The sequence below is a fragment of the Cricetulus griseus genome, assembly GCF_003668045.3.
Source record: "Cricetulus griseus strain 17A/GY chromosome 1 unlocalized genomic scaffold, alternate assembly CriGri-PICRH-1.0 chr1_1, whole genome shotgun sequence".
Taxonomy (NCBI): domain Eukaryota; kingdom Metazoa; phylum Chordata; class Mammalia; order Rodentia; family Cricetidae; genus Cricetulus; species Cricetulus griseus.
The window spans coordinates 162,022,172-162,090,063 of record NW_023276807.1 but is presented as its reverse complement, the minus strand read 5'-3'; the positions used below and the strand labels follow the sequence as shown (position 1 = coordinate 162,090,063).

The window sequence follows — 67,892 nt, the reverse complement described above, 5'->3', positions numbered from 1 at the left end:
GTTGTTGGTCATGAGCCCTGGATAACTTTTTCCTATTTTCCAGTTTCTACAATTTAAATAACAGTTCATCTTAGAATTTCTCTGACCATCTTCTCCGAGCTATTATAATTAATCTTCAGTGTGCCCTTCATCTTCTTTCCTCCTCTAAGGCTTTTACTGATAGGACAATCCTGTAATCTCAATTCTGGGAAGGCTGAAGTGGATCACTTGTGCTCATTTCAAGGATGACCTGAGCATTGGCAAGGACCCAGCTTAGAACACCAAAGGCACTTTACATCCTGTTGCTTGGACTTCTTACTGTTCAGAATTTTCATCGGATGCTAAGTGATCCTTGACTCATACTTTAAAAATAAACTTCTAGGTAGATGTTTTTTATTCTCTGGTCAGGGTTGTTGGAGTTTCCTAACCTTCCTGAAGGGTAAAAATCTGGGTTGCAGTGTTTTCATGTCAAAGAAGGAAGAAGGCAGATGGATGTGGCCACAAAACCATCGCAGTTGCTTCAGAGACACACTATAGATTCTTGCCAGGATCGAAGAGTTGGTTGGCTGCTGGAAGATTGGGCAGTCTTACATTGCCATCAGACTTTAAACCAGTCCTTTGTTCATTACTCATATGTCTACAAGTCACTTAGGCTACCACATCTTATGCCAAGGGGTATTTTGAAATCCCCTCTATGCTCACAGAATATTCAGTTTTCTTAATATTTGCTCATAAACTCTTAAACTTAAAAAGCTTATTTCCTGTTATTTTATGCCCTCCTACCACCCCACATTTTCTTTTAAATCACTGGTATTTAGTAGAATTTCAGAAAAGTAATGGGTCTCTGTGTGTTACAGGTGTAGGGTGGTTAGTGGTGAAAGCTTAAAGCAGGTAAATTAAAATGTTGGCAGTGCATTATCCTTTTAGAATTGTAGTTTATTATAGGAACACTTTCGTGTTAGACTGTTAGGAAACTTTGATTTTAGTTCTGGGTAGACCTGTTAGTACTGCCAATCCCACTTATCCTCAAGCAATGAGCTTTCTAGGTGTGCCGTCCTGAGTCAATTTTGTATCTTGGTTTACTGGGTATCTACTACCAGGTGAGTTTATTTCTCTTCCTGGGGTTCTGTTTCTCCTTTTTAAAAATTCTTTCCCTAAACTTAGGTTGTATTACAGAGTCAGACCTTGTCACCATATTTACCCTTTGTGTACTGGGATGACAATTGCTGCGTTGTATGCTGTTAAGGTAGAATTCAGTGTGTTGTGGAGATGGCAGTTCATCCCAAGTAAGTTTGTTATTAGGTTTTATGTTCTGTGTATTAGAAACTAGTTTGTGTGCTCTCACACCTATAATATTTCTTTAGTTAAGACTACCCTCTGCTTTGTATTCTGTGTTTCAGATGTTGAGGTATTAGGATTGAACTAGAAGGATTGAACCCAGTATCTAGCACAGTATTTGTGTTGATCTTAAACATAATGCCTTTTTTTGGTTTGGGAGTAGTTTTTAGTCTGCATTATTAAACTCTAGGTTCAGGCGTAACACAGAAATAATGAAGTTGAATTATTTAGGAGCAATTTCCTAATAGTGCTATGGATTTTAGTTTTTTTTTTTTCTTATTTTTTTTTCAAAACAGTTTTTGGCAAGGCTGAAAAATAAGGGTACATCTTTTATTCACTGCTGGCCACGTTAAAAGCTGTTAACAGTTTAGCATAGTTTAGAACTCTTGTCTGAACATTTCTTTGGGTAAAATGATTCTAACCAGCTAAATAAACAGTTGTGCAAATTCAATTTGCTGTCACTGAAATTTGCTCTCAATTGCCTGTAATATAGTAATTGGGGGAAGGTTGATTATAATATACTTCATAGAGGCTGTCTACATCTGTGTGAATTGTAAGGCAGTGTTTGCTGGGATTCTTTATTTCACATGAACTCCCATTAGCTCTGCTAATGTATTAAAGACTTTTGCTCAAAGATAGAGTATGTTCTGGAGGGTGTTCTAGTTTCTGTTTTTATACAAAGGTACATACTGCATGTACCATGTTGCATGGAAGGGAAATTTTCAGAAGACAGCAGTATTAAGTGGCCGTAGGTGGGAGCACACTGACTTTGCAGTTTTTAAATTCTCTTCAGGCAGTATACAATCCTATTGTTTGTACCTTGACCCTCTTACCAGTGATGTGAGTTATCCATTGCATTATGAATTGATTAACCACTGGCTGACTGAAATTGTCTTGCTGTTGAAATCTTGGGTTGTGCTGGTTATGTATTTACTCTGTTGTCCTGAACACCTTGGAGTCTTAAGGATATCTGGTTATGGCAGCCTTATTGTAAATGGCCTTAGGTAGAAAGTCATGGGATCCAGGGAGCTGTATGATTTAGGAACATGCAGGATGTACTCGTAAGGGTAGGGGAAAGACCTTAGGAAATTGCTGGGTGTGTGCCTACAGAGGGAAGCCCTGGGTACATTCCCCAGTGTAAGAAAGTACTTAACAGTGTTTCAGAATTAGATTCTGTGTAAAGCAAAGGTGTTAGAGCAGTCCAAATTTGTTATTTTGAACTTCAAAGGGGGGGGGGTTCATTAACTACACTGATAAAGGTTTTAGAATTCTATTTTGGAAAACTCGATGTTAGCAACAACACTTCAAAGTTAATTTGTAACTATTTGTAATTGGATTCGTTGTATTCTGTTTGCATTCTAGAATTCAAAGGCAAGGCTACTTCCTTGGCTTTAATTTCTTTTAGAAAAAAAATACTGGAAGAAACTTAAGAGATCTGTTAATGCCAGTACTTGAATGTGACATTTAACATGTCATGGAAACTGCTTTAAATAAATACTTGAGAAAAGGAATTACATAATTGCCTTTTTTGTTATTGTTGTATGAATGGGCGTGATTATATTGAGCTTAATCACATTTTTTATAAAACTGGTTTGAGACAGAAATGGAATCCGTATTAAAACTTTTGGAAGATGGCCTTTTGAGTTTTACAGTAAAGATATGGCTAAATCAGTAAATAAAACTTTGAAACAGAAACTTGTAAATTACTTCTGCAATCACTGATCTATAAGCATGCTACTGCCAATCAGTTTTATGTATTAAGACCTATCAGCATGTCTTTTAGTCTCGGTTGACTTATTTGAAATTATAACACATTCTCTGTACCGTTTAACAATTTCAGACCTTATTCTTCCCAGGCAAATTCCATTGGGACTGTTTGTGTTGCAGAGGCTTCCGTAAGACACTTCTGATGAAGCTTGCAGTGGGCTTTGCTTTCATGGGGTTTTAATTTGCACTAAATTTTATTTTCTGAAAGATTACATAATGTTTATAATGTAGTGCTTTTGTCTTACAATTAAACTTTGATAGCACTCATGTATGTTTTGCACTGTCTTTTTTCCCCCCAGTTTAAGCTTTCTCTTGGATGAAGGTCTTTAAATAAAGACCTTGTTTTTAGTTGAGAAGGTAAGAGAACTGTAATGGTTAAATGTCACATAAAACTTGAAATGATGGATCATTTGAAAATTAGTGTTTACACACTAGTAGTCAAAAATTATATTGCACATTGAAGAATCAGTGGTAGAAAAAAGGGCTGTTCCAGTTTTCCCCAGAACACTCAATGAGGGTGGTAAGATTTTGTATGGAGTTTTTTGCTCTTTGGCTTGTGAATTGTCAGATGTATTGAGACCACTATCATTTTTAAAAATCAGCAAATTTAATTAGATGTTTAATGGCAGCAACATTGAATAAAGTCTTCCTGGTAGTGTAAATATAGAAGGGCACTTCCATTTCCTTTCATGTTTTGTTTTCCTTTGTGTCTTTTTGAGATTGCTTCTTGCTGTGTGTCCTGAACTTGAGCCTATCCTATCCCAGCCACTCCCAAGCCCTGGGATTGCAGGCTTATACCAACTTCCTTTAGAGCAGTGGTTCCCAACCGGTGGGCTATGGGGATGGGGTGGATGACGGCGTTGAACAACCCTGTAATGGGTCATCTAAGACCATTGGAAAACACAGTCTCCTTATCTTAGGATTCATAACTAGCAAAATTAGCTATGAAGTAGCAGAGAAAATTTTATGGTTGGAGGTCACCACAACAGTATTAATGGTCAAAGCATTAAAGCTGAGAATCACTTTTTGTTGTTTTGTGTCCCCCCCCCCACCAAGAAAGTGTGTAACAGTCCTAGCTGTCCTGAAACTTTCTCTGTAGACCAGGCTGGCCTTGAATTCACAGAGATCTGCCTGCCTCTGCCTCCCAAGTGCTGGGATTAAAGGTGAGCTCCACCATCCCCGTCAAGAACCACTGGTTAGGGGAATGTGCATCAGGATTAGTGTGACCTTACCAGCTCACATTACAGGTTTTAACAAATAAATTGTTTGAAACTAGCCTTTAAAAAAGAAAAGCAGAATTAATGGGTTTTACCATAATTCACACAAAGTGAGTTTCTCAAAGAGTCTTGAGAGTTTTGAATGTGTTGCATTGAAAGTGCTGTCTGTTTAGTAGATTGTCAAGTTTGCTGTTTAATACATTGAATGGGACAGATGATTGCAAACAAATCCTGTGCTTGTCCTACTGTTTTCCTACTCATCCTGGGCAAATTAACTTCTTCAAACTTCCTCGCATGTGGGCATAATTGAGGCATGCTTAGATGCTTTAAAGTTAGCACTTTCTGCCTGATGTTGCTATAAAACAGAGGGTCGGGTCCCGTCCCAAAGTGTGACAGTATTTTCAGGGGTGGCATGTTCCTTTAATCCCACCTCACGAGGCAGTGGCAGATAGATAACCCAAGTTTAACCCAAGTTCAAGGCCAGCCTTGAACCTGTCTCAAGATTTCGGATTCTAATGCTGAACTTGGAAGCAAGTTTGGTATCTGCTGTGTGTATCTATGAAGTTTATAAATGAGGAAGTAGCTGTTAAACATCTAGGCACAGAAGAGATGAATATGATTCGGTAAGGCTCTCTGGAAGGAATTCTTTGTCTGTAGGTCTGGGGTTCCCCGAGTTATGAGACTTAGAACTTTGACAAAGGAGTCTTGCAATGTTGCTGATTGAATTGGAAAGAACTTGAAGAGTGCAAAATTATTATGGTTTCAGATTACCGGAGAGTTGAAATTCCATGTACTGAAACTAGAAATAAAGTCAAAGTAAGGAGGTTTGTAAAGAAAGGAAAATATAGGTGAATTAGATAATCTGAAGCTTGAGGTGTTTGCATAATATCCAGGTGGCTGTAGCAATTGAGAGGTGGAAAACTGGTTTTTAGAGGGTAGAGGTGGAGAGAGCAATAGGGAGTGAAGAAAAGCACTTTGGGGAGTAAGAAATAATGAGAGTCAAAAGTTGGGCTGTGCTGTAGGCTGAACGTCTGCATAATGGTGTTCAAGGCTTGCTGTACCTCAAGCAGCATTCAGTGTTGGTATCCTTTTACTTGTTCAAGGGACTCGATGTGACACCTTGGGTGTACAATGGAAATTATCTCAGTTGGGAAGATTAAGAATTTAATTACCAGCATATCATGTGCTGAGTAATGCCACTGCTGACTTGGCTGCTTCTAACTTCATACAAATGGAACTGGGAGAATCCAGGTCCCAACTCCTTGTAACTCATGACATCTTCCAGCGATTTATGCCTATCTTGGTCATTCCTTGAATTTATTCTCTGCTGTGCAGTATACTATGTGTGTAGATGCTGTTTGAGTTGTTGGTATCATTTTTCTGACTTCCCTTAACTTTCCGTAGGATTACAGCCACTCATGTATACAGACATCATTCTGTTTCTGACGTGAGTTCTCCATGTGACCCGTGTGAGCTGCTTGGTGCAGAGCAGGGCTGCAGTCACTTTGAAAGCCTAACTGAAGCCAGGCAGTGGTGGCGCATGCCTTTAATCCCAGCACTCAGGAGGAAGAGGCAGGCGGATCTTTGAGAGTTCCAGGCCAGCCTGGTCTACAAAGCTATTCAGAGAAACTCTGTCTTGACCCCCCCCCCAAAAAAAAAAAAAAAAAAAAAGAAGAAAGCTTAAATGAATGAGAATGCCTGTAATGCCTTGATACTTACCTCTTCAGCCTAAGCAGAGACAGGGAGTTATTTCTGAACAACTGCTTTCCTTCCTCCAGGAGCTTTCTCCAACTTGTACATTCACATTCGCTTGAAAAACCCTTAAATTCTGCTTAAGATTGTGCAGGAAAGGAAGCATTGAGACTCCTTCAGCTTGGAATCAGAGCAAAACCTGTGCTTTTACTGTGCTATTTAATGGAGATGAGCTAAAAAATCTACAGTTTCAAAACTGGGGCTGCGTAGATTGGGATAGCATTTGCCTAATTTGTGCAGGGTACTGGGTTTGATTCCTAACTCGAACCTCTTGAAGGACTCACCATTCTTTGAGGGTTTTGGTTCTTGGCTATTATGTAAAATGAGGTAACTAGGTAATGTTCCAGTGCTTAACTTTCTAGTAATTATGCTAATATGTACTCTTAGAATACATGTGCTTTATATGTAGAATTATAAACCACTAAGCTGTTAGGACAGTTTTGTATGGGTTTAAAAATAATGTCAGTGAGATATGTGACAATTTTTCTTACTGTTCAGATTACTCTTTCTTTCACCTAAAAACCTCAGGCAACAAACTGATTGTCCTGTGTGAGCCACAGTTAAGGAAGGAGTCAATTGGGTTTGGTGGCTGTATTAGTGAATGCTTGATTCAGTAAGTAACTGAAGTGCTGTGATATACTGTCTAGGTTGGCTTTTTTTCTTATCTAAAATAAGACTAATACACACACTGGCTTTTTTGTGCCTGCCAGTGGCCTATAAACTTCACTTTACACTAATACACCCAGAGGTTCTTAGTCTCACAGTACAATTCAGTGTCATATCGCCCTCAGGCCATTAGTATGTTGTATGAGAGATAGTATTGAGCCACCAACATCTTTCCTGGGTGTGTAAACTACCAAGGATAACATTGTGAATGGAATGTGCTCTTCTAGTTAAAGGGGTAAACAAGGTGGCTGTTAGCAGTGCTGGCTACTAGTCATTACCACAGCTCAGCTGGTGTGGTCAGTCACTAAGTCATTTTAATTTGTATTTTATGTTGTGTTTCTATGTAGCCCTGGCTGGTCTCTAGCTCAGAGATCACCTGCCTCTGTCTCCTAAGTGCTGGGACTATTATGCCACCATGCCTGGCTTACTATTCTGTTTTGTTTTTCTTTGAGACACTATGTAGCCTAGCCTGCCTTGAAATAACAAGTCTGCCTCAGGCTTCTAAGAGATGTACTTAAAGGAATGAAACTAAATGATTTTCAAAACTTAAGAACATGAGTTAGATGGCACAGTGGGGAAAGGTCCTTGCTGCCAAGTTTGACCTGAGTTCAATCCTGGAATGTGGGAGGAGAGATCTGGCTCTCATAGAGCTGTTCCTTGGCCTCCAAGGCACATTAACATGGAAATATACAGAGATAAATGTGAATAAAGTTAAAGGGAAACCCCCACTTAAGCTCCCTTGTTCATAACTGCAGAGCAGAGCTGGGTGCTGTGTCAGAAGTCTTGGTGCTTTGAGGTTGCCTGAGGAGTTACACTCACTGTAAAGCAACAACAAAGGGCTGGCTGTCAGGTGCTAAGACAGAATATGGCTTTACTAGGTTTTTTTGATCCGTACACAAGGAATTGCTTCCTATAAAACAATGGTTTGACTTTTCAGATGAAATACGAAAGACAAGACTGTATGCTCATGTTAAAATTCTTATTTCTAAGGGTATTGTAATGTTGTGTTTGGGTTTCAGTATGATTATCAGTAATTAATAGCATTAGTTTAGTAACCCACTATTAGTAGATAACATTAATAGATAACCCACTATTAACAGATGACATTTACTCTGTGGGAAATGTGTATTCAGCCAGTATCAGCTCCCAAGTGAGGAAGAGGATGTGATGTAGCTTGTCCCTGAGACACAGGTGACCATGTAACAGTTGAGGTAAGAGCTTCAGTAGTATAACCAGGGTTTGTGCTTCTGTAAGTTTTACTTTTTGAAACAAGTTCTCACACTAATTAAGTCCAGGGTTGACCTGGAACACACTTTGTAACCCAGTCCTGCTTCAGCCTTCTGAGTGTTGGGATTACAAGCATGAGTAACCATGCTATTAGTCTCTTGTTTGAGCTAGACTCTTGGTTGAGATTGGTTGGTCTGGACTTAGTGTGTAGATCAGCTGGTCTCGATCTCAGATCTGCCCACCTCAGCCTCCTAAGTGCTGGGGCTAAAGGTGCGCAACATCACTTAGTCTTCACGGTGAGGGAGACCAAGGAAGAAGTGCAGCAGTAGCAAAGCTGTGTTAAGGAAACAGGTACAGACAGAGAAGTCAGAAGATTTCAAAGGGTCAGGACACGGTTCATCCTTCCTTCAGTTCTCTACCACTGAGTGCGTGTGTTCAGAATTACTGGGTGCAGAACTCTAATTCCACAGAGCAGTTTATTGGCTTTGAGGAGAGGAAGGGTCAGGTAGGTATTGTGTGTGTACTTAAGAGAATGACAATGATTGAGAGGAGGATTGTAAGGGCGGTAATTATGATCTTGAAGGGTTTCCACCATACCCTCTTGGGGACCTTCCTTGCTTTCTCAGATTCTTCAGCCTGAAATAAAAATCAACACAAACTTAGAATCTTCTGTGTATTTCTTAACTTAATGGGACACTCAAATACTTAGGAAGGCTATTTCATTATTAACTAATTCCAAAAGCAGTCATTAGACCCGGTGGATTTGTAAAGTGCAGCACCACAGTTCTAGGAGCCTGTGCTGAGCTATGACTATTAACACTGGGACCTTGAGCAAGTTTTCTCATTTACATCTTCCTTGTGGTTTTACTGAAAGGGTTTCCTTATAATCTGATTTAAAGTTCTACCACGTTTTTGTTCTACACCCCTTGCTCTCAATTGTTTTAAAGACTCATTTGTCTGTCTGTGGCATTGAATTCCTGGAGCTGAAGTTACAGGTGCTGGAACCCACTGGAAGAACCAACCGCAAGCTGTTTTAACTGCTGAGCCATCTCTCCAGCTCCCTTGTTATTCTTTATTTTCTGGTTAATCAGTAAGTAAATGTCATATGGTGCTAGATAAGAGAAAATTATGGCATGCATCCTTGCCTATTTTGTTGCATTCTCAGTGTGGGACAATGTCTGGCATACAGTAGACTAAATATTTACTGGAATAATGACAATTTAAATGGAGAAAATAGCACCTGCTATGTAGTGCCATAGACTGAGGATTAACTGAGGAAGTGAATATGACACATCTAAATTGACTGTCTTATGATAATTTTGTTATTTACTAGGAATTTTCTTAGATAATTAGATATTATTAGGATTTGAGTCTGCAATGGCCTCCACATACTCCGTGGTTCGAGTACTTGTTCCTCAGCTAGTGGAGCTACTTTGGAAGCCTAGGCAGCGGGAAAACTGTCTTTGTGAGGCAGCTCTAGCTATTGAAAGGTGGTTAGAGGTGAGCCTAGCCTCTGCTGCTGACTCTTTCTCAGTCTACTGGCAGACATCACCTGAACTCAACTGCTCCACCGTACATTCCTAGATGGAAACCCTTGAAAGCTGTGAGCCCAAACGAAACTTTGTTTGTTTCAGGTAATGTGGTCACAGAGATGCAGAAATACAGATGTGAATATGGTCAGTGCTTTATCAAAGAAGTGTGGCTTTTAAAATACATTTATTTATCTATTTTACATTCTGACCACACCACAGCCTCCTTCCTCTCCTTCCACTCCCTCCCTCTTCCCTTTTGCCCCCTCCCAATCTACCCCTGTATCCATTGAGAAAGGGTCAGGCCTCCCATGGGCATTAGCAAAGCATGGCATATCAAGCTGCCATAACACCAAGCACCTCCCGCTGTATTCCGGCTGGGCAAGGCAATCCAGCATGGGGAATAGATTCTCAAGAGCCAGCCAAAGCACCAGGGACAGCCACTGCTCCTTTTGTCAGGAGTCCCACAAATAGACAAGCTACACAACTGTCATAAATGCAGAGAGCCTAGGTCTGCCCCATACAGGTTCCCCAGTTTTTGGTTCAGACTCTGAGTTCCCATGAACCAAGCTGTTTCTGTGGTTTTCCTGTGATGTCCTTGACCCCTCTGGCTCCTACAAGCCCTCATTCTCAGCAGAACTCCCAGTGCTCAGCCCAATGTTTGGCCATGGGTCTCTGAATCTGCCTCCATCAGTCACTGGAGGAAAGGCTCTCTGATGACAATCGGGGTAGTCACCAATCCAGTCACAGGGGATGGGCAGTTCAGGCTACTGTCATAAGTCTTAGCTGAGGCCATACTTGTAGACTCATGTATTATGGAATATTAGTTAAATGATGCAAAGGTGTGTCACATTCTTTTATGTTGCATTTGTTTTAACTCTGTAAAGCTGTATTAGTTGGTCTAATAAAGAGCTGAACGGCCAATAGCTAGGCAGGAGAAAGAAATAGGTGGGTGCTGCCAGGCAGAGAGGATAAATAGGAAATCTAGAGGAGAGAGCTAGGAGTGAGAGGAGAGGTGGATACCAGGGACCAGCCACAGAGTAAGAAGGAAAGACAGACAGAAAAAAAAAAAAGGTAGAGGCAAAATGCAGAAGAAAAGAAATGAGTTAATGTAAGTTAGAAAAGCTGGCTTGAAACAAGCTAAGGCTGGACATTAATAAGTAAGAATAATTCTCAATAAGAATAATTTGCCACTGTGTATTTATTTGGGAGCTAAGTGACAGTTTCCAAAAAGTTTTAAAAAAAGCACTCATGGGAGTTTTCCCTGTATCAAGCTTCTACCAGTCTCTGAAAAGCCCCTCCATCCACTCCCAATCTACCCAGGAGTTCTCTATTTCCCCTTCCCAGGGAGCTCATTCATCCCCGCTTGGGCCCTTCTTGTTACCTAGCCTCTTTGGGTCTGTAGATTGTAGCATAGTTATCCTTTATTTTATAGTTAATATCTACTTATGAGTGAATGCATACCATGTTTGTTTTTCTGGATCTGGGTTACCTTACTCAGGATGTTTCCCCCCCCCCCTAGGTCCACCCATTTGCCTTCAGATTTCATAATGTCATTGTTTTTTAACAGCTGAGTAATATTCCATTGTGTAAATGTACCACATTTTCTTTATCCATTCTTCAGTTGAGAGACATCTAGGTTGCTTCCAGGTTCTGGCTATTACAAATAAGTTGCTTTATACATAGTTGAGCATCCTTTGGATATATTTCCAGGAGTAGTATTGCTGGGTCTTGAGGTAAATTGACTCCTAATTTTTTGAGAAACCATCAGACTGATTTCCACAGCGGCTGTACATATTTGCACTCACACCAGCAATGGGGGAGTGTTCCTTTGCTCCATATCCTCTCCAACATAAGCTATCATTTGTGTTTTTGGTCTTAGCCATTCTGACAGGTATAAGATGGAATCTCAGAGTCCTTTTTGCAATTCTCTGATGGCTAAGGATGATGGACATGTTTCTCTGCCATTTGAGATTCTTCTGTTGAGAATTCTCAGTGGCCTTGGGCTTTTCTTGGTTGGGAGACTTTTACAGACTGCTTCTATTTCCTTAGAGGTTATAGGTCTATTTATTTAATGTGGGCGAGTGTTTCGCCATGTAAGTACCATGTATGTGGAAGCCAGAAGAGGAAAGGGTGTGCTGTGTCTTGCTCCTTCTCTCAGCATTTCCCTCTATCTCTGACTACAGCTTTTTATTATCTAGACCAGTTCAGAACTCCCTTTACGCCGGGCGTTGGTGGCGCACACCTTTAATCCCAGCACTCGGGAGGCAGAGGCAGGTGGATCTGTGAGTTTGAGACCAGCCTGGTTTACAAGAGCTAGTTCCAGGACAGCCTCCAAAGCTACAGAGAAACCCTGTTTCGAAAAACAAACAAACAAACAAACAAAAAGTCTCATGCTCTACTGACTTCAGAGATCTACAGAATATGGCATTTAACATGTCTTAATAACATAGGTTCTTTTGTTATGATAAGGAGACATGTCTGCTCCTGGCAGCACCAATCTACATCAGAGAAGATGATGGGCATTGAAGAAACTCCACATGGAATTTGAGTTCTTTGTGGTAAAGGTAAGCTACTGGGCAAGAAAGTGCCCTTGCCTCAACTGCTGACAGTATGCTGTTCAAATTGGACAAACAGGACACCAAAAAGAGTGACTGCAAACCTTGCCAAGACAAGGCAGTCCAGTCATTCAGATTATCCTGGTTCACAGAAATGTGTCAGATATGCTAGGCCTATAGGCTGAAGATGGATGCCCCAGCATTGCAGAGCAACCTTGGGTGACTGTCCAGGCAGCCAACTGTTTCTATCATCTCTCACATTTTTTGGAAGTCACTTGCTCACACTTCTTGCTTACTCAGTTAATATTATTTCCTTCTTGGGTCTCTGAGGGGGTTGAAGACTAAATAGTATAGTTATAGTTTTCCCTATTTACCATTATCGGTAAAGAAACACACTATAGATGTATTAAGTGTAATAGGTTTAAAAAAGACATTAGAAGATAATTTGATATGCCAATTAGAATAGAAAGTAAATTAGGTACAAGACTTTGGACTCATCAAGAAAGAATAGATAATAGAATATTTTCTCAGAATTTGTCATAGACTTATGGACTAGACATTGTTAATTTATTTACTGCCATGTATATTTGTATATAATTATTGTACTTATTGTACATAGTTTTTCTTATATTAGTTATAACATTTTTTAAATTTTAGATAAAAAAGGGTGATATGTGGTGATATGTTTCTTGCACAAATAAAGCCTGTCTGGGGGTCAGAGAATGGAGCTTGCCACTAGCTAACCATAGAGGTCTGGAGGTCTGTACAGACAGATAGAAAGTGAGGTAGCTGGGCAAAACAGGATATAAGCAGGGAGAAACAGGAAATCTCTCTTCTCTGTGGAGACGCTTTGGAGGTAAGGTGTGCTGTGGCTTGCTCCTTCTCTCTGATTTCTCAGCACTATATCTGACTCAAGCTTTTTATTATCTAGGCCAATTAAGAACTCCCTTTACAGTGTTGTCCCTTAAACTGGAGTTACAGATGGTTGAAAGCTGCCATGTTGGTGCTGAGAACTAAACTCCAGGTCCTTCTGAAGAGCAGCTATGTTCTTAACTACTGAGCCATCACTCTAGCCTTTGTCTCACATTGCTTTTTATTCTTGTTTAAATTTTTTCTTTTAGATTTATTTTATGTATGTGCATGTGCATGCTTTGTCTGTATGTACATATGTGCAACACGGGTCCCTGAAGTCCTCAGAGGTCAGAAGATGGCAGATGCCCTAGAACTGGCCTTACAGATGGTTCTGAGCTGCCACATGGGTACTGGGAATCAAACCCAGTTTTTCTGCAAGAGCAACAAATACTCTTAATCACTGAGCCATTACTCATAAATCTAATGTAAGAACAATTATGAGAGACTAGGTTTATGTGCCCATGATACTATTGGTTATTTCCAAGGATCTGCATGAGGAAAGCAGGTGACTAGTACAGTTTTCAGTATATGAGAATTTATGGGTCTGAAGAGGTAAGTCACATCATGTGCTTCACGTGTGTTTTTGTACTATTAAGCATTATTCAATAATCTCCCAAGTATTTGTATGTTATAGTGGTGAAGAAAATGAGGCAGAAGTTTTGTTACTTAAGATTTTATAGTAAGTGATGGGGCCAGAATTCAAATCTAGAACTGCAGGACTCTACAAGTTAGAAAAATGTACTAGGATATAACTATAGACATTGCATTCTCTTAGGTAATTTTGTTTTCTAATTCATGGAATTCGTATGTATGGTTTGAAACTTGGATTCTACAACACAAGTGAAGGCAGCCTGGCAGGCCCTTTCTCGCCCTCAGGCCTCTCAGAAGTCAGTAACTCTGTGTGTGTGTGTGTGTGTGTGTGTGTGTGTGTGTGTGTGTGTGTGTGTGTGTGTGTGTGTGTGTGTGGTTTAGGTTTAAAATATCCCATTCCCCAAGACAGGGTTTCTCCGTGTAGCCCTGGCTGTCCTAGAACTCCCTATGTAGACCAGGCTAGCCTTGAACTCAGAGATCTGCCTGTCTCTACCTCCCAAATGCTGGGATTAAAGGCATGTGTCACCACTGCCCAGCTTAGTTTTGTTGAAGTCTTGTGCTTCTCAGTCTTGAATTTATTTCTTAGAGGTAATTATTTTCATTTGTTTTGTATGATGCCATATCCCTCATATATAAAATATGGTTCTCAACTAGGAGGCAATTTTTTGCCCTCTGGAAAACATTTTTGAATTGTTACAATTAGAGGGAATGAGAGCATACCTACCTACCTACCATAGGGAAGCCAGGGATGCTGGTAAAAGTCTTATGGTGCAAACCCCCTGAACAGAGATCCAGCCCAATGTCCTGGGGTTGTGGGAGCACATTATTTGTTTACCTTTTTTATTTATTTGTAGTCATGATCTCACATGTGTATGTATATTCTCCTTCCACGTATGGGTTGTCATAATTGCTGGCATGTCTTTACTAGTGACTGGGTCATCTCACTGACCTATTAACATCTTTTGGCCTGCCCCAATCTGGTTGGTTTGGCTAATTTGATTCTTTCCCCACCTGCCTCCTGTAACTCTGACAGGCCTAGACCTCACTATGTAGTGCTAGAACTGCCTCTTTCTCCAAGTGCTGGGATTAAAAGGTTTGAGCCTCCATGCCTGATATGTGGCTTCAGTCTTGGACTCTAACTTCACCAGTGTCCCAGGATTGCTCCTCTCTTGGACCAGGCCTTTTGTTTGTTTCATCTTTGTCTTTCTCTTCATTTATTCCTTCTTATCAGCAGAAACTATCCCCGAAACTCTGGTACAAAGAGTGATCGGGTAGGTTTCTGACAACTTCTAGAAATACCTTTATATTGAGTTGGTCAGTATAGAACTGAGTTTGGAAATCACTTTCTATCAGAATTTTGAAAGCATACTCCATTTCTCTTTTAGTATTACTACTGAAAATATGATGCCATTCTAGCTACTGTCTTTGGCTTTTGCTTCTTTTTGACACTTAAAATCCTTTAAAATCTTTTTTTCCCCCCTTTTCCTCCCCTCCCAAGGGCTAGGATTAGAAGCACACACCACTTCTTCTTCCTCCTCCTCCTTCTCCTCCTCCTCCTTCTCCTTCTTCTTCTTTGTTTTTTTGAGACAGGGGTTCTCTGTGGCTTTGGAGGCTGTCCTGGAACTAGCTCTTGTAGACCAGGCTGGTCTTGAACCCACAGAGATCTGCCTGCCTTTGCCTCCCGAGTGCTGGGATTAAAGCCACCACCGCCTGGCTCACACACCACTTCTAATAGCTCATGATTTGGGTTACCGGCTTGGTGAATTAAAGACTGGAAAGTCAGTATGAGAGGATGAGGTCTGTCATTTAGTGGAGTCTGCTCAAGGGTGACCTGGGGTAGGTCTGGTCATCTTGTTGGTGATGCTTGCCTGGTTTTCCTTTGGTCTAGTCAGTTCTCAGAGAGTGATTCTTTTGTCCCCTGCCTGGATGGAACTGCACTCACTGTGCTGCAACCACACTTGGTACCTGAACTTGGGACTTCTCTGGTCTGCCATCTTTAGAGCCAGTACTCTAGATGTTCCTTTTGAATGCTGTGCTCAGTCTCTTGTTTTTAGACCCTGTAGTACTCATCTACTTTTAGAAGTACCATATTTACGGTCTTTCCTATGGTTCTATTGCCTGGATCAGTTCAGTTTCTGTGTTAATCTCTTCTTTTTGCTATAGGCTTGCATTTCAACTTACTTCAACTTGTTTTCCTTTATTGAGGTCAGAAACTACTCAGTCACTTCTTGGTTCTAAAAGTGTTGTTGATTCTTTTTTTTTTTTTTTCTTTAAGATTTATTTATTATGTACACAGTGTTCTGCCTGCATGTGCCCCTTGCAGGCCAGAAGAGGGCACCAGATTACATTACTGGTGGTGGGGAGCCACCATCTGGTTGCTGGGAATTGAACTCAGGACCTCTGGAAGAACAGGCAAGTGCTCTTAACCCCTGAGCCATCTCTCCAGCCCCCAAGTGCTGTTGATTCTTACCTACTATTGTTTTTTATCCTAGTGGTTTATATGTGTTCAAGTTATTATTTTACCCATTTTATATTGGAGTTTGAGGTAATACATGGAAGTATACATGCAATCTACCCAAAAATGTATGTTCTATATTTATTTGTAGGAAAACTGACCATTTATTAGCCTACTTTTTGTTAAAAAGTCAAATGTGGGACTAGGGAGATAGCTCAGCAATGAGATGACTGTTGAACAAACAGGAGGAGGTGAGTTCAGATTCCTAGCACCTGTGCCAGAGCTTTAACACTGGCACTGGGGGCACGGAGACATGCTGGCAGTTGTCCCCTGACCACCACACTCATCTGTGTACTTCCTATATCCGCTCTCACCCCCAACCAATAAATAAGTTTAAAAATTCTAATGTGAGCAAAATGAGATGAAGGGAAAAAACTGGAGTTAATGAATAAAACTCAGTGTTTGTGAACTGCATTTTTCATGGCAGACACGTTCCAGAAAAGATGAGCAAAAATTAGTTGAAGATGCTGGAAGGGAACTGTCCAGTTTAGTTTCCAAACTACTGAAAAATTTGGGAGATATGCAAAAGCTGACAGTACCAGTATTAGTTATCAGTGTGTGGTAAGTTCTGCTTTCTCCAGTTATCCTGGAGCAAGTACTCAGATATTATCTAATTTTAGCCACAACATTTTAGTATGAACCTTTCTAAATGATTTAAAAAACTATAAGTACAGCATCTTTAGCATGTCTAAAAATTAATAAGAATCCCTGAATGTCATTTACTGTCCAACTATGTTTTTAAAAGGTTATTTATTTTGTGTATATGCATGTACATGTATGTGTGCATCCCGAATGCCTCAGGCAAGTGTAGGGGATAGGACAGCTTGCTGGACTCAATATCTTTACTCCGCTCTTTTTGTTGTGGAGACAGAACTCAAGTGGTCGGGCTTGGTGGCAAGCACCTTTACCTCTGAGCCAGCTTGCAGCCCTGAAATTATTCTTTAATGTTCCTATTGCACTCCATTTCTTTTCCTTTTCGTTACGAAGTATTGTCTCACATTAGCCCTGTGTGTCTTTGCCTTGAGCAGGCTGGCCCCCAGGGCAGTAACACTGTGGTTTCATGCCCTGGAGGCCAACATCCATGTAAATTACTTACTGTTTCCTGGGGGTCATCTGCTCCTTTAGGGGTGATGCTCACTGTCTCGGTTTCTCTTTCTAAAACTGTGTCCATGTTTCTCAGCATGATGTTTTTTACTTCAGTCACTTGGCTTTTCATTGTAGACAGTGTGTTGTCCCTTTGATTTTTATTGTACTCCATCTACATAGATGTGAAATAGAACACAGACTTAATTTGTATTAGTGAAACACATTATTGTCAAGCACACATCTTACTTTTACAAGGAATCAACTAAACCACAAATTGTCCTGTTCTAATCTTGTGAAACAGAAAACGGATGCAGGACCAGGCAGGACAGAAATTCCATCATCACAAACACGAAAGAGGGGGGTAGGTGGAGGAGTCACACCAATGCATTCAGTGAGGACTGGGTGATTTTCTTTAAATGGTTTATTTAATCATTAAAAAAATAGACTTTATTTTTAGAGACATTACATGTTCACTGTAAAAATCCAGCTTTCTGGCTACTCCCTGGCTGCTACAGGGCACAGCATCTTCTACTCCCAACATCCTACATGGAGCGGAACATTGGTTACAGCTGACAACCAGAGTCCAGTGTACACTAATGGCATGAGCAGGGGGTAGGAAGTGGTGGGCAGTTTCAGGCACAGGGACCTCACTTCTTATCCAGGGACAAAAACTGGGAACATCCTATGATCTGGCTGGAGGACAGGCTTGCCATAAGTGTTGTGGACTCTAATTCCTCCTCTGGCTTCTTGTTCTCTTTCTCCTTTTGCCCAGATGCCTGGAAGGTGTATGTGAAGGTATGATCGAAACTCCACCTCAGATACCTGGGATGGAGAGGCACACGGACACCTTGTGGGTGGCTCAGCTACACTGACCAGCTCACCCCACATACCTCAAAATAATAAATAAATATGAAGGCTTTAATAAGCCCTAGACAGCCACTGTCAGTGGCAATTCATTTTTTGGGCTCAACCTCTGCTGTCCAGGAACACAGCTTACTTCCTTTCTCTAGATGTCACCTTTTCCTTCTCTCACTATCAATTTCTAACAAACTCATTCTAACACTTCCCTCCCATTGCAAATTAAATTCACTCTTCAGGGTTGGGAGACAGAGGACCAAAATGACACTGGCCTGGGGCTGGCTTTGGATGTCACCTCAGACACTGACATCCCCAGTTATGCTCCCCTGAGGCAAGAAAGTCTCTGTTGCTTTCAGTGACACACAACCCCTTCATCCATACTGATTAGTTCATCCTCAGTGGTTACATCTCATGGGTTTGAACAAACTTGTAACCATTATTTAAAACAATCATTGTTTGATTTTATATGAATGAGTGTTTTGCCTGCGCGCACGCGTGTGTGTGTGTGTGTGTGTGTGTGTGTGTGTGTGCGTGTGCGTGTGCGCGTGCTTAGTATTCTTGGAGACCAGAAGAGGGCACTGGATCCCAGGAAGTCGAATTATGGACAGTTGTGAGCTACCATGTGGGTGCAGGAACTGAACCTGAGTCTTCTGCAAGGGTATCAAGTGCTCTTTCACTGTTGAGCTCTCTCTCCAGCCCCAGTACAACTATTATTAAAGTGACATACAGGATAGTTTTATGGCCAGTGAAATCCTGCCATCTTCTACCTGCTTTTACTACTTAGTTCCCACAGTCCTGGGCACTCACTCTTTTGTACCCAGTGTGGCATTTCTGGAGCACCACATCATTTGAACAGTAGAGAATGCAACCTTTTCACTTGCTAATATGCATTTTAAGTTCTTCCATGCCATTTCTTTTCTCCCATTTACATCAAAAACAACTTACACGGTCTTTAACCTGACATTTTCAAATAACTCTGGCCACATGGACTATTCTGAGACAAGACTTCAGAGACTCATTGCGGCCTCTATGTTGGAGAGAGGTCTGAGCAGACAAGTCTGGAACTGATGTGTCATCTCATAGCTTCCATATTGTCCTTGATCTTCATGTAACCCAAATGCCCCAGCTTCTTTCACGTATACAGGGGACATCCTAATACCTACATCAACAACTGAACCCCACATCCTCCTTTGTCTGACTGCCAGGTTCTCATCTTCACTGCCATTTCATAGCTAAGTGCCACTTGCTCCCCCCATCTTCCCCCCCACCAGTGAGTTGGCTGTTACTCCCTTTGCCCTCAGCACAGACAGGTCCCCAGGCAGAATGACTCCTGTCCCCACATGGATGTCACTGTTGCCAGCATTACCTGACCTGGTGATGAGGCTGACTCATATCTACAAACTGCCTTTGTTTTGAATTGTATTTTTTTAATTACTGTTGGAATAGCATAGAGAGTTGGGCTTCGTTATAACAGCTTCATACATATGTGTCATTGCACTCTGTTATTATTCACCCTGCCCCCAGTCAGCCGCTCATCTCCCCTTTCCCACCTCATCTGCTTTCTTATTATATGGATTTAATGACCCTTTCTACACCCTCTTCCATTAAGACATTTCCTCCCTTTACAGTACCCTTTCTAGTGTCATGACCTACAAACACATGTATGTAAATAGGTCATTTATTTGAGATAATTTTTCAAGTTTTAAACTACATTTTTTAAAATGTGAGAGCATGCACCATAGCACACATGTGGAGGTCAAAGGAAAACGTGTAGGAGTTGGTTTTCTCCTGCCACTGTGTAAGTCCTGGAGATTGAATGTGGGTTTACAGACTTGTGGGCAGGTAACTTTATCTGTTGAGCCATGTCACCAGATCTGATTTTTCAGTGTAAGCACAAAGAGCTATAAACGTTCCTCTTAGTCTCCAGGGGACTGACCTAGGCCTTCTGCATGTGGGTGACAGTTGTGTAGCTTGGTCTCTTTGTAGGGCTCCTAGCAGTGAGATCAGGACTTGTCCCTGGAGCTTAGCTGACTTTTGGGAATCTGTTCCTGTGCTGGATTACCTGGCCTAGCCTTGATGCAAGGGGAGGAACCTGGTCCTGCCTCAGCTTGATGTGCCATACTTTGCTCAAGCCCATGGGAGGCCTGTCCATTTCTGAGTGGAGACAGAAAAGGAGTGGAAGGGGAGGGGGAAGATGGGAAGCAGGGCTGGGGACACTGTGGTCAGTGTGTAAAATAAATGAAGAAAAATGTTATTTAAATAAAATTTTAAAAAATTAAAAAAGAAAAAAAAAACAAGTTCCTCTTAGAATTAATTACCTTAGAGTTTGGTTCACTGGTCAAGTGCTTGCTTAGCATGCACAAGACCCAACACTGATAAACATAAAATTTAAAAACTGTCTTAGCTATATCCCAAAAGTTCTGGTAATTATGCTTTCATTTCGATTTTTTTCTAAGAACTTTAAGACTTCCTTTATGATTTCTTCAATGATTATTCAAGAGCAAATTGTTCAATATCCATGTCTTTGTGGTGTTTCTGGAGTTTTTTTTTTTTTTTTCTTGTTACTGATTTCCAGATTTCACTGTGATCTGTAAAGATGTGAGAGATTCCTTCCTTTGTATTTGTTAAGCCTTGGCTATAGTCTAGAAGGTGGTGTGTTTTAGAGAAGGTTCCTTGTGGTGAATGTGTGCTGTGTTTGTTGGATGGTAATGTTCTGTACATTCCTATTAAGTCTATTTGACCTGTGGTGCATCTGAGGTGTCTTTGTCAATATTTAGTTGGATGACATATCTAGAGATAAAAGTAGGCAACAAAGTCACTAGTATTATGTCTATTAGTATTTACTTCATAAAATTGGGACTCCTAACATTTGGTGTATATATAATTCTTTTTTTTTAGATTTTATTATATATATATATTCTGCTTCCATGTATATCTGCACACCAGAAAAGGGCACCAGATCTCATAACGGATGGTTGTGAGTCACCATGTGGTTGCTGGGAATTGAACTCAGGACCTCTGGAAGAGCAGTCAGTGCTCTTAACCTCTGAGCCATCTCTCCAGCCCCGCATATATAATTCTTATATCTTCAGATGATGAATTGATCTCTTCATTAATATGCTGTGTCTTATCTCTTCTGGTCTGAAGTCTGCTTTAACAAAATAGCCATGCCAGCTTGTTTTCAATTTCCATTTGCTTGACCAATTGTTTTCTGCCCATTGCCTGTGGGCCTATGAGTGTTGTTACCAGTGCACGTTGTTTCCTGGAGACCACAGAAAGTTGGACCTAGTTTTTATATCTAGACTGGCAGTCTAAGCAGAGGCAATTCACATTGAAGGTGATTACTGAGAGATGTTTACTAATTCCTGTGGTGATTTTATTGGTTGCTGCTATTCCTCTTCCTTCTTTCCCCCTCTTCTTTCTTCTTCTTCTCCTTTTTTTCTTCTATTGTGTAACTATTTCAAGTGTGCAGTTTGGTGGCATTGGTACATTTTACTGTTAGGTAATGGGTGTCACCGTCCATCTGTAGATTTTTCATTTTTCCTGAACTGAACATACAAATATGTATATCAACATCAACTGCCCACTCTCCCTTTTCTCTATCTTTTGCAGTTATACTTCACTTTCCATCTCAAGCAATTTAATTGTTCATGGTATTTCATGTAAATGGAATTATAGAGTATTTGCCCTTTAGTGACATCTTATTTCACCCAATAAGTAAAAGTTTTAAAATTTTAATTTAGTAGTATTTTATAATTAATCAAAACATTCACATGGTTAAAAAGTAAAGTTTTCACACAGATTTTATTTTATTAAAGATGTATTTTATGTGTCTGAGTACTCTATCTGCATGTATAACTTTATGCCAGAAGAGGGCATCAGGTCCCACTGTAGATGGTTGTGAGCTACCATGTGGTTTCTGGGAATTGAGCTCAGAAACTGGAAGAACAGCCAGTGCTCTTGAGCCATCTCTCCAGCTCTCAACTCAGGTTTTATACAAAGAGCCCTAGTTTCTCTCTCTGACAGCTCAACCCTTCTTTCTTTCCCCAATTTCATCCAGGCATCCATTTAAGCATTTTTAGTTTATCCTTTTTCTTTTAAACTAAAATAAGCAAATACATGTATTTGTATTTAATCCCCTCTTTCTGAAATGGCTGCATATGACGGGCAGCATGACACTTGTGTTTTCTGCTGCTCTGCAGACACCCCAACTGTGAATCTTTGTACCCTACAGACAATTCTCACCCTTCCCTCCCATTCTTATGACCAACTCAGCAGCATCAATGAAGTTAGGATACAAGTTGAGGTACATACCATGTGCTGTGCTAGTATTTGTTGAAAATCTGTAGCAAGTGCATTTGAAGGAAAAAAATGTTCTTGTGACATCAAAGGATTTCTTGTAAAAATATCACTAACCTGGGGAAATTAATGGAAATATGTAACCTATAATGCTAATTCCAAGTGGAGAAAAACAGAGTAAATGTTCATTTGAAGCAAAACATGGTAGAATCTTGAAACACTGGAGGCTTTCTGGTGGCAGGGCATCCTTTCTATTTAAGACATGCTAATTGTGAACACAGTGTGTGGCACAGGTTTATCTAAGGTTCTAGTACAGACTATAGACTCGTATAGTTTGGCTGTAGCTATTCCCTTCTTTCGTTGGTGTATACAAGGACACAGGAAGGGAAGACCTGTGATATTTCCCAAATCTCTTCTGCCCTTGTCTTCAAAATTGACTCAGAAATCATAAAACAATGCCATGTGTCATGACTTTGTATCAAATGTTAGTTGTAAGAAGTTTCAACACCTCAAAAAAGAATCCTGACAATTGTCTGTCCTTGATATCACATCTCTCAGAAGTACTGGTAAAAATGACCTGGTTAGCAGTTTTGTGTCACCTCGTTTTCAGAAGGGTGGCAAAATTGGGATGTTCCTCATTGTAAAGGACAGAGAGAATATATGTTAGGGTATATTCAGTAAAATTACTCTCTGAATTCTAACAATTGTCAATGCAGAGAGAAGTACCCTCTGACTTTATATACAGTAACAATGGAAGCTATGTTAATGTTACATGTGCTCTGAACAGATGGAATATGTTCATGATTCACAAATGTATGGACTCTTAGTAACTATAGTAGAACTGATGGAGTCAGTGTTTTTATTAAAATATTTATCTTGTTTATATATATTTGCAATATATAAAGTTGAAGATAAGGAACATTTACTTTTAAAAATAGAGCCAGGGATTAGAGAGATGGCTCAGAACTTAAGAGCACTTGCAGAGGACCCAGGTTTAGTTCCTAGCACCCACTTGGTGGCTCACAACCATCTGTAATGACAGTTCCAGGGATCTGGTACCCTCTTCTGAACTCCATGGGAATGGAACACATGTAGTGTACTTATGTACAAGCAGGCAAAAGACAGACACACATAAAAAAATAGATAAAAATGAGAAGCTCCCATAGAAATCCAAAGGACAGTGGCTTAGCTATGTCTTTAGACTGCCTTTTCTGGAGTTTCCTATTGGCTGAGCTCAGACTTGGAGTAACAGGCGATATCTATGGCAACTAGCCTCTTAGAAATGTGTAAAGTCTCACTCTACACAGTTTATATTTGCTGGCAATTCTGTTAAAATTTTTACTAGAGATAACGTATCTTTATGTAAAAACAATATTTCTTGTGGATAATGTGCTGGGGGATCTAGGAGTGGCTGGGGAGGGTGGGAAGTGAGTATGATTGAAAAACACTGCATGCAAGTATGAAATAAAAAGACCCAAGTTAATATTTGCTTTCATTTAGCTCTTATAATTGATTTATATACTATAACAAGTATCTGTAGAATATTGTTCTAAATTTTTTTTGTCATCTACATCCCTCTCTATATAGTTGTTTGTGAATTATATTGCTATTGTAGTTTAATTTCTTATGTTTAAAAAGAAAATGAGTATAAGGGGAGGTTCTAGTAGATCTCAGTGGAGGATCTTTGTCAACCTTATTTTTGATTTGAGGGCTTTAAGGAACTAGGAGACAAAGAATGGGGTAAGACCCTGACGTCAACAAGGGCTCTGCAAATGGGTAGGAGATGAATGACTTGTTTCTGGTTTGAGACACTATTACTAATAACGCTTAGGCCAGAGACTTCATAACTTCAGCAGCTTAATGTCAGCACAGCAGTGTCAACAGTCACTTACTTTTTTAAGAAATGCAGATGGTGCCAAGGTATCCAAGCCATTGTCTGTAGCACATAAATATGTGATTCCGCCAATAAAAAGAGTATGGTAGACATAGCTTTAAAAAGAATGCATCTATTTATAATGCTGAAGAAATTCAGTACAACACACTGAATTACTTGTTTTTCATTTACAAGCAGTCACCCTGGTATAAAAACCATATACATATTTTATATGTAGCTTTTGTTTTTGCAATAGGGCTTCACTATGTAGCCCAGGCTGACTTTCTATTTCACTATGTAGCCCAGGTTGACTTTCCTCTTCACTATGTAGCCCAGGCTGACTTTCTACTTCACTATGTAGCCCAGGTTGACTTTCTACTTATTGTGCAGCCTATGTTGGCCTCAAACTTTAGACAGTGCTGTTTCCGGAGTACTTGGGTTACAGGCATGTACTATTGCACCTGGAAAGACAAGTTACTTTTTGGTTTCTCAAGCTTCTAGCACTCCGAGAGGCTGAGGCATGAGAACTGCCATGAGTTCAAGGCTAGCCTGGGCTACCCTGTCTCAAAAAACAGCAACAACAATAGCAATCTTAAAAAAAAAATGCCCTTGATTCACCCAGCTATTTCTTAACTAGTGTTTCAAGACTGATTTAGAAAATATGTAATATCCCAAGTAAAATTTAATGGCAGTGTTATTCTTATTGATATTACTAAATATACTTTTTGTTTTGTTTTGTTTTTTTGAGACAGGGTCTCTCTGTGGCTTGAAGGCTGTCCTGGAACTAGCTCTTGTAGACCAGGCTGGTCTCGAACTCACAGAGATCCACCTGCCTCTGCCTCCCTAGTGCTGCGAATTAAAGGTGTGCACCACCAATGCCTGGCTTACTAAATATACTTTAAAGTAGAAGTTTCTTTTTTTCTGATGAATGAAATGTTTTAGGTACACCAGAAACACATGGAGAACAAGAGGACCCTCTTTTAGCCCCACTGCCCAGTTAGGACACTGCAGATACAGTGATGTCACCTACACACCCTTCTTCAGTTACATGCTCCCCCCTCCCTGTGAGGCCAGGCAATAGTGTGTACGATGACTGTTACTCTCCTCAAGCCATCAGAGAAGCATTGGCTGGAATCATAATTATTAAGAGAAGACCCATGACAGAGTACACCTTACCTTCCTATTTGGATTATGGTCACCGGTTCTGCTTTCAGAAGCACCTGCCTAAGCACCTTTGCCGCTGCTTCCTAGGAAAAAAGAAAGGCAGCATTTATTTTGTAGAGAACTGTAGTGTCTCTTCAGTATTTGCCTCCTAAGATTACCAATGCTCTGATTGGTTTATTAAGACAAAACTCTTTCCTAAGAGAATTAATTGGTATGACTCATGAGTGATAAGCAGTAAGATGCCATAAAATATGTGTATGAATTAAAAAAAGTTTGCATGAATTAAAGGAAAATACGTTATATGTATATGTGTAAGTACATGAACATAGGCTGCATTAGATAATCTTATCTTTATAGACAGATCTAATGTTTGGCTTTAAGGCTGGGAAGCAGTAGCTAATCAAGTATTGGCTTTTTCCCTCCAGAGCTGAGGACCGAATCCAGGGCCTAGGCAAGTACTCTATCACTGAACTAAATGTCCAATCCCTCAAGTATCTTTCCAATGTCAGCTGATAAAAGCTATATGTAAAATGTTTTGGGCTGGAGAGATGGCTCAATTGTTAAAGCTTGAGGACCCGAGTTCAGATCCCAGCGTTCATGTAAGATTGAGCTCAGGTATGTCCATGTGTGTAGTGATATATCGTTTATGATTTATTAAAGCCACTGGAGATCAAAATAGCAAAGCAGCCATACCAGTTAGCTATAGAAGCTAGGAGGTGGTAGTACACACCTTTAATCTCAGGACTCATGATTAAAAGGTACACAGATCTCTGTTAGTTCAAGGCCACGCTAACTACACAAAATTGATCCTGTTCTAAAGAGAAACAGCTCACACAAAGATGATCTCAGTACTCGGTATCACATGCCTTTTATCCCAGCACTAGGGAGGTATATAAGACAGGAGCAGGGTCTCAGAGCTGGCATTCAGTCTGAGAGTTAGTCTCTAGCCATATTGCGGAGAGCATAGTGGCCTGGGTGAATCTGAGGAGCAGTGAAGCTGGGAGCAGTTTGAGGATCACCCCTTTGAACTGCTTTGCTTCTCTGATCTTCAGCTTGAGCTTGAACCCCAATATCTGTCTCTGGGTCCTTTGTTAATCATTCTATACATATGGGTGTTGGGGGAGAAAGGGAGACCCCTATGGCTTGCTGGCTGCCAACCTGGCTGAAAAATGCAAACTCCAAGTTCAGGTAGAGACCCTGCCTCAAAAGGAATATGGTGCAGTGATAGGACACCTGATGTCTTCCTCTGGCCTTCACACACACACAGGTGAGCATACAACTCCCATACATACATTTGCACACACTCTCTCTCTCTCTCTCTCTCTCTCTCTCTCTCTCTCTCTTAGGCTGTATGTGTATGAATGCATTTGTGTGTATGTGAATACCACAGCATGTGTGTCAGAGACTACACAAAATTGTAGGATTCTCCTGCCTCTGTCTCCCACCTCTGCAGAGGTGCACCATGATTATAGATGTTCTCAAGCTGTGTGAATGGCTTTTACTTGAGTCCTGGGGATTTGAACCTGTTTTTTTTTTTCATTTACATAGCAAGTGCTTTTATCCACCGAGACATCTCCTCTGTCCCAAACTATAAATAAACTGATAATGGATTAGAATCATTCATGTCTTATTCTCTGAATACATTTAGCAAACGTCTATTCACAATTGTCCCCTCAATACTTAACAGTTATTTACAATCGGTGTGCATCGTGGGGTGCATACAGTTAGTCTGAGTGGATCTCATGCTGAGTTCAGAAGGCAACTTTTGTGAGTTGGTTCTCTCTTTCTACCTTTACATGGATTCTAGGCCATTGGGCTTGACTGCAAGTGCCATTACCCACAGAGCCATCTCCCCAGTCCTACTCATCACTCTTAAAAAACTAGTATTTGCCAAGAACTCTTGTAGCTGCCTATTTCTTACAAGGGTGATTCCTTGGGGGAGATCTAAGGTACTATAATTATGCACAACACTTGTAAGTGGAATCCCATTATTTTACTTTAGAAGCATGAAAGGAATCTGAAAGTTACCTAAGAAGCCCTAGATAGCCACACTCCTAATTAACTTTTTCATTTTTCACAAACTAACACTTAAAATAGAAACTGTTATGGATGAGTAAACCCTATTAATGGTGGAAATTAATTGCCACTGCCTGAAATGTCAAGGTGACATTTTTCTAGGACAGAATTTCCTAAGACACTTGAAAAATTAAAGGACTATAACATTTTCTGTTGCTTTACTATCATTAACAAATCACACTTTTATAGCTTCCCCCTTTTAAGTGTTTCCTTTGTGTAATATAAACTATGATATGAAAACAAATGACAATATGACACCGAGTATATGACCAAGTGGACTCTTGTGTTTGGAAGTTGGTATGCTGCAGAGCCACTGGCTTGCCTGGGTCTGTTTCCTTTCGGGAAGAATGAAGACAGTGAGCACGTGACTTCCAGAGTTTGGTCTAACCTTGGAACCCTGTAACAGCAGTTGCTTGGCTCCTGGGATTAAGTTTGGTACTATTTTTTTTCCATGTGAATAGTGTGTGTGTAAGAGAGAAGGGGGAGAAGGGAGAGAGACAGAGAGACAGACAGAGAGAGAGAGAGAGAGAGAGAGAGAGAGAGAGAGAGAGAGAGAGATTTTTGGCACAGAGGGAAGCCAAAAGATATCATTTCTTTCCTTGTAAATCCTAACCGTCTCTTAAAGCCCCAAGATGTAGTTTGCCTTCTCTGGCTAGCTTTTTGCACAGCAGGCATTCTGTACCTGTAATTTACTCCTGGATTGCAGGTTGCCCCCTCTTCTGTGTTTTTACCTCCTGTGTGCTTCAAAAGAGAGGCCACTTCACTTATGACACCTCTGACTGCTCTCTTCTCCTTATAAGGTATGCTAAGAACTTACTGTGTGTTAGGCTTTGGATTCGACTGGGGAGAGACAAGAGATGAAGCATTCCTTGCCCTGACATTTGATGCCAGAGACAGCAAGGGAAAGAAGATTCCAGTTCAGCTGGGTTAAGTTGTTTAGTAGAGAGATGCCAGTTAGCCTAGGCATAGAGTTGAGGAAAAAGTGAGAAAACTCAAAGTACAGACAAAGTACAGATGAGAGTGGAGTAAAGTGGTCTCCCGGCAGAGGGGCAAGAAGTACAGAGGCGGCCTGGGGGGGGGTTGTGGTGAGAGAGCAGCATGAAGTTCATGGTAGCAGAGGACAGGGCAATTGTATTAAGGAAGGAGTGAGCCACAGAAAAGCCCATCCATTCAGGGAGTGGCTGATTGCCAAGGGGAGGAGTGCCTGCTTTATTCTGAATGTAACCAGAGGCCACCAAACGTAGTAAGCAGGGGAGTGGCACAATTGTAGGTATTTTGGGCAATGATCATGTGAGCAGCAGTATGGAAGCAGCCTTGGAGGAAGACAAGTCAACAGACATTTCTGAAAGTGTGGTGAGAAGTAATTAGGGCTGGAATGAAAACACGGTTGAGAGAGAGAGAGAGACCACAGAGGTGACAGATGTGATGGTGAAAGTGAGAGGAGGAGGATGGCTCCCAATCCCCACCCTAATGACTGTCTCATTAGGGAAACTCAACAAGAAGCATATGCAGAAAAACCCATAGGAAGGTAACTTAGTTTTGTTTGAACTTCTGTTAATGAGGCCATCTAACTCTGCAAGTGGCTAGGTGCCACAGGTATGAATGTGCATGTGATACTAAGAAGGAATTGCAGGATGTGAGGGATTAGCAAAGAGAAGAAATTCAGAGGGGGGTTAAGTGTATGCCCTGCACCCAAACTCCCTCCTTCCCCTCAAAGCAAGAGGGTGTTCTCTGAGCAAGGCTCATGCCTCTCTTGCTGGCCCTTTGTGCCCCTTCAGGCCTTGCTCTGCTAATAGCCCTCACTTGTCTTATACATATTCTTTCCATAAGGGTAACATATGTGGGGTTGTCTCCATATATTAACAATCGAGAAACCTTCCTGGGTAATGCTTCTAGCTTCCACTCTTCCTCATTTCCTATATAAATTTCACACGTCCTCATTTCCTGCTCAGTTGGCCCGAAGCAATCTGGCTTCTGCCTGTACTATTTCTTCTAAAGACCGACAATCATCTTCCTGTTGTCTAATCCAGTGACGGTAACCCTCCTCTTCACTCTGCGTTTTCTTTCCTTCGCTGCACACTTCCTGGGCAACCTCACACACGTATTTCAGCTGCCAGACCCAGTCCATTGGGTACTAGACTAACACACTCATGACCTCCTGGGCCTATTCTGGCTTTCAGAAATAAGGCAGAAAAAATGAACAACGTGTTGAAATTTTAACAAGCATCACAATTCAGCATGTTCCAAACTGCAATGTAGCCTTCCTTCTGCATTCCCTTTGAGTCGCTTAAATCCTATCTATCTATCTATCTATCTATCTATCTATCTATCTATCTATCTATCTATCTATTTCTACTGTTTAATGCTGCCAAAGAAAATGAGAATCGTCCTATGCCGTTACACCCCTAGTTCCACAGAATCAACCAGGGTCAACGCTAGAGGGCGTTTACCAAATTTCTTCTGGATCTGCCATAGAGTTTATTTAATATATATATATATATATATATATATATATATATATATATATATATAGTATATAAATGGGCTGTTTCTCTTCCAACATGCACACACGCATGCACATACTCCTTTATTATCCTCTACCAGCTTTCTGGCCTCATCTCTAGCCACTACGAAGAGACTCTGCCCTAGCCGCAATGAGGTTCTTGGAAATCTCCAAACACGTGCAGCTTCCTTCCTTCCTTTTCCTTCTTTCCTTTCTTCATTCCTTTCCATTCCTTTTCCTTCCTCCCTTCCTTCCTTCTTTATTTCTTTTTCAAGACAGGGTTTCTTTGTGTGGCTTTGGAGGTTGTCCTGGCACTCACTCAGGATGGCCTCGAACTCACAGCGATCCACCTGCCTCTGCCTCCCGAGTGCTGGGATTAAAGGCGTGTGCCACCAAACATGCGCTGCTTTCTCTGTGGCATCTTCATCTCCTTTCCTGTGTTAGGCTAGTAGTTGTTCTCGGTACAGGGGCATTATAGCCTATCTCCAGCGAAACACTGTTTGGATCTCAGGTCCAGAAGCAATATTAGATGATATCTGAAAGTTTCAGGCGAAGTGTTTGTGTGTGTGTGTGTGTGTGTGTGTGTGTGTGTGTGTGTGTGTGAGCGCGCGTGCTGGGGACGAACTCAGGGAAGAGCTCTAACACTGGGGTATACTCTGCGCTCTCACTGTTTTGAGCCGGTCTCTGTAGTCCACTCTGACCTCTAATTAATTCTTCATGGCCCTCCCATCCCGAGTGCTGGGATCCCAAGCTGCGCTGTCAGGGTGGCCCTGGCTTTCTTTACTCTGGGGCTCTGCAACTCCTACGTGTTCAGCAACTGCGTGCTGAACTGCGGGTTATTTCTGGGCAGAGAAAACCTCCTAAGAGTCCTAAACCCGGGGTGGGAGTGGTGGTGGTGGGGGCACGCGCGGCTCCCGCCGACGAGCCCGCGCTTCTGGCGGGGGCGGGGCCTCCCGACCGCTGAGTCCTTCGAGGTTACCCCGCGTCGTGACTGGAGGGGAGGCCCGGCGGGCGCCAGCCTCGAGGAGCCGAACCCGCAGGTACCTGATAGGAGCCACCGGTCAGGGCCAGCTCCGCCAGGACCGCTCGGCCATTAGCAACGCAGCTGTAGGTGATCGTCATAGTCGGCCGGCCAGTGAGAGAAGGGGTTCCGCTTGTTCCAACCGCCCGCCGCAGCCTGGGCACGGCTCTGCGCAGGCGCGAGGAGCGGTTGATTGGCAGGGGAGGAGGCGGGACCACCTGTGGGTTCGGAGGAGCCTGTGAGCAGGGGACGCGAGGTCTGAGAAGATGCTGTGGGTTGCAGAAGTCTCTGTCCTCGTGGTGGTCCATAAAACCATCTAAGAGCTGTTTAACTGCCCGGGCCTTACCTACGTTTGATTCAGGCACAATCTAGGACGCGGGGAATAAAGACCTGGTTTGAGAAGACAGTTGACTCTGGCTGCGGAGCTGGGAGTACATAGTCTTCCACGGAGATCCGAGTTCAGATCCCTAGAGCCCATGTTAAAATATAAAAAAAAGAAAAAGAAAAGAAAAAGACGTGGCAGCTGGAGCGTGCATCCCTTGTGCAGGAGACAGGTGGATCTTGGAAATTCGTCGGCCTGCCTGAATTGATAAACTTCAGGGCCAGTGAGTCTTGGTATCGAAAATGTGGAGATGCCTCAACATATGCATGCAAATCTCTCTCTCTCTCTCTCTCTCTCTCTCTCTCTCTCTCTCTCTCTCTGTCTCTCTCTCTCTGTGTCTCTCTCACTCACTCACACACACACACCATGTATGTGCTCCCACACACTGCTAAATTTAGCAAGCATCGGTGGAACGTTTTGTGTACAGCCTGCCTTTGGTTGTGGGGCCATGAAGGTCATCTCTGAGCTGTTCTAGAACTATTCACCGAAAAGCACACCCTGGACTAATGTTATTCTCCAGCGATCAGTGCGTACAGTGACACAAATGTTCACGGCACTGAAGGGAACGCTTCCATGCAGTGGTTCTCACCCTGTGGGTTTCGATACCTTTGACAAATCTGTGTCTCTAAGAGTATTTGCATTATAATTCTTAACAGCAAAATTCTGGCAGGGGAGGGGCCTTTGGACCCCAGACTCCTTTGAGGAAGAGGAACTGTATTAAATGGTAGCAGCATTAGGAAGTTTGAGAACCACTGGTTTAGAGGGTGTTGGCTTTTCCCAGGTATGGGAAAAGAAAGGATGTTTAATGTGCAGTGTCGTCAGCAGTAGGCTCTTACCATGTAGTATGGTGGATAGTCAAGGACAGTGACAATAGCTTGTGTTGCTTTGAGCTCTGCAGGGCCTCCCTGGCCACTAAATTTTAGGGAAGTATCCCCTGCCTTTATGGTTTCAAAATTTATGAAGCATGTTACACACACACACACACACACACACACACACACACACACACACATATATATATAATATTATATGTATTTCAAATGGAATTACCTTGCATGGGTAGATGGAGATGTGGTTTTCTGTAGTGGTCTCTGTTGCAAAGAGACATTTCCTTAGTGAGAGGTGAAGACTACACTTATCCATAGGTATCAGGACAAATGTTTGTAGATTGTTGTTAGGGGTTATGATGGTTTAGTAAATTAGAGGTTGAAGATTCTCCTTCAATAATCATGACTTCACTAGCACTAAGTGGATAGCTAAATTTTCAGCACCAGACATGATTTTTCTTTTGTTGAGTGGGTCTTAATTCCAAGATCCACTTATACAGCTTATTCCAATTATACAGCTATTGGCTACTGCCAAGATATGCATGCCACTACTGAGCCTTTAGGATTATCTTGCCATGTTGGTCATTGATGTGGTTTGTAGGCATCATATCTGGGTAGGACTACTGGTTGCCTATCTCCTTTGGAAGCTTTCACAGTGCCTTCTGGTGCCATGGAAGCTAGTGAGAATTCAGGTCAATTCCAGCTCAGGGGTCTCTGGGCTCTGTTTCTGAAGAACACGGTGTCTTCATCAGCTAGCTTTCTTACATATCCCAGGACCTCCTTCCCAGGAAATGGTACCAGCCACAGTGGACTGGGCCCTCCTATATCAGTTGTCAGTCTTGAAAACCCCTCATAGACATTACTACAGACAAATATGATAAGGACTCAATTGAGACTCCCCCCCTTTTCAGGAAATTCTAGGCTATGCAAATTGACATTGTAAACTATGACATCCATACATTTCTCCCTCATTCTCCCTATCCTATCCTATCCTATCCCATCCTAGCTTACTCCTTTAACCCCAGTAATCCTCTCTCTTTTGAAAATTTGTATGTGTTCTACTATAACTCCAATTTTTAAAAATTGGTTTCTTGGGCTGGAGAGATGGCTCAGCAGTTAAGAGCACTGGCTGCTCTTCCAAAGGTCCTGAGATCAATTCTCAGCAACCATGTGGTATAAGATCTGGTGCCCTCTTCTGGCCTTCAGGCATGCCTGTAGGCAGAACATTGTATACACAATAAATAAATAAATAAATAAATAAATAAATAAATAAATCTTTAAACAAAAATTGTTGGGATGGAAAGATGGCTCTTCGGTTAAGAGCACTGACTGGTCTTCCAGAGGATCTGGGTTCAATTCCCAGCACCCACATGGCAGCTCACAACTGTCTGTAACTCTTGTTCCAGGGGATCTGTAACCTTCACACCAATGTACATAAAATAAAGTTAAATAAATTATTAAAAAATTTGTCTTGTTAGATAGGCTCCCATATGGTTTTCATGTACTTTTCCTTTGGCTTAGTCTTTTTTTTTTTTTTTTTTTTTTTTTTTTTGAGACAGGGTTTCTCTGTGTAGCTTTGGAGCCTATCCTGGCACTCGTTCTGGAGACCAGGCTGGCCTCGAACTCACAGAGATCCACCTGCCTCTGCCTCCCGAGTGCTGGGATTAAAGGCGTGCTCCTCCAACGCCCGGCTTGGCTTAGTCTTTCTATATTAGGGTTTTTATTGCTGTGATGAAACACCATGGCCAAGGTAACCCAGGCAGGAAATGGTTTTTTTTACCTTACAGCTTGTCGTCCATCATCCAGGGAAGTCAGAGCAGGAATTGAAGGCAGGAACCCAGGAGAAAGAACTGATGCAGAGGCCTTGGGAGAGTGCTGCTTAGTAGCTTGCTCCTTGTAGCATACTCACCTGTTAATCCCACCAAACGATAGTAAAGATCACCAACCCAAACTTATTGGTCAGATTAAGAAAGCTTTATTTTCTGCCAGACAGTGCTATCTCCCTAAAGAAGTGTTTGGGCAAATAACATTGAACACAGGAGAAAGTGAGGTGTATATATCTCAAAAACTGAAAGACTAGGGGATTACCAAGGGATTTTGGTTACATAGGAACTTGGCAAAACATCTCAAAATTATTTGGTAGAAAATCTTATCAGGGTGTAGATCAGGGTATGGTCAGAGTATAGGGTGTGAAACACGTCAAATTCCAGAAGATGGTTCAAGATGTGGTCAAACAAATTTTACAGAAGACAAGAATGACCATATTTTGACCTTGTAATAAGATGGCTTCTAATATTAAGATGGAGTCAGTCTGGTCCATCACACCCTGCCTTCTTATAGCATTCAAGACCACCAGTTGAGGGTTGCACCACTAACAGTGAGCTGGACCCTCCCATGTCAACTATCAATTAAGAGATTGCACCAGAGGCTCATCCACAAGCCAGTCTGGTGGAGACATTTTCTCCATTGAGGTTCCCTTTTACAGAATGACTGTAGCTAGTGTCTAGCTGACATAAAACTAGCCAGTGACCTTCCCCTCCATCTTTTTTTCCCCCCTCCATATTCCCGTGTTCCTTTCTGTGAGGGGTCCTGTCTTGATTCCACTGGCATAGCTTTTTAAAAAAGACTATGTCTTGGGTACCCGGCAGGAGGTAAAGACAGGTCCTGAATTCAGTTTACTTAACTCAGTGCAATAAACTTGGATTTGACAAAGAAGCAGCAAAACTGACCAGGCCTGCAGCCTCCAAGAACAGTCTCCTGTTGAACCGTGTATTCTATAGAGAGGAAATGTTGACTCTCTTGTGAGCACACACTGCATATCTCAGGTATGTGTGTTATGTGTGGGGTGACTGAATTCAAAGCATTGGTCATGCTGCTTATATGGAAGAAAAATCAAACATGTTTATTCTGAGGTAACATGTGGGTATATTCTGGCTCAGTGAAACAAGCTGAATAAAGTTAGCCACATTGCAGTGACATTCTAATACTACATAGTGAAGCTAAGATAACTGGCAAAGAAGTCACAGACTGAGGTAATGGCAGCCAGCCTTTGTGAGCTGGAGAGATGTTTGTGGGCTGTAAATTAGGGTTTTGTGTCCAAAGCCCAACAGGCTGGGCTTGGCCCCTGTACTCCAGGATGCCAGTTAAAGAGAGAGAGTAAAAGTAGACAAAAGAGATTGAAGCAACATTCATTAGGAAGAGAGAGAAAAAAAGGATCTAGTGACCCCCCCCCCCCAAGTCCCTACCTCTTCAGGACACTGACATGTGCTTTAGGTTTAGGTAGAGGAAGAATCTGGCAGAGGGACAGGAGGTCTCCATGATGGAGCAGTCCTGGTCAAGGCACAGTCTGGTTGATCACTCACTGTCTTACTTTCATTTCGTCAGGGTAATCCAAAATGGGTACAGCCTTGTGTTGGGGTGGGACTGAGGGTGTGTGGAGTGGGTGAGTGGCCTTTGTTTATTGTGGAAGACCATGAAGTCAGTCAATGCCCTAAACTTCAAGTTGCCTTGGATTTCAGAAACAGGACTTGTGTAAAACTGCCGATAGGATGCCTCCCTCCTCTGAGAGAAGGAAGCCTCAATTGAGAAAGTGCCGCCATGGAGCCCATTCTCTATGGAGAGATACCTTGCCCAACCTAGCCACAGGGATGTGGGGGTGGAGAGGTGCCTTGGTCCTGCCTCAACTAGATGATGGGACAGACTTAGTAGACTTCCTAGGGGAGGCCTTACCCTCTCCATGGAGCAGATAGGAGGAATGAGTGGGGGAGTGGAGGATTTGGGAGGAAAAGAGGAAGGGGGAACTGGGATTAGAATGTAAAAAATTAATAAAAAAATGAACAACAACAACAACAACAACAAAACAAAGTTCCCCATAGGATTGGGTTGTATTTTAGCCTGTAGGGCATTTTCTTAATTAGTGACTGATGGGGGAGGGTCCAGCCCATTGTGGGTGGTGTCACCTCTGGGTTCTATAAGAAAACAGGCTGAGCAAGCCATGGGGAGTAAGCACTGCTTCTCCATGGCCTCTGCATCAGCTCCTGTCTTCAGATTCCTGCCCTGTTTGAGTTCCTGTCCTGACTTCCTTGAACTGTTATATGGAACTGGAGTGAAACATGCCCCTTCCAGTTGTGTTTCATCATGGTGTTTCATCATAGCAATAGTAACCCTAAGATGGCTGCAGAGGGGAATGAAATAGGTGTCACTGGATTTAGGACAGTCGCTGCTTGAGTCTATGTGCATAGGTCAGTAGGTGACCCAAAGTAAAGAAAATGAAGGCAGAAATACAAGTTTTATCCTGCTTTTGGGGGGGTGCTGGTTGAGGTCAGAGAGGGTGGAGTGCGCTGTTGACCAGTCCTGAAGCCTCCCTGAAACCCAGAGATAATCAGATGCAACAGGGAGTCAAGTCAAGCAAGATCTCATTTATTGTTTAACAGCAAAACCCTCCTAAAATAATAATAATAATAATATGCAGGGCGGAAAAAGTATTACCCAATAATTTTAAAGGTGTTCCTGTGATGTTTCTAGTGTCCTATCCTGTCTCGGGCATGGTCTGCTAGTGTGATGACTTCATCTGGTGTGACTTTGGGCAGCCAATTATTTTTCTTAGTAAACCCTTGAAGCCTCGCCTCCATAGCTTCTTCCCAGTGCCATCTTGTAATGGCATTGGTCGTCAGCTTGGGCTACTCCCCCTCCTGCTGGGACATGATCTCTACTCTTCCACACTGCTAGGCTCAAGTGTGGAATTAATGCTTTAAAAAAGCATTTTATTTTCTAACATTTTATTTGGTGTGCATGTGGAGGTTAAAGAGCAGCTTTTGGGAGGTGATTCTCTCCTTCCATTTTTTTTTTTTTTTCAAGACAGGATTTCTTTATTGCTTTGGAGGTTGTCCTGGAACTCACTCTGTAGACCAGGCTGTTCTCGAATTCACAGAGATCCACCTACCTCTGACTCCCGAGTGCTGGGATTAAAGGCTTGCGCCACCAATGCCTGGCTCTCCTTCCATCTTGTTCATTCAAGGTCTCTGGTGTTTGTTGCTCTGCATCTCCCAGGCTAGCTGGCCACCAAGCTTCTGGTGATTGCTCTGTTTCTGCCTCCCATCTCACTGTAAGAGTGCTGGGCTTACCCATTTGGGTTTGGTGAATAGAGCCTGGGTCCTCTGCAAGAGCAATAAGTGCTCTGAATCACTGCACCATCTCTCTAGCCCATAGACTATTTATTTGCTTATTTAGTGGTGTGTGTGTGTGTGTGTGTGTGTGTGTGTAATGAAGGGCCCAGCCCCCCCCCCACCGTTTTGGCAGCTATGAAAGGCTAACATGTGCTCACCTGACCTTCCTGGGCTTGCCCTGGTCACTAAGAGGTCAGATGCCCTCCTCGTGGCAAGGAACCAATCAGAAGTTAGCTAGCAGGGCTGGGCTTTATGCTCTGGGTGTGCTTTACGTACAAGTGCACAACTAGGCCATAACAACCAGTTGAGCAACCAACACAGGGCAGGTCGTCCAAGCCTGGAAGTGCACCAATCCTGAGACTGTTGCATACCCCTAGACACTTCCCTTACACTGCCCTATAAGATCCCTGTCTTGTGGTTTCTTTCTCAGGGTCTTTCTCCAGCCATCCTCGGTGATGGATGAATGAAGGGCCCGAGCTAATGGGGTTAGCTCATTAAACAACTGCAATAAAAGACTCTTTGCTTTTGTATCGAAATGGTGATTTTGGGGTTTGGAATTTGGGCACAACAGTGTGTGTGTGTGTGTGTATGAGAGGGAGGGAGAGAGGGAGGGAGAGAATAACACACACACACACACACACACACACACACACAGAACAAATGTGGAGGTCAGAGGGCATCTTTTGGGAGTTGGTTCTCTCCCTCCACCATGTGGGTCCCTGGGATCAAACTCGTTAAACTTGGTAATAACACCTTTCCCTGAATCATCTCACTGGTCTTTTTAAGGTCAGATAGACCCCAGTAATTATCCAGCCCAACTCTAGTTTATTGATGAAGAGAAAGGACCCAGAGAGAAGACACTGGCAACCTGAGAGCTGGCCCTGGGTGTTGTCATCACCATCATTGCCTCCTCCTCCTCCTCCTCCTCCTCCTCCTCTTTGAAAACAGATCTTAGGGCATTGTGGAGGGAAGAAGTTGGCACAGACTTTTTTTAATCCCAATTCTGCTACTTTTTAGCTGTGTGGCCTTGACTTTTCCAAATGTTATCCTTGAACCTGGTTCATAAAACAGACTAGAGTATATAAGCACTATAAGTGTATAATAAGTATGTACACATAAATATATTGTGACTGGCTCCTGTAGGCATTAGAATGGATGGCTGCTATGATCAGGATTTTATATGGTCCTGCAACCAAATCTGCACAATGTGTTGAATGTTTCCTGAAGCTTGTCCTGGCCTATGTGAGTGACTTCTTCATACATGCTGTGGTCATATCTGAGTCATCATTTAAGGCACACGTTATAGAAATTTCCTAGCTTTTTGAGAATGTGTTCTATGCCAGCCACTCCCCTTCAACTAGTAAGTTGCTAAGTGCAGAGGCAAGGATTCCAATCTTTTCAGTCCCCAGGACACCACACCATGGCGGGTACAGTTTAGGTGGCTGCATTTCACAGAGTGCAGTACAGCGATTTATCAACCATTCTCCTCTGACTCCATTTAAAAAACAATAGGGAAAAGTTTGAGTTCCCATCTTTGCTGCAAAGTATAGCCAAATTTCAGCGAAGTGCAAGCATTCTTGAGGCCACCCAGGCAATGGCATCTCACTGTAGTTGATTTAAATCCGGCTGCTATGTCAGAGCCGGCAGGGGGAGCACAGAGCACAGTTTTGAAGCAAACTGTAGCTCTGCTGAGGAAAACCCTCTAGGCCACTAGGGCTTCTACTCAGCAAAGAAAAGAGCTCTGGGAGTAAGGTCATTCTTCATTTCCCTCCTCACCACCTGTGTTCTCGTCTGTCTCTCATCCAAGGTAGATTATACTGCTCTCATCTTTCCTTTCGTTTCTTCTCTGCAGCCCTTCCTTTTCCTTGGTCAGGCAGCCTCCTTGCTCTCTCTGCTGCTTTCTCTCCGGCTCGTTACCTGGCTTAGAGTTAGGGGATGGATGATGTGAGAGTCCCAGAAGACGATGCAGTAACCCAGGAGGCTTGCTTCACTGTCCCCACTAGTAAAGTGTTTGGGCACCCTGAAGGGAGGTGTAGAGGGCTGTGCTTGCTCTTTGGTGCCTCAGAGTTAAAGATGTGATGGAGCTGGACAGGATATGCAGGACTGCTCTCCTGCTTCATTGTCTTCCACAGACTCAGCTCTGTGGTGAATAGTTGTCTCCAAACATGTAGATACTAAAATGGACCAGAGTTCCTGCTTTATTTTTTAGCCTAATACTAGGATATCATTTGGTAGTGTGTCCACGGTACTTCACAGCCCCTAGATTTCCATTTCTGTGATAACAGTGATTGGTGGCGTTAGAGTGCTTTTGTTTTTTAGCTACAAACTTAGATTATTTTAAGCTTAAATTGTGCAAGAATGCCAGCAAAATGACAGGATGAGGAGGGACAGAAAATTTCCCTCTATAAGAACAATGAAAATACTTGCAAAAATTTTCTGTGGCATTTTGACTTGTTCTAGTCTCTCCCACTATGTGCCACCCATTATTAGAAACAATAGTCTGTATTCAGGGAAGCTTGCCAGCCACCAGAGGATGAAGAATGGCTTTGACACTCTTTCTCCCTGTGCGCAGTATCACACATATGTCATTCCAGTACACAGGAGGCTGAGGCAGGAAGATTACAAGTTTGAGGTCAATCCAGGTGACATAACAAGACCGTCTCAAAACCAAATCAAATACAATTCGATCCAGCCAAACCATGCTTTATAAGCTCAATCCGTTTCCCATTCAACTCTAGAAATTTATGCCTCACTCAGGGGGAGGAGACCATTGTCAAAAGTGGTTATAGGCAAGTATTTTGACTTTGCAGAAACCTGAGTTAACCACTGCTACAAACACCAGATTAACCAAAAACTAAAGAGGCACAGCTGTAGAATGACCTCTCTATAAGGGCCCTGAAAAGTTCTGACATATTTGTGTTGCTGCAGCTGCTCATGTGGGTGGATGGGCAGTGAGTCTGCCAAGTAAAGAACCAAGACGATCCTAAGCCGTCATCTCTGGGTTCGCTTGAGATTCTGCCCAAACAAGAAGGGAAGTTAAGTTTTAAACATTTGAATTTTAAAGGCCCATACTCACAACTATACAAAATCATTCAGCAATTAGTTCTAGGCCTTTTAGGAAATCTCTGTCTCATCATTGGCTGGCCTTTAAGCTAACCAAGTAGAGATGTGTACATAACAAGAGTACAGGTTCTATAGAAGTACTTCACAGAAGGCACTAAGCAGACTGCAATAAACCCTGCATGTGGAGCTGGGCATCTGTTTGCAAATGTTCTCACATTAGTTTAATTTTACATTTTAAGTGTGTGTGTGTGTGTGTGTGTGTGTGTGTGTGTGTGTGTGTGTGTGTGTGTAACTTCAGATCCCTTGGAGTCGCCTGATACAGATGATGGATTTGAGGTACCTCACTTGGATGCTGGGAACTGAACTCAGGTCTTTTGCAAGAGCAGTATGTTCTTTTAACCTCTCTCCATCTCTCCAGCCCCACATTATTTTATTTTTAATGTCTAGTTTTTGAAAACAAAATGAAACTTACATAGAAACGAGAGTATTATCCATTTAAAGAAAGAAAAACAACAAATAGGAACTGTCCTTATGGCACCCCAGATGTTGGGTTTCCAAGACAAGCACTTCATGATAAAATAGCTTTTAAAAATATATCTAGCAAAACCAAGCCACATGTAGAGGGTCGGTGTGCTACAACATCTCACCAAATAGAGGACATTACACAAATTATAAATTAAAAAATGTATAATTTTGGATCAGGTAGTAACTGATAATGTGACCACTGTGACATTGGCAGGACATTAATTTGGTCTTTTGATTCTTTGTCAGGAACAGTGAGGTGGCTGGGCAGGCTCATTGTTTTTCAGGTTTTGGAATACACTGTGCTTGTAGGTCTAGGCAGGGCTAATCCTCTGCTGGGGACACCATTCCCCCTGCACCCATCTTTAGGCTGGCATGTGTTTTGAGCAGTGCTGGTGCATACCAGTTGTTAAATTGCTTAATTATCTTCATCAAATGATGGCTGTAGGGAAACTAAGTACTACCAGCTGTTAAGGGCATTACACTGTGGATTCCAGAATACTTTCTTATGATAGACTCAGATACATGTAAATAAGTATGACCCTGAGATGCAAGGAAGATGAATATGTAGGAGTAGTGCATTTCAAATAAGAAGCAAACTGGAAATTATCAACCTACAGGTTTTAAGTGAGATTAAAAAATATTATTTTAAGTTTCCATAGTGAGTGTTCATTGTACATATTATATTAAGGACAGTTTCACATGAACATGCGAAGCATATGTTAAGCATATTCTACCCATACTTTCCTTTCTCACCTTCCCTCCCTCTCATAGTCTCCTTTGTTCCACCACCAGGCAGCTCCAACCTGTGTGCCATGGGTCATTTGTGGCTTCATGCAGCTTAGGACAGCTATGAATACAGCCCATCACAAAATTATAAACTTAAAACAAGAATTTTGGTGCTTTTCTTTTGGAACTCAATTGCATGGCTCTTGAGCAGGAATTCTGTAGATGACAAGACCCTGTTGCAATGCCCAAAGGTTGGACATGTTTGATTAGCTTCTATTTTCTTGCCATGCATATGACTTTATATATAATCTAGAAACTAGTGAAAACAGTTTTTATTTGTCTTTTTCAAGATTTCTTGACTCAGTTCACTTAATATGATTACCTCCAGTTGTAGATATTGGCTGCACATGACATAACTTATCCTTTGTGGCTAAAATGATTTCACTGCGGACAGCACTAGTTTGGTGTAGTGGTTATAACTAAAAAGGAAAGAAAAGAGGACATGAAATCAGAAGGGAGCTGTATTGGAGGGGGTTCTGAGTGAAGTGGGGAAAGAGAGTGGGGTAGATATGAACAAAATACATTGTATGCAAGTATGAAATTTTCAAAGAATTAAAAAAAGGCGGGCTGGAGAAATGAGGTTAAGAGCATTGGCAGCTCTTCCAAAGGACCTAGGTTCAATTCCCAGGAACCACATAGTGGCTCGAAACCATCTGTAGTAAGATATTGTGCCCTCTTCTGGTCCAAAGGGATACATGCATGGAGAACACTGTATTAAAAAAAAAAAAAAAAAAAAAAAAAAAAAAAAAACTCAAAGAAAGAAAAAAAATGTACCATGTAATGTGGACTGAATTTCCTTCATCTACTTCTCTGTTGTTAGATACCTCATTTTGTTCCATAAAATGACTACTGTGAGGAGTGCTGCAATAAACTTTGGTGTGCAGACATCTCTGTGATGTGTTGACTTGGAACACTTTGGCTAAATACTCAGGAGCTGTATAGCCGAGTCTTATGAAGATCTTTTTCTAGTTTTTTTTTTTTTTTTTTTTTTTAGAGAGTTTCAGAACATTTAATGTATTTATATTCTTTGAGCAGTTCATATAATGTAGTTGATACAGTCATCCCATACTCTTCCTCCTAACTACCAGATTCACCCTGTCCCAGCTACATGTCCTCTTTTTTTTTTTTAATAACACCTGCAAATATGTATACTTTTGCTTCATCCCTATTTCTCTCTCATTCATTTGCTCCTCTCATTGTATGGCTCTGGCTAAGACTTCAAGCACTGGATCGAGTTAAGTGTGGAGTTTGTGTTCTTGTCTCCATCTATATTAGGCATCGCTCTTACTGATCTGTGCATGTTTGAATCATTCCTGCTTTGCTGGAGTGAACCCAACTTGGTCATGATGAGGGGTCTTCTCAATACATTCTTGAATACAATAACAAATACATGTATTTGTTGAGGCTTGCTGTGTGTTCTGTTATATGGTCTACCATAGGGAAAGTTCAATGAGCCGTTCAGAAGAATGTGTGTTTGCAGTGCTTGGATGGGATGTTCTGCGAACTTCTGAAAGGTCCACTTGATCTGTGATGCCACATAACTCAGAAGTTTCTCTGTTTATACTTCATCAGATGATCTGTCTATTGTTTAGGGCAGGGCATTGAAAATAACCCACCATATTGTGCTGATGGTCATCTGTGTCACCCTGTTGTAGTTGTTATATGCGATTGGGTTCACCTGTGTGGGATGCCATGTTTAAATCCTAATGTCCTCTTGATGGCTTGTTCCCTTAGTTCAAATGAAGTGACTCCATCTCTTCTGACTAATATTAGTTTGAAGTTATTTAGTCAGGTGTCAAGAAAGTCTGCTTGCATCCTGGCTCCATTTGCTTGGGATAACTTTTTCCACTCCATCACCCAAGGTTGCATTTGCATTTGCATTTGATGGTGAGGTACATTCCGTGGAGGTAGAAAATGGATCGTGTGTGTGTGTGTGTGTGTGTGTGTGTGTGTGTGCGTGTGTGATGTCCTTGCATTCACATGTGGAGCCAGATGTGGACATTGGGAGTCTTTATCACTCTCTGTCTTACTTTTAAGTCAGGGTCTCTCACTGAACCCCGTTCTGGCTAGACTGACTGGACATTGAGCCCTGGGATCTTCTTTCTTCTGCCCCACCCCCTAACTGGAACTGTGCACACATACTCAGCTGTTACATGTCTTCTGAGGAGTCTGAACCCTGCCCCACATACGTGCGTGGCAAGCACTTGGCTCATTTAGTCACCTACCCAGCCCAGGTCCCAGTTTTTAATTGATATTTCTATTTTATACCTCCTGACTGGGGAACTGAGACCCCCAGATTCAGAGTTATTGGACAGCATGCATTCACTCTTGCTGATGGTATGCATTTGGTATTCCTACTCTTCATCTGCTTGACCACAGTTGTGTCATGGTTTATTCTTTTCTCAGAGTCATGGATATATTTATTCTCTTAAGTACCTGTTGCATGGCTTGGGGACTATGAATTCCTTTAGTCTATTTTTACTTTGGAAATGTTTTTTTCCCCTTTCGGTTAGGACAGATTTGTTGGTTTCATAGTCTGAACTGATGGCTTATGCTATAGCTTGAGATACATCCTTTCATGTGCTCCTCGCTGGTAAGGTTGCTGTTGACAACTGGCGGTCTTCTGATGGGTCTACCATTATAAGTGATTTTTCTTTTTTCTGTATCCGGTTTTAATTATAATGTGGAGCTCTTTTCTGGTCTTGCCTGTTGGTGTCCTAAATGCCTCCTGTATCTGAATGGCCATTTCTGTCCCTACATTTGGGACACTTTCTGTTTGGATTTTAAATAAAAATGTTTCCATGCATTTAGGATAAAAAAATTCACCTTATTCAGTGCTCAGGCTTCATAGATTCGATGTCTTCTAATGTAACGAAGAACTTGAATGTTCTGCCTCTACTTTCATATCAATTTGTCTTTATCATTGTCTGAATGCTCTGGTTCCCCTACCTTGTCTTTGTCTTGGTATTCTATTCTCCCTTTGATTTATTCTATTGGCAAGACTTTCCAGAGAGTTTTTTTTGACTTAATGAATCTTTCATTTTCAGTATTTCAGTTTGGTTTTTATTTATTATTTTCTCTCTTTTCTTTGTTCTATTTCAGTTTCAGGTGTTTTCTTTTGGAATCATTCAGTTTACTTGTGTCTTCTTTGATTTTTTTTTTTTTTTGAGACAGGGTTTCTCTGTGGCTTTGGAGGCTGTCCTGGAACTAGCTCTTATAGATGAGGCTGGTCTCGAACTCACAGAGATCCTCCTGCCTCTGCCTCCCAAGTGCTGGAATTAAAGGCGTGTGCCACCACCGCCCAGCTTCTTTGATGTTTTTGAGCCCACTTAATGGTGATTATTTCTTCAGAGAGTGTTCTACGGTAATAGGGATTGGGTGTGGTATCCTGAGCACCAACCAAGGAAAGAAAATGATACTTCAACTATGCCACAGCCTAAATATTTCATCTGGAACATTGTTAACACTTACACTTAAAAAACAAGGTGATTTGAAAAAAAAATCCAACCAATTATCTAATTCCAGATGTACAAGCCCCAATGCAAAAAACATAACACACACGAAAACCTAAGGCAACTTAACTTCAAAATTTACTACTACTACAGTAATGGACTAGTGAGAATGAATTAGATGAAATTCAAGACAAATAATCCAACAGAATAATTTTAAGTATGTTCAAAAACATTCTTCCCCTGAGGAACATAACTTAGTCTGGCCCGAGGCATCTCTGTGCCTCAATTTCTTTACTGTTCTCTTTCCATTTTCTGTTAGCTAAAGTTGCCCAACTCCTCCCATCCCTCCAACGCTCCCTTTCCATTTCCTTCTCCTTTTCTACCAAGCCAACACCAACCACCAGGATTACTCTGCCCATCCTCCCTTCCACTCATTAAGTAGTAGTCAAATAAAAACCAGTCACACCCCACATGCCAGTTGTTCTAGGAAGTAAAGGAGCACTGAAATCACTTTGTGTGCTAGTACATCAGCTATTGTAGGGTGGGTGGAAGGGAGAAGTAATGAAGGAATGGAGAAAAAAGCTTTGAGGACAAGAAGAGAGAAGGATAGAATAGCCTGTTAAATCAGGGAGGAAGAAACGTGAAGGGGAGAGCTGGGCAGAAGTGTAGAGTATGAATGCAGTCTGAACACAGCTGGGTTCAGTGTCAAGTCTCTTGCCATTCATTCATTTAGGACTATCAGCTATCCACCACAACCCTTGGTAGTCCTTTGTGAGTTGAATCACAGAACCTGGTCATTCCTGTGTGCAGTCCTTTCGGTGTCAGGCTGGGGATGCTAGTCTCCCTTCAGGGCAATTCTTGGGGAATTTAGGTCATGGATATTGGTCCTGTCAGTACATTGGTTCTTCACATGTTGGGTTGCAGGTGATAGACTTACCCTGGGGGTACTCCTTCATGAGGCTGGGTCACAGACACTGGTCCTGTCTTCATGGATGAGGTCACAATTGTTGGCCCTACCTCTGGGAAGTGTGTTCTGATGTTGAGCACATTGCTTGGAGTCTGAGTCTGTTCCTTTGTAGACTCTGTCTCCAAATAGATTTCCATCTTTCTTAATACTGCATTGTTCTAATTCACAGTTTCTTTCTTGAAGTATAGATGTATTCTTCTGGCTAGGTTTCATATACATAGTACCATAATACTTGTTTGCATTTTCTAGGAGGTGATATTACTTGCTTACAAAACACCATGACCAAGGCAACTTATAGGAGGAAATGTTTATTTTGGGCTTATAGTTCCAGAGGATTAGAGTCTATCACCATACTGGCTTGGAAGAGTGGTAGCAGGCAGGCATGGCGGCAGGAGCAGTAACTAAGAGCTTACATCTTGAACCACAAGCAGGAAGCAAAGAGAGCTATCTTAAAGTGGTTTAGGTCTTTTGCTGTCTCAGACCTGATCCCTAGTGACATACTTCCTCCAGTACCACCACACCTAATTCTCAAACAACCGCCAACTTGGGACCAAAGAATCAGATGCCCATGACATACAGGAGACATCTTATTCAAATCACTGCAGATGTCTTCTCTGACATTGGAATGTAACTGAAAAGTACCCTTTGAGGTACTTCCTAGGACCTAAGATTAAAATATAAATTCAGTGTGTTTTATTGACTCTCTGAATACCTAGTGTAGTGCCCTTCCTGTGATACTTAATGAATCTTTGCTGATACTTACTCAATATCATTGATCAAAACTCTGATAAGGAGCTTGCTATGGTTTGGATAAGTATCCTTCAAAGGTATTAAAGGCTTAGAGGACAGCTGATGGCACCACTGGGAGGTGGTGATATGTGCTAAGAAATGGGGCCAACCCCAATTGCTGAAGATACCATGCACGTTGGACTTGGAGAATCTGAGCTGGATCTGACCTGAAAACCTTCTCCCTGAGGTTTGGCTTTCATGGTCTGAGAACACCAGTTACTTGTTGGTAGCCAACAGCTTTCCAATTGTATTAAAATCTTGCCCGATGTGGTAGTTTGAATGAGAATGCCCTCATAGGCATATGTTTGAGTGCTTACTTCCTAGTTGGTGGAACTGTTTGAGAAGGACTAGGAGGTGTGGCCTTGTTGCAGTAGGTATAGCCTTGTTGGAAGAAGTATATTATTTGAGGTTTCAGAAACCCATTCTAGACCTAGTCTCTGTCTGTAACTTCAGCTCAAATGTGAGAGCTCAGCTACTGCTCCAGTGCTATTCCTGCCTCCCATTGTGCTCCCTGTCTTGATGTTCGTGAACTAACCCTCTATTGTAAGCAAGCCCCCAATGAGACGCTTCCTTCTAAAAGTTGCCTTGGTCAGGCATTTTGTCACAGCAATAGATCTGTAACTGAGACACTCAACAAGGGAAAAATCATGCTGGGTACAGAAACGTAGCCAACTATCCAGAGCTAGTGAAGTCATGGACCTTGGAGGAGAACCTCCATCTGGCACTTTACTAAACAAGCATAATCCCTAACTACATTATAAATATTTATTCTTACAGCCACATAGAAAAATAGGTCTTACCTCCCATCAAAGGAATGTTTTCTTCCAATAGACAGAGACTATTACAGAAAACTACACTCATCAAAATACAGAGAACAAGTGACTGTGTGTTGCCCAGCTCCAACTGAAGCATCTACAACACAACCCTGCACCCTATGCTCAGGGATCAGAGCTAAAGAGGGTACAGAAAAAGAGGCTTCTAGAAAAATTGTAGAAGCCAAAGGAACAAGAAGTTTTCTGTAAGATTGTCTCCTACAAATGTGAGAGAAGCAACACTCATGAAGTCTCATCAACATGGCTGCCTAAGCAAGACCCAGACAAGTGTCTATGACACTAATAGACTTGGAGGAAATTTCATGGGGACTCATGACAAAGAATTACAGGCAATTAAGGAATGCTGAGAGCTGGGAGGAAGAATCTTCTCCAGGGAAGAGTCCCCAAGTTGGTTATTCAATAACAAATGGTCAACCCTTAAATCAGATACATACAAATAACATTATATGGATTGGGCAGGCTGTAGTTATTTAGTTAGGAAAAAATATATGTAACAACAACTATAGAAATAGAGGCCATGAGTTTGAGAGACAGCAAGGAGGGGTACATGGGAAAGGTTGGAGGGAGAAAATGGAAGGGGAGAATGATATAATCATAATTTAATTTAAAAAAGTAGTGTCCTATTGGGAGGAAGTTAAGACTCTTGAAGCCGACATTGGAATCCTGGTCCTTTTCTTTTTCTTGGTCACCATGAACAGGCTTCCTTTAGCGTATGCCTTGATGTACTGTGTCATGGTAAATGTGAAGGTATGGGGGCTGTGAAACCAGGAACTGAAACCTCTGAAACTATAAACCAAAGATAATATTTTCTCTTACTCTGACCTCAGGCGCTTGTCAGAGTGATGGAGAGATGACTAACACAGAGCTGAAATATTGATCATCTAATACATGAGTTTGAAATATACATCTTGATGAATAGCAAAATCCTTTGCAAAACAGTGTTTATATTCATATTTACAGGTTTTTCTTGCTTTTAAAAAACATGGGGTTGTACCAGTTGGTGGCACACACCTTTAATCCCAGCGCTCAGGGGGCAGAGGCAGGTAGATCTCTGTGAGTTCGAGATCAGCCTGGTCTACAAGAGTTTGTTCCAGGACTGCCTCCAAAGATACAGAGAAACCCTGTCTCAGGGGAAAACAACAACAACAACAACCCCCCCTCCAAAAAAACCCCACCAAAACCGAAACAAAACAAAAAAGCCAAAAAACCGGAGGGCTGGGGATGCAGCTCGGTTGGTAAAATGCTTGCCTCGTGTGCATAAAGCCTCCGCTTGATCAACAGTGCACACCCATAGTTTCAGTACTCAGGAGGTGGGGACAGAAGAATCAGGAGTTAATCCTTGCCTCTATAGTGCATTTGAAGCTTGTCTGGGATAAATGAGGTCTTGTCTCTATTATAAAATAGAGAACTATGAGGCTTTTGAGCAGGAATAGCAGACATCTTTGTTCTGTCAGCCTTCACCCTCACAGTCGGAGCAAAATGAAGCAATTCTTCAACATCTCAAGATACAATGTTTACAATACATGATGGCTGCTTTATATTTTACCTTAAAGTACTTTAAAATGATTTAAGGGGCCAGAAAAATGGCTCAATGGGTAAAGGCCCCTGCTGCCAAGCCTGATGATCTGAGTTCAATTCCCAGGACCCACATGGTGGAAGGAGAGAACCAACTCCCCCAAGTTTTTCTCCGGCCCCCACATGCACACTGTGGTGTATATGCAACTATCCACACCAAATAAGATGGAATAAAAAGTGAACTTTAAAATGATCTGATTCTAGAAAGGGAGACTCACAAAATGAGTCAAAGGAGGCTAGAAGAAGTGTTCAAGATCACAGATGGGTTTAAATGGAAATTTTTTTTTCCCCTAAACCTTAGTGTTTTCTCGTCCTTCACATAAAATATTGCCCAACATTTATTAAATGATAATTTGGGTAATATGGCTTTGGAAATGATTTTTGTAAAGCTGGCATATACTTCTGTAATTTTTGCTTATTATTGCATATTTTTCTTATTGTGGAAGCCAAGGAACAGTTTAGAACTGTTTATGTGACAGCATATTAGCTGTGGCCTGATGAGGGTGCTCTTACTCAATGCATGGCTTGAAAATTGAAGTTCAATCTAGTTAATGTCAAAAATTGTTAAAGGAAATGAGTGTGTGAATATACTGCTTTCATGCCAGATAGGATATTTCAGGTTAGTCTCATTTTAAAAACAGCTGTGTAGAGAACTGTAACCGTACCTTTTCCCTTGGTTTGAAGACCCCACTGTGCATATTTAAAATAGTAAGGAGACTTCAAGGTTAGCATGGGCTTCATTCTGCTTCTGGAGGGAAGATGTTGTGGTGATATATTATTTATGATTTATTAAAGCTTCCTGAGGAGTCAGAAAGCAGAGTCAGTCACAAGTCATAGAAGCCAGGCACACACCTTTAATCCCAGCTGCCAGAAGCTAGGAAGTGGTGGTACACATCTTTAATCCTAGGATTCAGGATTAAGAGGTAGATGGATCTCTGTGAGTCCAAGGCCACCCAGATCTACACAATATGGATCCAGTCCTAAAGAGAAACTGCTCACACACAAATGATCCCAGCACCGGGGATCACATGCCTTTAATCCCAACAACAGGGAGGTATCTAAGACAGGAGCAAGGTCTCAGTATCGGAATTCATTCTCCAGCCACAGTGAGGATCAGAGATCATTCTCCAGTCACAGCGAGGATAGGAAGATATTCAGTCCCGGGATTCTCCAGCCACGCTGCGGAGAGGCAGCAGGACCACCCCATTCAGCTTGAGGTAGCAGTGAGATCTAGTGACCGGCTGCTTTGCTTTTTCTGATCTTCAGCTTGAAGCTTGAACCCCAATATCAGTCTCTGGATCACTTATTTTTTCATGTAACAAGATGTGGGAGCTGGTGGCGAGGCTGGCTGTGTCCAGAACTAAGGAGGCGAATAGGAACTCGTCCTTTCCATGTGGTCCTCTCTCCAGGACCAGGTCTAGCTACATGTGCATCAGGTTGACCAGACTCCTTTGAGCATGTACTCAGTTCTGAGATTAACTTGTTGAAACTTTTGTCTGATCCCCAAATTGAACTTTACCTTTCTTTTTCTTGACTTGCTGATGGAGAGTTACCACTTGGTTCTGCTTTTGTGTTTGAACTGCACGTTTATAGGCTGTCGTGAGTAATATCTTCCTGGTTAGATTTACTTTGCTCACATCATAGGTAAGCATCGGATACATTAATTTTCTCACCCCTTAGATGTCAGATAGCTGTGACTGCCACTTTCTAACCTTGGAATGGAGTAAATTGTCTACTTCCTCAGATTTCAGTTTCCTCACAGAATGGGACATTTAAACATGCTGTAGGACAGTCATATAGCATATTGCCTGATGATTGTTTTCTAGAATGTTCTTTGATACTAAGACTTTGATAAATCCTCTTTGACTTTAATTGTTAAAAACTGAACATTTCAAAGAATTTTCATTTGCATTTATTATTATATGATGATTGTTCATAAGTATTCAGTAATACTTGTCAGTTGCTTATAAGATCCAACTTTAGGGGTTAGATTTTTTTTTTTTTTGCAGGGGCTGGGGGAAGTGAGATGGGGTAGAAACATGACTAGAAAAAAAAATAGCTTGAAATAGAGACCACAGAACAATTCCTACAAATGGACTTAGTAACATAGAGACCTCAGAACAATTTCTATAAATGAACTTAGGAACATAGAGACCACAGGACAATTCCTATAAATGGATTTAAGACCAAAGAGGACACTGGGTGGTGGTGGCACACACCTTTAATCCCGGCACTTGGGAGGCAGAGGCAGGCAGATCTCTGTGAGTTCAAGGCTAGCCTGGTCTACAAAGCTACACAGAGAAACCCTGTCTCGAAAAACAAAACAAATAAAAAAAGACCATAGAGACCACAGAACAATTCCATAAATGGATTTAGGAACAGGAACTTATCACAAGAACTTAGTAAGAAGAGATCCCAAGTATGCGTGAATTGGTGGTTATGAGGGGATAAAGCATCCTGATCATGAGTACAGTAAATGGAGCCTCAGTCATACTGGGGTCCAGCACCCACTCACAGGCTGGATAGCAGGGAAGGAAGAGTGAGGTATTTCCAGACTCACAGAGGTCCTTCCTGTCTGGGCGGGTCCACTCTATGCAGGCTGGTGATGGAGACCTTGGGAAGGAGTAAGGCTCAGGAGAGGTCCCAGTATTATCTATTTTGAAGTTATCCTTAGATCATTATACATTTCTGTCCTTTCTTGTGAATGCATGTTCCATAACATAAATGTTTCATATAATATTAGTCTGTCTCCATGGATGAACATTTATGATACTTCCAGATTTCTTTTCCATCATAAAAAATGTTAAGCTTTTGTGAGTTCCCCCAGGTAGATCTGTAGGGTTGGGATTTTGGCATCAGATGGTACCACTTGCTCCACAATCGTTTCCTTTTGTGTGGTTCTGGGTTGGAGCATAGAGCCTTGCATGCTGGATAGGGCTCCACCCCTGAGTTATGCCCCAGTCCCCATTTCACAGTCTTTGTTCTTTTGTCTTTACTTTTCCTTTTTTTTTTGAGATCTGACAGTACTGACTAGAGTACTAGTTTATAATGCATAAGAAAATAACATATTTAGCATTTTTAAAAGTTTTAGTATTTTGCCTAAACTGGTCCCAAGTATGGTTTAATAGCAAATTAATTAAGGAGCAAATTAATATTGATTCTATGAAACATATACTTGGCTAGACAACCTGTATCATTTAACATTTTGAAAATTCATTTGACAAGCATTTGACTCTCATATACCAGGTACTTTCGTGTGTAGCACAAGTGGCTTGGACATCCCATGCTCTATTGCAAAGAGACCCAAAACCTAATTTATCATTTCACTGATGGCCTAAAGCATACGACAAGTCCTGTCTTTCTGAAAAAAAAGCAGCAGCCTTGCATTTTGCAGCTCATCTTCCAGACTCATGCTCTTTCCTGATTCTTTCCCAATGGCATCACAAAAATAAGATCCTTGGGTGTTCTGGTCCGAATACCTCCAAAGAAGCCTGTGTTTTCCTTGGTCACCACATCCACATTATGAAACCAATGTTCTACTGTTTTTACATAAATCTGGTGGTAGGAATAGTGGTGCCCCCTCCCCACCCTCCACCTATTTCAGGCCACACAACATTGTTTTTAAATGAAGGCTTTCATCTTCCTGAAGAGGTGGGAGAAGGTAGGTGATGGGAATGCCCATGGTGGTAGTGGCAACTTGCAGTAGACACAGGAAAGAGTCCTGGAGCCTTCTTCCTTCAGATGCAGACACACTGAGTGTAAAGGAAGAGAAAGAGCTGAAGACAGATCACTTGATGGCCAGCATGTTAGTGAAGCCACAGGACACTATTTAGCAGGACAAAGGGCTGCTGTGCTACTGGTCAGTGTCTAGCATTTTTGGACTGTCTTGTGCTTTACATACATCATTCCTTGATACTTACAAAGCCCCTGTAAAATATGCAGTGTTATTATCTGCTTATGCTTGATGGGAAAAATGGAGTCATTGAGAAGTTAGGCAGATGGTTCCAGATCATACTACAGAGATACGTGAAGGCAAGATGCAAACAATGCCAAATTACAAATAATGAATGATTGAGTGAATGAATGGCCTGTTTGCATCCTTTGCTCAGTTTCTGATTGTGTTGGATTTGCTTCTCCTTTTTATTAGTAGGAGTTCTTTATTTAATATACATTGATTCCCTTTCTAGTCTGTAAGCTTCAAATATTTCCCAAAGTCTGTCACTTACCTTTAAGTTATTTATTTATTTGCTGCCTTTTGATATTCATTTATTGTTCACCTTGGAAAGCTCCCAAAGCAGTAGTTAAAACTATGACCTGAGATACTGTTGGCAAACTTATATTTTGAGAAAAGCAATAATCACAATACAGAGGAATTGCATTATGGATAACACCGATTCTCACTTAGTTAATTTAAGTATGAAAAATAACCACAAGGGAATTAGTTGCTTTGTTCACACCAAGGCACTTTAAAATTACAATCCCCCTGTAGGCATATTTGTAATTGGAAAAGAAGGAGTTGGGGTCTTTCATATTTATTAGATTGACATTTGGGAAAATGAATTTTTACTTCATCTACAACAAATGAGTCCTAATCAGTTAAGTGGCTTTGGGCTACTGTGACTTATTTTTCTCATTTTCTTTCTATTTTTGAAAAGGCCTTTCTGATCTGCAACACTCTCCCATCCTCTGAACTGGTCATATTTGGCTTCTGTGGTTTTCAGGGATATATAGTAGCAGATTATTTATTTATTTATTTATTTATTTATTTATTTGCTGTTAAAAGAGTCCCAATCTTGTATGGGTTTTCCCTTTCCACTCTGTTCTCAGGCATGTAAAATTACCCCTAGCCTAAGCGATCCAAGAAGAAATGATCTAAATCTAAGCCATGGTTCTTTAATTTCAATAGACATTGGAAGACTCCATTAATACACAGTTTGCTGATCAAAAACTCCAGAGTTTCTGATTCAGTATGTCCAAACTGGTTGATATAACGAGGATCATAGAATAAGTGGAAGGCTAGAAAGGATCCTAGTTCTTGAAGATGTCATGTCATTGTGCCACTAAGGAACCAACTCTGGAACATGTTTAGCCCTAAGCATCTTTGTGGAGATATTATGAACACTTTGAATTCTATAGATGGTTTGGGTTGTGTAGCCTAATATTTGTAAACTAGAGAGAATCATTGGGGCCACTCACTCCCAGAGAGCTCAGCATATGAATTTGTCACCCTTACATTTGGTTTTCCCAAAGAGAAGAGTGGGAGCCATTGTAGATTTGAGGAGAGATCTGGCACTGGAGGGATTTCCAGAGATCTACAAGAATGACACCAACTGGCAATTTAAGCAATTGAGGAGAGGTTACCTTAAATGCTCTCCCTGGATAATGAGATTGATGGCTACCTTCTATGCCATCTTAGAGCCTTCATCCAGTGGCTGACATAAGCAGAGGCAGACACCCACAGCTAAACACTGAACTGAACTCCTGGAACCCAGTTGCAAAGAGAGAGGAGTGAAGAGAAAAGGGGTCAAGACCAAGCTGGTGAAACCCACAGAAACAGCTGACCTGAACAAGGGGGAGCACATGGACACCAGACTGATGTCTGGGAGACCAGCATGGGACTGATCCAGACCCCCGAATGTGGGTGTCAATGAGGAGGCCTTGACAATCTATGGGACCTCTGGTAGAGTAGATCAGTATTTATCCCTGGCATATGAATGGACTTTGGGAGCCCATTCCAGGTGGTGGGATACTCTCTCAGCCTGGACACATGGGTGAGGGCCTATGCCCTGCCTAGGATGATATGACAGACTTTGGGGATACTCCATGGAGGGCTTCACCCTCCCTGGAGCAGAGGGGGGATGGGATGGAGGGTAGGTGGGGGGCAGGAGGAGGGGAGGGAGAGGGAACTGGGATTGACATGTGAAGCAGGGTTGTGATGGGGGATGTCCTTCTGTGTATATGTTTGTGCTATTGGTTGATAAACAAAGTACTGTTAACCAATAGGGAAGCAAGATAGGTGGGGCTAGGAGTCGAGGAGGATTCTGGGAAATGTAGTAAAGAGGAGAGGTGCCATGTGATCCTGGGAAGAGAGGATGCATTCCGCTGGCATTCTTGATAAGTCTTTATAAAATGTATAGATTAATGGTTATGGTTGATAATTAAGACAGAGCTAGTGAATAAGAAATACTAGTCATTGGCCAGTAGCATTGTAACTAATATTAATCTCTCTGTGTTATTTGGGGGCCCTAATGTGGTGGCGGAACTCAGGAGGCTGGAGGAAAGAGTTATCGTTACAGGTTTGTTTCTAATTTAAATAAAAAATTAGGCTCACCTGAGCTTCTCAGAGTTTGGCTGTAGTGCTTTGCTGAAGAGCTCTTGCTTTGGTTTTTCTAACTGATGTTGCAATTTGGTAGAATTTGTTACCTTTTCCTTCAACTTAAAAAATGTAGACCGTTAGTTGAGAATTTAAGACATAATGTGATCATTCATAAATATCTGGCATTATGTCAATTCTCGAATTGGAAAAAAATTTAAACCATGTGGGAAATACCTTAAAAAAAGAGAGAAGAGTGGGAGTTGGAAATAATGAAGGTGATGAGTCCGTCTTACTCATCTCATCCTCTCATGCCCAGCTAAACTCACCCAGACTTCTGTGTATATTATTTCACGACCTTCATTACGTATCTCACATTGGACCTGCAGTTCACCAGTTTGGTTAAACTAATTGGCCAACAAGCTCCAGCATCTTCCTGTCTCTGCCTCTTCATCTTTGGGATTACCAGCACATGGTGCTGTCTCCCTGCCTGTCTCCTCCATTTTGTGTGGATGCTGAGAATGAAATATCAGGTCCTCATGCTTGCACGGCAGGTACTTTACTAATCGAGCCACCTCCCCAGACCTTACTTATTAAATATTTCCTATTGTTGGCAGTTAATGGAAATGCAGTTGATTCTTGATTTTATATTATTCAGCCTTGCTAAGAATCCCATACCCACCAAATGGTTTATTTAATTTCATTAGTTTATTTATTTTTGAGATAAGATCTTACCTTATAGTCCTGGCAGGCTTGGAACGCACTATGTAGACCAGGTTGGCTTTGAACTCAGTGCTATTTGTCTGTCTCTGCCTCCTGAGTGATGGGATTAAAGGTGTGCACCATAGCACTCAGCTCAATTTTTTGTTATTAATGTAGCCATATCATCTTTGAATAGATTGTTTCTTCCTTTGGACTCTTAAGCTATGTATCTATCTCTCTATCTCTATCTATCCATCTATGCATCTATCTGTCTATCTATCTGTCTATCCATCTATCTATCTATCTATCTATCTATCAATCATCTACCTAGCACTTTACTATACTGATTAGAATAGCTAACCAATGATGACTAAGGGTGAAATGGCAGGAATTCTTGTCTTAATATAGTTCTTTTAGTGTTTTATGATTTATATCATGTTTGCTGGAGGTTTTCAAGGCTTTTCTGTGCTAGTCTAAGGATTTTTGGCTTCTTATACCTGTCAGAATGGCTAAGATCAAGAACACAAGTGACAGCTCATGCTGGTAAGGATATGGAACAAGGGGAACAAACACTCCCCCATTGCTGATGGGAGTGCAAACTTGTGCAGCCACTTTGGAAATCAATATGGAAGTTTCTCAGAAAATTAGGAATTGATCTGTCTCAAGACCCAACTATACCTCTTCTGGGAATATACTCAAAGGATGCCCAATCATACCACAAGGACATCTGCTCAACTATGTTCATAGCAGCAGCATTATTCATAATAGCCAGACCCTGGAAACAACATAGATGTCCCTCAACCAAAGAATGGATAAACAAAATGTGGTATATTTACACAATGTAGTATAACTCAGCTGTTAAAAACAACATCAGGAAACTTGTAGACAAATGGATGGAACTAGAAAAAAAATCTTCCTGAGTGAAGTAACCCAGACCCAGGAAGACAAGCATGATATGTCCTCATTCATAAGTCAAGATTAGCTGTAAGGTAAAGGACAACCATGCTACAATCCATGGACCCAGAGAGGCTAAGTAACAAGGAAGGCCCAGAGGGCACATAGATCTCTCTGGAAAGGAGAAATAGAATAGGTTTTGTGGGGGGACTGGGGACTGGTGGGGATGGGAACAGGAGGCATCATGTGGAAAGGGATGGAGGAAGAGAGTATTGGGTGAGACAACGGGAATTGGGAACATTTCAAGGATAAGGTAGAAACCTAGTGCAATGGAAACTCCCTGGAATCAACGAGAGTGACCCTAGTGAAGAGCCCTAGTAATGGGGGATACAGAACCTGAAAGGGCCACCTTTTGTTACCAGGCAAGTCTTCTAGTGGAGGGACTTGGACAACAACCCAGATCCAAAACCTTCGACCTACAATTTGTCCTGCCTACAAGATGTGCTAGGGTAGAGGTGGTGCAGAACTTGTAGGAGTAGCTAACCAATGACAAGTCCAACTTGAGACCTATGCCAAGAGAGTGGGCCATGTCTGATACTGCCTGCAGGGCCAGGAACCAGAGGCTGGATAGTCCAGAGACCTAGGATAGAACCAAACACAACAGGCAAAAAAAAAAAAAAAAAAAAAAAAAAAAAAAAAAAAAGAAAAAAAGAAAAAACAGTCAATCTAATGATTCCTAATGATGTTCTGCTATACATTAGATTGGTGCTTAGCCCAGTTGTCATCAGAGAGCTTTCATCCAGCAGCTGATGGAAACAGATACAGAGATCCACAGCCAAACATCAGGCAGAGCTCGGGGAATCCTGAGGAAGAGAGGGTAGAAGGATTGTTGGAGCCAGAGGGGTCAAGGATATCCCAAGAGAATACACAGAATCAACTAACCTGGACTCATAGGGGCTCTCACAGACTGAACCGACAACCAAGGAGCCTATATGGAACTGACCTAGGCACTCTGCGTATATGCTATGGTTGTGTAGCTTGGTGTTCTTGTGGGACTCCTGACAGTGGGAGTAGGTGATGGGAGATGTCCTTCTGTATATATGTTCCTCTTATTGGTTGATGAATAAAACACTGTAGTCTTTGTGTGCTTATTTGGGGCTTAAGGACAGTGGGACCTGGCGTACAAGAAAATTACAGCAACAAGTGGGGGTGTCTCTGCTCTTTTGCCTGCTTTTGGAGCCCTCTTCCTCCCACTGGGTTGTCTCATCTAGCCTTGATACGAGAGTATGTGCCTAGTCTTATTGTTATGCCATGTTTGGTTGAAATCCCTGAGAGACCTGTTCTTTCCTGAAGGGAAATGGAGGAGGAGTGGATCTGGGGGAGAGGGGAGGTTGTGGGGGAGGGATGAGGAGAGCGGGGAAACTGCAATCAGGATGTAATATATATGAGAAGAATAAATAAATTAAAAAAGAATTTCTGGTTTGCTAAGAGTCATTACCACGAGCTTTATCAAATACTTATCATTAGTTCTATTGAGATGCTTATATAGTTCTGTTTTTATTTAATGCGGTGAGTCATATTTTTAGTTTTATAATGTTAAGCCAATGCTTCATTGCTGGGGCTAATCCAACTTGATGATGTTTCCTTTTTAATCTAGCGTTTTGGTAGTAATTTCCTTAGGATATTCACATCTGTGGTACAGACACCGGGCTATGATTTATTTTCTCTTCTGACAGTTGTTAGAACTGTTTTTTGTTGGACTCCTAATAAAATGAGTTGATTTATAGATGTACCACTCTAGGCTTTGCCTCTGTAGTCAAAGGGCATTTCTGGGCATTAAGATGGATTGTGTTCCATCCTGATTCAATATGACCTCATCTTTAACTTGATTATATTTACAATGACCCAAATATTGTACATTTTGTTATCTTCTTCAGTCCTATGAACCTTCCAACCTCCTGTAAGAGGGCGTGTTTTAATTTGGAGGAAACAGCTACACAGTCTCTGCTGTACACCCCTTCCCCCCAGTGAAAAGAGGGAATTTATGTCCATGATCAAGGCTGATAGTGGGAATACACTGTAGGCATAAATACAAATGTTTAGAAGGCAATTTGACAGCCACACTGTATCTATTTAGGGAAAAAATAGCAGTTTGTTTCCATAGGGATCTCATGACCTCCCAAGCCATGAGATTTTTGCTCTTGCTTATCGTACCAGATATGAGTTTTGTCCCAGGGCCTTGAATCTAGTCCCAAAGCAGTGGTTGCACCTATAGAGGCTGTGCCACTGCTTCACTAGTGAGCACATTTGCCTGGTATGGCGATAGTATGACACACAGAGTCCACACCTGAACAGATGTTTGGTGACAGTTCTTTCCCAGCAGCCTACATGTGTGTCCCACCACTTTGAAAGCCACTCAGGAGGGAACTTACAGCTCAGCTCCAGCTTGAGGTTCCCATGTTGGCAACAAAGTGTAACACCATCCACCAGACTAAACCAGGGGCCTTTCTGGCCAGTAATTCAGGGAGGGTAGCCCACCTGTGGCATTGGAATTCTCACTCAACAACCTTATGGCTTCTGGAAGTGCCTTTTCCCACCAATGCATGATGCCTTCGTTCAAATTCTTTGATTACCATTTTTACTATTCTTCTGGATGGCTTTCCAAATCTCTAAGACACTCAAAGGTTACTTTTATATAAAGAAACACTTTTTCAGATGGGGAGCAGGCTCTCTGAAGGCTTTACTACCATCTGTTCTAAGCAAGTGCTTTACCCGTTCTTAGTAAACTAAGGGAATCTAAAGGGGATTATCGAAGTCTAATACCACAAAAGAGCCACCCCCTCTATCAGTTATGTTGTGAAAAGGACAATGGTGAGTAGACTGCCATTGGTGGAAGACGCTATCCTGTCTAGTCCTTGGTACTACACAGTCATTTCCCAAGAGACACCCACCTCTTCATCTGGACACTGTTGCCACCACTGGGCCTCTGTATTTCTCCACGCATAATGGTTTTGGTGGTTTCGGCTTACATTGCTCAGGCAAGGTCAGGCCCAAGCAGGAGGAGGGCCACCCTCTAGCCGGACATGAGTGCTGCTGGGGCAGGCACCCCACATCCTACCGGTACAAACCCAGCACCATGGCCCTTGGTTACCATTTGCCACATCAGGCAGCTCAAAAGGAGCCCATGCTGGGCAAACAGTCTTCACTTCCATTATTCTTCTTTCCGGGAGAATTGGACACAACACACTCTGGGGAACAGCTGCCCAGCCCTAGGATAACCTTAACCCTTTTCACTCTTACAATTCTGTCATTTATGTCTTCTGTGAATGGTTGCTCAGCTTTTAAAAACTTTCTGATAACCTTTCCCCAGTACCTCTGGCTCAACACAAATCTTGCCTTCAAGTTTCCCAGGCAGACTTATTTGTCTATTTTGTATATCTTCTTGATTGCTTTATCACTTAAAAACCCAATTTACCTGCTGGTTTAAGTAATTCAGATCTGCTAGAGCCTCTGCTATCTCATAAGCATCACATCCCACCAGAGGACTACTCAGTAAAGTGACTGAGGCCTCACGCCGTCTTGAGGACCCTGTGTGTTAGCGCTGTCTGGTCCCGTGTGTTAGCCCTGTGCCAAGGGCTAACTATCCTGAGGACCCTGGGTGTTAACTTCCTTCTTATCTGTCCTGTGGGCACAGGCCTGTCTGTCCAGTAGGCTGGTTATCAAACACCCTTTTCATTTCCAGTTTCCTCGGTAATTGGTGCTTGTCTCCGGTCTTCCAGTCCCTGATATTCATGGGGACATTGGCCAGTGACAACAAAGTGTTACTAATGGCTCATAGGAATTAGTGAATCTGGGACTGATTTTCCTTGTGTTCCCTCATATTGCACAACCTTTGTCTAAGGAAGGGATGAGTGGTTACGTTACTAGGTTTCCCTGCTTCCATAACACTCAGACTGGTCCCCTCTGGCCAGGCATCCCACAGTCTAAAGCAGTGTTTCTCAATCTTCCTAAAGCTGTGATTCATTAGTACAGTTCCCCATGTTGGGGTGATCACAACCATAAAATTATTTTTTTTGTTGCTACTTCATAAGTGTAATTTTGCTTCTTTTATGAGTTGTAATGTAACTATTTTTTGGAGATAGAGGTTTGCCAAAGGGGTCATGACCCACAGGTGAGAACCACTGGTCTAATGAAGCAGGCTGTGAGAAACTGTCTCATCATTTGCTAAGTCAGGCATATATTTTTCTCTAACTTTCATAGTTTCCCCATCTCCTTTTCTCTTTTCTACCTTTCCTGTCCATTTGGAGATCAGCGCAGAGGACATGCATCCATATGCATTTGTCTTAGAATTCCTTCCTTATGTGGGAAAATTGTTTCTGAGAAGATACCTGACCTTCAGTTGCATATCCTATTTTCCACAGTGGAGATCATTCAACAGTTGCCACAGCCCACTTACACCCCCACCCATAATTTTACCTTTATGGTTGTAGTGTATTTTCTGGCCCATTGGCCATTTGGAAGTGTCCATGTATTCCTGAGCTGGACCCCATTCATCAAACTCATGGTCTGTACCCTGAGATGGTCACTTTGAGACCCCACCTAGAGATGTTTCCCTCTCAGATGGATTGGTGTTGGCTGCATGTCTTCAGTAAGACATGCAGAGAGCATGTAACTGTCTCTATACCAAAGAGGCACGCTGTCTTGAACTGTAAAGGGGAAAGGTAGCCCTATTGGGATTAGTTCCAAGGACACTCTGCCCTCACATAGATCAACCTCGGTTGTGTCTTGTCACCCATTGCAGTGGCCACGCAACTGTGTCTCTCCAAAGCAATTGGTTTAATGGGACTATTTATAGGAGCATGAGTGAGCGATTACTTCCAGGAGTAGGGGTGCTAAAAGGCAGCTCCATCATGAGACAGTTCGTGCCAGCATGGGTGACAAGTCACAAAGGTGGCATAGCTGGAGCTGCCTGCCTAAACTCCAGGCAGCGCCACGGGAGACTGACTCATTGTTTATTGCTTACACAGCTATAGGGAGGAGGAGACTTGAGAGTCCTGTAAATTTCTGTGCTTGAGCTTCCCTGACTCCTGGAGTCCTCTGCCCCTGCAGGAGGGAATGTTTTAATGCAGAGGAAACATCTATACAACATGCTTCTTTTCTAGGATGATGTGTTATTTCCATGTGTATTTGGTGTCTGTTTTGTTCTCATCAAAAATTTCAGGGTTTATATTTTCTTCTTTCAGTTAGCACAGAATTGGAATGGGTCATTTTCATTTCAGAGGTTTGTAATACCTCATTGGCCATTCTTCAGCATGCAGATTTTTTCTAATGGGAGAGGGCATTCCTACTCCATGTAGAGCCATCTGTGTTTTTCATCTCTTGGGAATTCTTCGATTCCTGCTTCCTGTGACCTGTGAAGCCTCAACAATTGCCTGGCTCAAATTTACACAGTTCCAGCGACGGCAGCATCAGTGTGTCTTCCATTCTTGGTGTCCCTTTCACACAGAGTGACTCTTAAGTGTTCACTACCAACTGGGGCTGTCAGCATGTCATTCAAAGGACCAACCATATTTTATTAACTGCTTTGAAAAATTGCTTACAGTAGGAGGATCAGTCACAAAATTTAGTATAACACCTTAATATAACTGGCTCTTACATTAAGTTGGTATATATGAACTGTAGAAGAAAACCAGTGTAAGTAGATTTTTAGTCACTAATATACTGTTACTTATATGCTATATACTAAGTAGCATGCAAACCATTAAACATCCCAGACATTTAGCATACTAAATAACTTGCATGGTATCTAGTATTTTTATTTAATTCTTTTATGAATTTAATTTTTTTGTATGTGAAAATATCATACAAACAGGGACTCTATATTTTAGACCTTCCTTCTGTTTGATTTTAGTATCTCCTTAGTTGTGAATGCCTGGGATCACCCGACACCTGCTGAGAACAGATGACAGTAGAATTTTAGAGTGATTCACCAGGGTTATCTTTGTAACCCCACCATTTGCTATGGGATGGTGGCTCAGGATGTTGCCTTGTCCTGCCCATCTCTGGAAAAGGATTTGCTGCATAGATAGCATCACGCTAACCTCCTGAGTGCTTTGCAGATTTGGAAAGCCATTGGAGAGATAAACATGTGTAATGCTACTTCTACCTACCTTACAGATATGCTGGGGTGGGATTAATTGAAAGAAAAATATCAAAATGTCTAACAATAAATCTTTCTGCCAAGCTGCCAAGCCCCACCACCATGTGGGTGCCCGAAATAGCACACAGAGTCTTATATTAATTACAATGCTGCTGGCCAATGACTAAGATTTCTTATCTGCTAACTCTGTCTTAAGTATCAACCATAATTATTAATCTATATATTTTATAAAGACTTATCGGATGCCAGCGGCAGGTGTCTTCTCTTGCTGGGATCACATGGTGGCTCTAGAGAAGAGAGGAGGAAGAGAGTTATTTCCTGCTTGTCCCTGTTTATATTGAGTCTGCCTATTATGTCACTTCCTGCCTGGATCACAAGACTTCTCTTTACTACATTTCCCAGAATCCTTCTCGACTCCTTATCCCACCTAACTTGCTTCCCTATTGGCCAACAGTATTTATCAACTAATAAGACAAACATATATGCAGAAACCTCCCCCATCAAAAATGTACCCTACATGGTGAAAAAGGGATACTCCCAGAGGCTGTAAGGTTACCGCAGGACATGGAGAAGCTAAGCCAGGACTGAACTGGTAGCTCCCATCTTACTGGATGGCTTTCATAGTGCCAGAAGTGGCCACGTAGGCTACTGGTGGAGAACTGTCACCAGCATTCCTGATTGGCTATGGATCCTGCAGGATAAAGTACCAACGTATCAGGCAGGATGTCCCTGCTTGCACTGTAGTGGTTTGGCTGTTGTGGGTGAGACCAACAGCCTTTCCATTGGATTTATGGCTCACTCCAAAAGAGGAAGTTCACATCTGGTACTGTGAGCAGAACAAAAATCTGTGGCTGGGGAGGTCATATGTCCCAATGGATAAGGAACTCCTATGGCTTTACTTCACAGATATGATATGCCTGTCAAAATGGTTCTCAATGTGTGTTTGCACCCACAGATCACAGTTGTTGTCAACCTCAACTCATAACCATTGGCAATACTCTTGAGAAAAAGTAACTGTGGCAATGGTGTGATGATCCAATTCTTAGTGGGTATCTAAAGTAATTCCCTCTAAGGCTTAAGGACCATTGTGGAAGAGGGGGTGGAAAGAATGTAAGAGCCTGAGGTAGGATGGAGTGTTATGTAACAGCTTCCTCTGTGATTGAAATAGTCCATCCTGCAGGGACTCTTCTTGAATCAGAAAGTGAACAACTCAAAATAGCTTCAGGACGTCTCAAAGCTGACCAGATTCAGCGGGCTCTTTCCTTCCAAGAGTAAACAATAAATATGGCTGAGAGAGACTCCTTCTCAGACAAGCTGAACTGCAAAGAAGACTCTGAGACCAGACCTGGAAGAAGCAGAAACCAGCTGAGCTGCCTGGAAGAGGTTTAGACTAACCGAGTCACCTGGAAAGGACACACTCCAACCTATTGAGCTGCCTGGAGGCCGTGCAGTTTGCTTCAGGTTCCCAGCTTTGTGAGCTGACACCCTTGCTAGAGTGGGCTTTGATGATGCAGCTGCGTCATTTCTGCTTCTGTAACTAAGCCCTCACCTGTATTTCTATAAGTGATTCCAATAAAATTCATTGGTTCACCAAGTTGGGCTTTGGTGGTATCTGTACTTTGGTCTATCGTGGGCTTCCTATCTGGTACTAATAGACATCTCTGTTGCCGCTTTCAAGGAAAAGTTTTGTCCCACAGCAACTCTATGAAAATGTAGCCAACGTTTTATATGATTTCTATGTGTTTCAAAGACATAATAGGGGCACATAACAGGGATCTGAGTATCTAAGAAGATATAAAGTATATAGAAAGATGTGTTCCCAGTCCCACAGATCAGGCTACCTGCGTGTGTGTGTGTGTGTGTGTGTGTGTGTGTGTGTGTGTGTGTGTGTGTAGGTTGGCACTGTACTAGCTACATGTGCTTGCTTGGGCATGTGACTTAGTTTCTTGACATTTGGTTTTCTCATTTGTAAGATAGGGCCAATCATTCTGATGTTATGGGTTATTGGAAATATCAACAATGATGTCCACAAGGCAACTTTCATTTGTCAGGTATGCAAGACAAGATGATAATTATTATTATTGGCTACTTTTGCTGTTTCTTAAGACTTCTCAGCTGGTTGGCACTTAAATTTTGGATTTCAAAGCCATATCATTTGCACTCTCCACGACACTGACACTATGTAGGCACCAGCTTCCTAACCAGAAGTTGGGAACAAAACAGAGAAGACACTAGCTAGGCACAGTTTTACCCTCCACCCTCTGTGTCTCTATGCCTTGTAACTGCTACTGCTGTTAATGGTGAAGAATTACTGTCACTAAATGGCAGGGAAATCCCTCATGTCTTTTTAGTTGAAGAAAGGAAGGGCATTCTTTGACTTAACATACTGAGGATAAGCCATTCAGTATTACTTATAGTCACTTTGAAATTTATTTAAGGAGATAGGGATATGTTGCCTACGGGTGGCTTTCACGCATTTATTTCTTAGTACAGACTGAAGGAAAATCTCTGAGAATATCCTGGAAGCCCAAGGCTACAGAACTTACTGTTACTCTTTACCATAACCAAATAAGAAGAAGATTGAAAATTCAAAATAGGCCTCGGTAAAGCCACCATTTTCTCATTTTACTTATAAATTTGGTACTTCTAGTCAGTAATATTTGATAATATTTATGTCCCTACCTCAGACATTTTGTGAGCTATTTATTTAAAATCGAATTTATTTATAGGAGAAGGTTAAAACTCTGTCTATTTTTGTGAAAACTCTGACTCGGAACCCTGCTAGGACTCTCCAAATGCAGACTTCTGTAGTTCTGGTCTTCATTTTGCAGCTGGTTTACAGAGCTGCCCCAGGGGCACTTCTCGGGCCTCTGTGAGCTGTACGTAGGTCACATAATTATAGACAAGTTACAAAATAAGCTTCCTTATTTTAATGTTCTTTAACAAAACTTGAAAGTCGATTTGGAAAATGCTTTAAAAGGGGGAAAAACAATCCAGCCATTTCTCTTTATTGGGTAGATGAATGTGTATTTTATCTTTTAAAGCGTGTCTCCAATTGCCAACCAATTAAAAAAAGCATTTTTTAATTGAGCTGGGTGGTGGTGGTGCACCCCTTAAATCCCAGCACTCTGGAGGCAGAGGCAGGTGACTTCGAGGCCAGCCTGGTAGTTCTAGGACAGGCTCCAAAGCTACACAGAGAAAACCTGTCTTGAAAAGAAAAGGAAAAACAAAACAAAACAAATAAAAAAAAACAACAAAAATCACTTCCCCCCCCCAAAAAAACCCTCAAACCAAACCAAAACAAAAACCCACTCTGAAAGGAGATAGTAATATAGAATCTAAACACTGAGCTTTGTTTCAAATTTCCTAAGAATAATCAGGTTGTAAGTGTAGTCTTTAGATGACTAGTAGCCACACATTTTAAGGCAGTTTTATGTGACTATCACTCAAACTTACTTACTAATTAGTTTCCTAAATAGCAAGATAAATCCCCACTCAGTCTTACCCCTGCGATGGTCCCGGAAGAAATCATTTTGCTATTAGCCTGGAAATGTTCCAAAAGTACAACAGTGTAGTGGCAGTCTTCAGCATGGCCTCGAGGGGGACATCAGATACCAGTTCAAATGTGATTTGTATGCTCTCAGGCCCATGTCTGAAAGTAGGGATGCAGCATGTTTCGGAAAGGGAGGTGCTGAATAGGGGTGCTCTGTCTTTGTCAGCTCCTCAGCCTCTGGGGAAGCACAATCTAAAAGCCATCAGCAGGGTCCTGCGTATTCTCTTTAATCTAGATCTTTTTGGGGGTCTTGAAATATGGCGGGAACAACCAAATTGAAGCAAGCGAGTGCTAATCGTGCAGCAGCTGTATGAGCAGCTCTCAAGTGGGGATTTAAAAACACTTTGCAAAGCATAAGTCATTAATCTCCACCATGGCCCTCCTGGGTTGTAAACATCCATCACCAGTCATTTTCGCCACTGGGAAATCAGGGCCGCACCCGGAGCTCCCATGGATCCTGTAATCCAGGCTGGGGTCAGAGCACCAAAGTCATAACGAGCCAGCCATGGTCTGGGTCTGTGAAAGTGCTGGTTCTTGCTGGACCAAACTCTCAAGATCTTTGTCAACTGAAGGATGTTGGAGGGAAGCAGTTGTTTTTTATGGTTCCGGTCGTTCCTTTCTCTGATTATCCTCTAACTAGAGATCTCTCTTTCCTGTAATTACCTTTTCTTTTCAGATGGGGTCTGACTCTGTATGAAGCACAGGGTGGTTTTAGAATGCAGTCACTATGTAGCCTAGCCTGACTTCAGACTCATGGCTCTCCTGCTTCACTTTCCTGAATGTTGGGATTGCAGGCATATGTTACCACACCCAGTTTATAATTATAATCAATCTGATTTCCCGAGTTTAAAACTCAGAAACATGCCTCGTTATCTTTCCATAAAATTTTGCTAATCTGGGCCGGGTGTTGGTGGCGCATGCCTTTAATACCGGGACTCAGGAGGCAGAGGCAGGCGGATCTCTGTGAGTTCGAGG

General features: G+C 41.9%; 1 protein-coding gene across 1 annotated transcript; it reads right to left on the bottom strand.

Annotated features, from left to right (window-relative positions):
- Positions 1-8,403: 8,403 nt before the first annotated feature.
- Positions 8,404-31,071, bottom strand: LOC113832342 (vesicle-associated membrane protein 712). The gene is made up of 6 exons (XM_027387656.2): positions 30,955-31,071; positions 25,344-25,414; positions 24,187-24,283; positions 22,310-22,411; positions 17,148-17,309; positions 8,404-8,582 (listed from the first exon to the last, which is right to left on the bottom strand). Exons 1-6 carry the CDS (start codon positions 31,030-31,032, stop codon positions 8,448-8,450), a joined length of 645 nt encoding a protein of 214 aa, XP_027243457.1. The 5' UTR covers positions 31,033-31,071; the 3' UTR covers positions 8,404-8,447.
- Positions 31,072-67,892: the final 36,821 nt, after the last annotated feature.

Excerpts from the sequence above, each read along its gene's own strand:
- LOC113832342 (XM_027387656.2), bottom strand. The coding sequence starts at position 31,032 with ATGACGATCACCTACAGCTGCGTTGCTAATGGCCGAGCGGTCCTGGCG. Across the intron at positions 17,310-22,309 it reads AAATACTAGCACAGCACATG|ATGGAGTACAATAAAAATCA; the intron begins GTATGTACCTCA and ends ACATCTATGTAG. Across the intron at positions 8,583-17,147 it reads CAGATGACCCCCAGGAAACA|GCTGAAGAATCTGAGAAAGC; the intron begins GTAAGTAATTTA and ends TTTTTATTTCAG.